Source organism: Rhinatrema bivittatum, chromosome 1 (genome assembly GCF_901001135.1).
Source record: "Rhinatrema bivittatum chromosome 1, aRhiBiv1.1, whole genome shotgun sequence".
Taxonomy (NCBI): Eukaryota; Metazoa; Chordata; class Amphibia; order Gymnophiona; family Rhinatrematidae; genus Rhinatrema; species Rhinatrema bivittatum.
In genome coordinates this window covers 358,718,059-358,790,147 of record NC_042615.1, presented here as the reverse complement: position 1 = coordinate 358,790,147, position 72,089 = coordinate 358,718,059, and the positions used below count along the sequence as shown (strand labels likewise).

Here is a 72,089-nt window from a genome sequence, read left to right as displayed (position 1 = left end):
TCGTGTACTTTTGTTGGCGCTCCAGGCGCAAACAAAAGTACGCGGGATTTTAGTAGATACGCGCGAGCCGCTAAAATCCTGGATCGGCGCGCGCAAGGCTGCCTATTCCGTGTAGCCGGCACGCGCCGAGCTGCGCAGCCTGCCGCCATTCCCTCCGAGGCCGCTCCGAAATCGGAATTTGCTAAAGCCCTCCCCTCACCTTCCCCTCCCTTCCTCTACCTAACCCACCCCCCCGGCCCTGTCTAAACCCCCCCCCTACCTTTGTTGGGGGATTTACGCCTCCCAGAGGGAGAAGTAAATCCCCGCACGCCTAGACGCAACCCGGGGGCGGTTCCGGAGGGCGCGGCCACGCCCCCGGACCGCCCCGGGCCGAAACCACGCCCCCGGGCCCGCCCCCGAAACGCCGCGTCCCGCCCCAAATCCGCCCCTGTAATTGTAATTTAGTTTGCCCATAACTTTCTGAGGACCAAGCCCATAGCCAAAATGCATTATAATTGTCCTAATACCAAATGTATTCCATGTGTCTTTTTGGCTTTTATGCAGGGTTTTCTGATTAAAACCACAGCAGTGCATGTAAATATAATATATATGTTATGATATTTTTACTTCAAAAGACTGTACTTTGAGGAGAAATTGGCTCTTCGATCCCATGCCATTACAGATGATTGCTCCTTAAATAACACAGAGGCATAATTGATTTTTAGATGAGAGATGGATGATCTGTACCATTACCAAAAAGCCTTCTATTGTTCCATATATTAAAGATGAATAGGTCATTTCTTCAAGTCAAATGCTGTTTTACTTAGAATGCTCCAAAAGATACAAGGCAATTTGAAAAAGGTACTGTCTCCAGACAAGGGCCGTGTTTCACCGGAGAGACTGCGTTGGGAGGGACTGCAGTAGGAATTCACCTTAACATCTGTATAAAAATACAAGCTAGTTTTAATAAGGGAACAAGAAGCCACTTCAGATGATAAAGTGAACTCCTACTGCAGTCCCTTCTGACTTAGCCTCCCTGGCGAATCATGGCCCAAGTTGGGGGACTGTACCTTTTGCAAATTGTCTTGTCTCTTTTGGAGCCATCTAAATAAAACAGCATTTGATTTGAAGCCTATTGCCTATTCATCTTTAATATATGCAACAATGGAAGGCTTTTTCGTTTCCATCTCTCCTTTTGCTATCATTTGAATGTGTAACTCCTCACTCCTCCGTATTCTCTGATCTGTGCAATTTACATAAGTGGAGATCATCTTTTTCTATTTTTATTTGATTTAGATGGCGATTCTTCTGGTCATTTTTGCATATTTGATTTATTGTTCCTAAACATCTGCTAGAGCTTAAAGAGAGTAACACTGGAAACAGGGGAGGGAGAGAGAGAGATTGATTGCTTGGGACAGTGGGGGAGATCGAGAGTGAATGCTGCAGATCAAGGAGAAGAGAGAGAATGTCACTGGGGATGGGGAAAACAGCTGAGGATGGTGGGATGGATAGGAAGAGAGTTGTGGGTATGACAGAGATTGATAGTGACTGCTGGAGATGGAGGGGGATAGAGAGAGCATGACTGTTGATATTGAGTGGGATTAAGAGTGACTGCTGGGGATTTAGGGGGTTTGAGATAGTGCTGGGGATGAGGGCAATAGACAGTGAGTGCGGGAGATGAGGCGGATAGAAAGTGTGTGACTGGTGGGGAGAAGGGGAGGGTAGTGTTCTGTTTGTGGACCCTTGGGCTGAGGAGAGATTGGTTCTACCTGCAGGAAGGAGCCCTGCAGGTTCTCACTATCAACAGGCAGACCCAGGCGAATCAGAGAACGATCAGGAGCTTCACCTTTACCAGCCCACGTTCCCCTTGGATTGAACCTTTGGGTACCAGGGCCGGCAGGACTTAGGTTAGGGTCTCTGCTGTTGACTGCAATTGCAGTCAAAGGCCAGGAGAAGGTCGTAGGCAGGCAGCAAACAGGCATATCCAGAGTCCAGGCAAGGGTCAAAGCAGGTATCCCTCTGAGGAAGAGGGACGAATAAGGCTGGGGTAGGCAGGCAAGGCAGGAGCTTGTTGGGCAGATGAAGACTTGGGAAAGGCTGGGATAAAGACTGGAGCAGACTGAAGATAAAAACTGGAACAGGCTTGGGGAGCAACACTCACTATCCTCAGTATTTGGACCTCTTGCTAAAATAGTGAGGAAGAGACAGAGCGGGCTGTTTATAGGGCTGAGTGTGTAAAGGACATCAGGAGGTGCCACGGGCCCTTTTAAATAAGATGACAGGTGCACGTGGGCCTAAGGAGGGGCACAGCTGGTTGGGGCTGGCGGCATCCTGCTGTGTATGTTTGGTGGCGCCTGGCCGCAATGAGAGGTAGAGAGGCCGGCTGTTTGCGGGAGCAGCCCGCGGACCACCAAATGCAACAGTATGCCCCTTCCCTGAGGCCTTGGGTTTTCTGGGGTACTGCTGGTGAAAGACTTTAAGAGGATGGGATCCAATATGTTGGACGAGGTTTCCCATTAATTTTCCTTTTTTTCCATAGTTCTTCCAAAATATCAAGTATTCTATTCTTCTGCCCTTCAGGCAGGAATCCAGAATTTCTCAGACTTCATTTATTGTCTCTCCATCACAACAACCTCCTGGGGTTCAGGCAGCACACTGGAAGGTCAAGAAAGTACAATTGCTTGAGTAATGAGACGTGAAAGTGTTGTGGATCTTTAACATAGGCAGTAGCTTTAGCTGGTACGTGATAGGCTTAATTGCTGTAGCACTGAAAAGGAAAATTAGTTTCTTACCTGATAATTTTCGTTCCTGTAGTACCACGGATCAGTCCAGACTCCTGGGTTTTGCGCCCCCCCCCCCCCCCCCCAGCAGATGGAGACAGAGAAGTTTACAAAACAAACTCCGTCTTATATAGGATGGTACCACCTACAGTCCGGTAGTATTACTCAGTGTCAAAGCAGAATGGCTCTCAAAACCACTATAACTATGTACAAGAACCTTCCAATCAGAAAAAGCAAACAACCGGGTCACTGAACCCTTGTAGGAACTGAACCTGTGGAGCCACTTAAATAAGGGCAATCCAAATTTCTGCAGTACTAACGCCGTGCTAAATAATGACCGAGCAGGCTCTCCCTAACGTCCATGCTTCTGACGGGCGGGACCCTGGACTGATCCATGGTACTACAGGAACGAAAATTATCATTTATTTATTTATTTAAACACATTTATATACCGTTTTCCAGTAAAATTTACCGATCAAAACGGTTTACAATGATACTAACCTTGAGATTAAAAGGTTAAAAATAATTTGTAACAAAATAAAACTTAGAAAATAAATAGGTATGAATAAAAATACAACATGATTACATTATCAATAAAAATAAAAATGACTAAGACAGAAAATGGCCAGTTTCCATTAAAAGCAGGAAAAAAGTAGACAGAACTATATAAACAAACATAATTAGTCTTTATACATTCAACTAAGATACTTCTAAATCTTTAAATGCTTCCTGAAAGAGAGAGGTTTTTAAAGCCTTCTTAAAGTCCTTACGACTGTTTATTAACCTAAGCGGGTCTGGCAATGCGTTCCACAGTATAGGGCCAGCAACCGAGAAAGCTCTATTCCTAGTCATGCTTAATGCCGCGTTTTTCACTGAGGGGATTTCTAACAGGTTCTTCCCAGTAGATCTCAGTTCTCGTTGAGGTCTGTAAATATGTAGTGTGAAACACATCCAAGTGGATTCGATGTTATTCAAGAGAGAGTGAATTAGCATGATGATTTTATAATGAATCCTATATATAACAGGAAGCCAATGTAGTTTACACAGGATTGGTGAAATGTGTTGTTTTAGTGGAGTACCGGTAAGGAGTCTGGCTGCCGAGTTCAATATCAATTGTAACTGTTTAATAGAAGAATCAGGTAGTCCCAAGTATAGGCCGTTACAATAGTCTAGACCAGATAAGATTAATGCTTGAAGCACGGAATGGTAATCATGAGGAAATAAAAGGGGACGTAATCGTTTCGAGGAAATAAAGGTAAGAAACTAATTTTCCTTTCCCTGTATGTACCCGGATCAGTCCAGACTCCTGGGATGTACCAGAGCTTTCTTACCTGGGATGGGATCTGGAGAGGCCCTCTCGCAGCACACCTTCTTCAAATCCTCCAGACCCCGGTGCTCGAACATCCAGTCTGTAATGCCTCGCAAAGGTATGCCAGGATTTCCAAGTAGCCGCCCTACAGATCTCTTGGGGTGATACCATCTGGCACTCTGCCCAGGACGCTGCTTGCGAACGAGTAGAGTGGGCACGAAGCCCCACTGGAAGAGGTCTACCACGTAATAAATAGGCTGAGCCGATGGCTTCCTTCAACCAACAAGCTATGGTAGCCTTGGACGCCATCCGACCTCTTTTAGGACCACTCCACAGCACAAAAAGATGGTCCGTCACCCAAAAGTCATTGGTGACCTCAAGATAATGTAGTAGAGCTCTGCGAATGTCCAGTATCTGCAAGTCCCGAGATAAGGGATCAAATCGAGCTCCACAGATTCATTGACACGAAACGCAGAAACCACTTTCGGCAGAAAAGAAGGCACAGTCCACAAACACCAAAATCCTCAAAAACGGTTCTCTACAGGAAAGAGTTTGGAGTTCCGACACTCTACGAGCTGACGTAATGGCTACCAGAAAGATTACTTTCAAAATAAGGTCCTTCAGAGTCGCCCTTTTCAAAGGCTCATAGGGCGCCGAGCATAGTGCCGTGAGAACTAAATTCAAATTCCAAGACTGACAAGGAAGCGTCACCGGAGGACGCAAGTGCTTAGCTCCCCGGAGGAAGCATACCACATCCGGATGCCCCACCAAAGCTATGCCTTGAATGGTACCATGTAAACAACCAAGCGCCGCAACCTGTACTCGCAGAGAGCTAGACGACAAGCCCTTGGCCAGACCATTTTGAAGAAAGCACAGGATATCCGCCACCGAGGCCCTAGTGGGAGATACTTCCCGGACCAGACACCAAGACTCAAAAACCTTTCAGACTCTGACATACGCTAGATTGGTGGATGTCTTCCGCGAGCTCAGCAGAGTAGCTACCACGGAAGGAGAATAACCTTTACGAATCAAGCGCTGCCTTTCAAAAGCCATGCCGCTAGACAAACGCAATCTACTGCTTTCAAACAAACGGGCCCCTGATGCAGTAGGTCTGGAAGAACTGGAAACCTTAGCGGCCCCTCCACCGCCAAGTTGAGGAGGTTCGCAAACCAAGGACACTGCGGCCATTCCGGAGCTACCAGGATTACCTCCAGGTGAATCTCTATTCGCCGAGGCTCTTTGCCAATCAATGGCCAAGGCAGGAATCCATACAGCAGAACGTCAATGGGCCAGGGCAGCACCAAGGCATCTATCCCTTCTGCTCCTGTCTCTCTGCAACGGCCATAGAATCGTGGAGCCTTGGCATTCTGAAACGTCGCCATGAAGTCCATACTGGGCGTGCCCCACGTTTCGCATAGGAGCTGAAAGGCAGCATCCACCAAATCCCCTTCCCCGGGATCTAGGCCGTGTCTGCTGAGAAAGTCTGCCTGCACGTTTTCCACACCGGCAATGTGAGACGCTGCTATGCTGACCAAATGCTGTTCTGCCCAGCTGATCAACTGACGAGCTTCCACCACTACTGGTTGACTCCTGGTACCCCCTTGGCGATTGATATAGGCTACAGTGGTCGCATTGTCCAAGAGAATTCTGACAGACCTCCCCTGGATGAAAGGACGGAACACTTGCAACACCAACCACACCGCTCGAGTCTCCAGACGATTGATCGACCACTGTGACTCTTCGGGAGACCATAATCCTTGTACTGATTTCCCCCTGCATACCGCCCCCCAACCGGAGAGACTGACATCCGTGGTGACCACTGTCCAGTCAGGCACCTCTAGGGGAACGCCACGGGAGAGATTGTCCACCACCAGCCACCAATAGAGACTGGACCGCGCTGCATCTGTAAGCAGAAGATGAAACAGTTCTGAGACAGAATTCATTCAGGAAAACAAGGCGGACTGTAAAAGCCGCATATGAGCAAAGGTCCAGGGTATCAGTTCCAATGTTGAAATCATCGAGCCGAGAACCTGCAAGTAATCTTCGACCCTGGGAGGCCATAATAAGCCTCTGACTTGACCTTGCAGCTTGGAAATGCGTTCTGTGGTAAGAAATACTCTCCCCTGCTGAGTGTCAAACAGAGCCCCCAAATACTCCAAGGACTGAGAGGGCCCTAGTCTGCTCTTGGAGAGATTGACCACCCAGCCCAGGGACTGAAGGAGCTGGAGCACCAGGTGAATCGTCCCCCCGAGCAAGCGATTCCGACTTTGCTCGAACCAACCAGTCGTCCAAGTAGGGATGCACCATCAGTCCTTCCCTCCAGAGATGGGCTGCCACCACCACCATCACCTTGGTGAATGTCCTGGGTGTGGTGGCAAATCTGAAGGGCAGAGCTTGAAACTGGAAGTGCTGACCCAGTATTGCAAAACAAAGACACCTCTGGTGATCCGGACAGATGCCGATATGAAGGTACGCCTCCGTGAGATCCAGGGACGCCAGGAATTCTCCCTTTCTCACCGAGGCAATGACTGACCAGAGCATTTCCATGTGAAACTGCAGCACTCGGAGTCACCTGTTTACACCTTTGAGGTCCAGATTGGGCTGGACCGACCTCTCTTTCTTTGGTACTACAAAGTAAATGGAGTACCGACCCTTCATTTTTGCTGCCGGAGGCACTGAGACAATAGCCTTTAACTGTAGAAGAAGCTGCAAGGTGTCCTGGACCGCTCGTCGCTTGGTTGCGTAACTGCAGGGAGAGACGAGAAACCTGTCCTGAGGGCGCCGTGCAAAATCTAAAGCGTAGCCTTGTCTTATCACAATCAGGACCCACTGATCCATTGTGACCTTGGCCCATTCCTTGAAAAATAGGGATAGTCTGCTCCCTACCGCTGGCACCAAGGAATGGATCGGCGCCCCTTCATTGTGAAGATATGGACCCAGGAGTAGACTGGGTGGAACCAGCTCTGCTGAATCTTCGGCCACGAAAGGACTGGGACCAGGACTGTTGCTTCGTTGGTGCTTGACGACAGGAAGAGCTGGGCGCTCTAGCTGGTCGATACCGCTGATTCCCTCTGAATCTGGCCCGGGACGAGAAGGAACCTCGTGACCTAGGTCTGTCCTCCAGCAGTCGATGAACCTTATTGTTGCCCAGAGATTGAATCATATCTTCCAAGACTTTTCCAAAAAGCAGTTTACCCTTGAAGGGCAAAGATCCCAGCTGTGCCTTGGAGGACAAATCCACTGACCAGTTTCACAACCACAAGAGTCTACAGGCTGAGACCGCCAAAACCATGGATCTCGCCAATGTCCACAACAGGTCGTGAAAGGCCATCAGCACAGTAGGCCACCAAGGCTTCCAGACGTCCTGCTTGGGCAGCCTCCTCATCTGAGAAACCAACATTGGCTTGTAATTGCTGTACCCAGCGGATACCTGTTCTCATTGCAAAGTTGCTGCAAATAGCTGCCCTAACTCCCAGGGCTGAGACCTCAAATATCCTCTTAAGCTGCACCTCTAGCTTCCTGTCCTGCAGGTCCTTGAGCACTGTCACCCCTGTAACTGGAATCGTGGTTTTCTTGGTAACTGCGGACACTGCTGCGTCTACTTTGGGCACTCGCAGCATATCTAAAACATTCTCCAGCAGAGCATATAGCTTATCCATGGCCTTACCTTCAAGCCAAGATCTGGGGTATCCCATTCCCGGAACAGCAAGTCGGTAGCCGAGAAATGAAAGGGAAAAGCGGTTGCAGGACCTTTCAGGCCCAACAAGACCGGATCCATAGTACCGAGCTTGGATTCCTTCGGCGGACTGTCAATGCCCAGCTCAGCTAGAAGGGATGAGAAGTCCAAGCTCCTCTTTCCGAAAGAGGCGGACCACCTTAGGGTCATCTCCCTCCACAGCCTGCGAGCCCCTTGCTGTCCCCTGCTGCTGTAGATCAGGGTCCGTATCCACCCCCTGCGGGAGCTGGGGCTGAGGGTCTGTATCCTGCCCAGAAGTTAGTTAGTTTGTTTGTTTGTTTGTTTGTTTATTTATTTATTTATTTATTTAAAAGTTTTTATAAACCGCAAATTGGGCAGATGGCTGACCGTCTAAGCAGTGTACAATAAAACATACATAGTTATAAACAATGCAGGCAAAGACTTAATATACATCACATTGTAGTATTAAAATACAATGGTACTTGTTTTAGACTGAGGAGTGCATCTTGTTCATGATTACTGATTTTAATAGAAAGTAGTTAACTGATTTTGTAAGTGGCGGTAAATAGGTAGGTTTTAGTGACTTTTGAAATTCTTTTATATTTGTTGTTAGTCTTAATTCTTCCGGAAGAGAATTCCACAAAACTGGACCAGAGACAGAGAAGGCACGGCAACGAGTTAGATCTAATCTTGCCATTTTCACTGATGGTACCTCCAGAATACATTTGTTCATTGAGCGTAGATGACGATTTGGTTTGTAAATTCTTAATGATGTACAAAGCCATACTGATTCAGAGTTGTATATACGATTATGTACGACTGTGAGGATTTTGTATATAATTGGTTGTGAGATCGGTAACCAGTGAAGGTGTTGTAAGATCGGGGTTATATGGTCCCTACGAGATAAGTTAAATAATACACATGCTGTAGAGTTTTGAATAAGTTGTAAGGAATGTATAGTAGATGAAGATAAACCTAAATATAGAGAATACAGTAGTCTAGGTTTGTCAAGATTAAAGCTTGAACCACAGAACGAGAATCTGAAGAAAGTAGCATGGGTTTTAGTTTTCTCAACATGTGAAGTTTGAAAAATGATTTCTTTACAAGGGCTGATATGTTATTAGTCATAGATAATTTGAAATCAATGATCATTCCCAAATTTTTTGCACAGGATCTTATAGGTAGTGTTTGTCCTTCGAACATAAAGTTCTTCGGTGGTTGATAAATCGAGTTGGATATTGATGGTAAGAAAATTAATTCCATTTTTGCAGTGTTTAATTTTAATCTGTTGTGGGATAACCATGTTTTTATAGTAGACGGATATAGTTGAAGTAGTGAAAAGGTTTTTGTCCAGGAGTCAGAGAATGGAATTATGAATTGTATATAGTCAGCGTAAATTTTGAAGTATCAGTATCCGGCTGAGGAAGCCCAGTACGGAGGGGATGCTTAGGTTTAGATGGTTACACGCCACCCAGGGGCCTAGCGCGCATCTTAGCATGAGACTTAGACCCTAGAGTGGTGAACTTTCCTCCAGCGTGCAGCTTCCCTGACTTCCTCACTTTAAAAGCCTTATGGAGCAATAAGACAAACTCAGATGAAAAAGAGGAGTCAGAAGCCCATTCAGGGTTATCCTCCGTGGCAGGGGAAGCAGGCTGCAAAGGTTCTCTTTCCCCGGGAAACCTTTGCTGAGGAGAAAGAGGAGGCGGTAAAATCCCCTCCCCCATGGCTGACTGAGTAGCAGACCTGAATGTCTGCAAAATGGCCTCCATTCCCACACTGAGTAGGAATGGATCAATTCCAGCCTGACCAGCATCAGCTGTACCCGAAGAAACGCGGACAGACTTATTCTTTGCCATTTTTTTTTCATATTTGTGGCACTGGAGGAACCCTCCTCCCCCCGGCAAACATGCTGAGCAAATCCCTCATGAGAGAGACGCGCGCGGTACGAGGCAGACCGCAACATCGGGAGAGGAGAGAGAATAACACTGAACCCAAAATTAGTGAAAAACAGACACCCCCCCCCCCCGCCCCGTACCAAAAATGTGGCAAACACAGGGAGGAGAGAGAGCCGTCATGGTGCTGAAATCGAAAGTAACTTTGGAAAAAAAAAATGTTTTTAATAACTTGCCTGGCAGTGGTCCAAGGTGCTGATCCTGCAGGGTTGAGTGAACCGGGCTCCCCGGTGTCGCACCCTAGCTGCCAAAGGATGAAAATAGGGTTCTCAACCCTGTCTTGCAGCTGCCTCAATACCAGCAGGGTATGGCCCTCTCAGGACCTCACAACCCTCTGGGAGGCTGACCAGACTGCTCCTGAAATTTGAATTCTAATCTCCCCTTTTTTTTTTTTTTTACATCAACTTTAACCAAGTGAGAAAACAAAATCACCTAACTCTGACTAACTTCCAAAAGAAACTAATCACACAGACCAGACTGTTTTGCATCTCCACCATCTGCTGGAGACAGAGAAATACTGCAGGTCTGTAGGTGGCACCATCCTATATAAGGCGGAGTTTGTTTTGTAAACTTCTCTGTCTCCATCTGCTAGAGGGGGGGGCAAAACCTAGGAGTCTGGACTGATCCAGGTACATACAGGGAACAGCCCAATAAAGCATGGTGCCAAACACATTGAGGGAATCATAGGTGTAAATGTTGGGTACTCATCAAACCACCTCACCCATCTTGATTTGGGGAGCTGGCCTCCTTCGGGCATCTGCCATTTTCTTGGCTCGTATGGCAGCTTCCTCAATCAACTGATTGGCCAATGCTGTTCCATCCAGAAGTGAAAGAATATATGTCATCGGAAAACAGTGGAGCCTGTAGCTGAAAGTGCATTCTATACTGATTGAGAAATTCCCGACACTGCCTAGGGATCCCTGGTGAGTGGTGAGATGGTCCATATCTGTGGCCAGGATCTCCAAGGCACTCTGTTGGTTCTGCAGTCTGTGGGCTATACCAGGCATGGCTTGGAGCGATGTCAAATCTGCCGAGACCATAGCCTCAGAAAAGAGTTGTGTCTATGGACCCTTGGACTGAGGCGAGATTGGCTCTACCTGCAAGCTCTCACCGTCAGCAGGTGGACTCGGGTGAAGAACAGACCAGTCAGAAGCTTCACCTTTACCAGCCCACATGCCCCTTGGGTTGAGCCTTTGGGTGCCAGGGCCAGCAGGACTTAGGCGGGGGTCTCTGCTGTTGACTGGAGACGCGGTCCAAGGCCAGGCGAAAGTTGTAGGCAGGTGGCGAGCAGGTGAGCCAGAGTCCAGGGAGGAGTCAAGGGCAAGCAGCGATCTGATGTATCCAGAGTCCAGGCAAGAGTCAAACCAGGTATCCATCAGAGGGAGAGAAAGAGGGACAGATAAGACTGGGACAGGCAGGCAAGGCAGGAGCAGATCGGGCAGATGGAAGACTGGAACAGGCTGAGATAACCGAAGCAGTCTGAAGATGAAGACTGGAACAGGCTTGGGGAGCAACACACACTACACTCGGTAGTTGGACTTGTTGCTGAGGCAGTGAGGGAGAGACAGAGAAGGTCCTTTATAGGGCTGAGCATGTGAGATCATCAGGCGCCGTGGGGCTTTTCCTGCTGTGGGTCCTTTAAATAAGATGTCAGATGCGTGCGCTAAAGGAGGGGCAGCGCTGACAGCGTCCTGCCGCATGGTGCTCAGTGGCACATTGGCGGTGCCCTGCAATGGAGGTAACGGCAGTGGTTCACAGGAGCAGCCTATGCACCACCAAATGCAATAGATGGAGATCAGAGAGACTGAATGTTGCTTCTGGGGATAATGGGGGAGGAATTGAAGGTTTACATGAGTGTTCAGATTATCTATTTTATGGAATCTGCCTGGTACTTGTGACCAGGATTGGCCAGTCAAAGACAGGATGTTGGGCTCGATGGACCATGGTCTATCCCAGCATGGCATTTCTTATGTTATGGTGAGGGAAAGAAAGAGATGGGAAGGGGTGAATGAGAGGGTGGTGAGTGACTGAGAGAGAAAGGAAGGAGATGCATAAGAGGGAAGATGGTGAGTGACTGAGAGGGGAGGGAAGGTAAAAATGACGAGGTGGGAAGCACCTTATAGACTAACCAATTTATAGAGGCATGAGCTTTCAAGGACAGGGTCCACGCATCTGACAAAGTGGACCCTGCTCCCATCCCCCCTTCCCATCCCTTTCTTTACCTCACCATAACATAAGAAATGCCATGCTTCCATGCATCTGACAAAGTGGACCCTGCCTTGAAAGTTCATGCATCAATAAATTGGTTAGTCTATAAGGTGCTTTTTGCTACACCAGACTAACATAGCTATCCCTCTGAAGATCTGAGAGGGAAGTTGTGGGAGTGAGGGGCTGAGTGACTGGGAGGGAATAGAACTGAGAGTGAGGGACAGGAAGGGGGGGATGGGGAAGGGGGGAATGAGAAAGTGAAAGAGTAAAAGTAAGAAGAGAGGATAGAAGGGGTTGTGTGTGCACGAATGAACGTGTGTTCTGTCCTCCCTGCTCCACCTCTTTTCCACTAATCCACGAAATCTCAGGGTGACTGAAAATGAAAAGTTCCCAGGTATGTAGAGGAGAAATTGTTTTATTCTTATTAGTTTGTTTTGAAATATTTTGACTTTTTGGAAATGTTTAAAGTTTTTTTTATCCTTATTATTATTTATTAGATGCTCTATTTGCCATCAGTATGGCTTACTATTATGATTGCCTTTATATTTCTTGATTTTGTTTTATGAGGAATGATGATGTTTCTGTTTTTAATTATTCCACTGCATATGAATCTGGCTGGGAGGTCTAGGAGGGGAGAGAGGCTGGGAAGCAAGACTGCTGGGGACTGGGAGGGGAGAGGAGGCTGGGGAACCAAGACTGGGAGAGGAGAAGAGAGCAAGACCTGCTGAGCACTGGAAGGGATAGGGGAGTGAGTCGGTTATTGCTTTTGTTTCTCTGAGGAGGGAAGTTCTCTGGGGTTCTGCTGCAGGCAGAGTCTAGCTTTTGGGGGTTTTCCAGTTTAGCTTTTGTTAGTGTGCTGAAATGAGGCTGCAGTCATGTATGCAGGTCTGGAAAAAAGGGCAAATTCGAAATGTTTTTTTCCTGATGGTCATGGGGGCAGTGGAGGTAACACAAATTAATTGGGCCCAGTCACTGGAGACCCTCAGTACATCTCTGGGTGTTACATTTAATACAGGCAAACGAATGGTAACTAGAAAAAGCCTCTTCATATACACCTTCACCACTTCTTAAGATGAACAGGGGCAGTGGCGACCCTGCGATTTAAATGCAAACCACAACTGGCTGAATGTTTTTGGATAATTACAACTGCAGGAAAAATTAGTAGCTTTTTTTTTTTTTAAAACCAGGTTCGATTAGTATCTTTAATGCTGGCTCTTGTGGATGAGCAGCAACATGGTATTGGTGGGATTCATTCACAATCTGTTGGGCTTTCTTGATGCAATAATTTGTGCATTTTGTATTTCTAATTATTTTGTTTTATTTTAGCTTTGAGTAATTTCAAATCCAGCCCCGCAAATACCTGAAATAAGAAAAAGGGAAAACGCGCACACAATAAAAAGGAAAAAGAAAATTCCCATAAAATGATGTGCACTATTTCTTTACATTCTCAAGGAGAGGGAAAGGAAATACCAAATTCCTTCCTTAAGAATAACCACCTCCATAAGGTATGATCGCTACTCGTTAATGCAAGCATGATCGTTATACGTAGCTATACTGAATAACAAAATAAAGCAAGGACCTCCCCCCCAAAAGGGGAATCCATGCACGAAAAATTTTTTAAAAAGAAAAAAAAACCCACAACCGAGGAAACACCGATTATTTACAAGGCAGTACTAGCTGTCTGACTAAATGTATCCTTAAGCACTTGTATTTGCGGTGGGGCAAAGAAAACGTAGCCTAGTCCCTTGCAAGGTAATTACCCCCCCTTGCCCGCTCCCGTTCCACCGGGAGGCAGCAACCCCAGGAGGGCGCCGCGGCGGGACGGGCGATCCAGTCCCGGCCCTCGTTGGCGGAAGAGAAAAGGCGCCCCCCCCCCCCCCCAAACTGTGCCGCGACACACCAACTGTATCGCGACATAACGGGCCCTCCCCCTCCGGCACTGGGCCGCGGTGGGAGCTGGGCCGGGAAGGAGAGAGAGAGAGAGAGAGACACACACACACCGGAAGCAGCGCAGCGGGAAGGCCCCGGCTTCGCGCCTTCTCTGTCCCGGGCGCCGGCGTGGCCCCTGCCTCCGCTTCCGAGCGCAGTTCTTCGCCGGCAGATAGCAGCCAGCACCGCCGCACCCCCCCCCCCCTCCCCGCCTGCTTGGGTAAGTGCAAGGGGCAGGGAGGTTTCACCCTCTCTTTCCTGTCTGGATGCCGGGTGAGGTGCCCGGTAACGGTGCCATCACACAGCATCGATGGGGCTGCTAGCCGAATGGGAAGGATCCGATGGAGAGGGGAAGAGGGATGCTTGGTCTAATCTTCTGCATTGGAGTGAGATTGCGATGAGCTGGAAGAAGGGGACTCTGCCCGCCGCATAGCGAGTGCCAGCTCGTCTCGGAACTGCCGCGGGGAATAGCCATTCACGCGCACATCTGCCTGCTCAGACACCCGGGGGGGGAAAGGTGGCCGGCTGCCTTTGGAAACTTTCATCGGCCCTTTCCACCCATCTTTCCAGGAAGAAGTACCTCAATGGGCTTCCACACAGGCCAGCCCTTGTTAACTGATCGGCGGTGCCTCTACCCTGGCACCTGAGGAATATGCAGCAAAAATGGTATCTGGTAATCGGAGACGGGAACAAAGGTCGCATGGCAAAGCCATCATCTCAAACTGTATGAGGAATAGGAGGCCCTAGCCTAGTAGTTAGAGCAATGGTCTGAAATCCCACTTCCTCTCACTGACACTTCTTGTGACCTTGGGCAAATCACTGTATGACTTGTTGCTTCAGGCATCCAATTAGATTGTAAGCTCTTTGGAGTAGGTATTTATTGTACATGAATACTGATAATGCTGTAAGCCGCGCTGAGTATTATTTAGAAAGGCAGGCTAAATTCAAATTAAGAGATGCAGCAAGTGAAGCTGTAAAATGTAACATTTTAAAATAGATTCCTGTGGGATCTGGGAGCGTGAAAATAATTCTCCCAAAGCTTCTGTTGTGTTGGGCTTAAAAAATTGATTTACATTCAGGGGTCTTTAACAGCTATTGACTGTGATGACTGCTTGACTATCACTTTCTCTGTCTGCCACTGTGCCTTACAATAAGGCCCATACAGTAAACTGCACGGGAGAGCTGGCGCTCCCAGGCCGCTCTCCCAACGCGCGCCCAGGCACCTCTCCTGGATGCGCGATTCTGTATTTAAATTAGGGCCCGCGCTAATAAGGAGGCACTAGGGACCCTAGCGCATCCCTAGCACCTCCTTATTGGCAGAAGTGGTGGCTGTCAGCGGTCTGACAGCCGACGCTTATTTTACCAGTGTCGGTTGTCGAACCCGCTGACAGCCATGGGTTCGGAACACGGACGCTGGCAAAATTGAGCGTCCATTTTCCAACCTGCGGGCTGTGGGCAGATTTTTATTTTTAGAAGATTTTTTTTTTTTTTTTAAATTTTTGGGGCCTCCGACTTAATATTGCTATGATATTAAGTCAGAGGGTGTACAGAAAAGCAGTTTTTTCTCCTTTGGCAGGAGTTAATTTTGAGAGTAAAATGTGTGGCTTGGATATTTTACTTTCTGTATTGCGGGTGACTAACTAATAGGCTCATCAACATGCATTTGCATGTGATGAGCGCTATTAGTTTCGGGGGGGGGGGAGGGGGGTTGGCCACGTGTTTTCCACGCGCTATTACTACCCCTTACTGTATAAGGGGTATTAATAGCGCATCAAAAACGCGCAGCCAAATGGGGGCTAACGGTGTGCTCGGCTGAGCACACCATTCTGTATTGGCCTGAATGTGCATTGCTTAGAGCCTGATTTACATAGAGGACCATATTTATCCGGATATTCAGCGGACCTTATTCAGATAAGTGTTCTGCTGAATATATGGGTAAAGTTATCTGGATAACTTTAGGATAGCTATTTGTATGGACTGACTTGCTTTAGGTTATATGTCCTATTATACCGCCTTTCACAATAAATCAAGATGGTTTACAATAAATAAACTAGATGGTATAATCCTAATAAAGCTCATTATAAAATATAGCAAAGCATGTGTATGCTAAAATAAAATAGCAGATCCTATCAACGTAGCCCTAATAACGCATAATTAAAATGCACACATCCAAAGAACATTCTGTACAATTGAGACCAAGCTAGCTAATTGTTCTTAAATGATTGCTTGGCGCTATCCAGCTCAATATGTTAGCCCTCCCTCTTTTTGTCCGGGTAGCTGTGTACATACAGATATTTTGGGTGCGCAAAGTTGCCTGGACAAATAAGGGGCTCTATTTAAAGGGCCAGCTTTATGAGGATAATGGCCAATTTTGTCCACACGTATTTTAAATATGGACCTCCTAAGACTAGGACAGAATAAATTAGGCCCTTAATGTGTCCATTGTGCTTCTGCTGTTGGAGACATATACAGTATTTCATGTGATCAGTATTTTTGGTTTGTTTTTTTTTGTCTCAGGCTATCCTTAGCTGTTGACTGCTCACCTTATATCATGCATCAGAAGCTGCTGAAGAGTGCTCATTACATAGAATTGGGCAGCTATCAGTACTGGCCCGTGCTGGTGCCCCGGGGAATCCGCTTGTACACCTATGAACAAATTCCTGTTTTCCTGAAGGACAATCCTTATATTACAGACGGCTATAGAGCTTACCTTCCTTCCAGGCTATGTTTGAAAAGGTAACGTAAACCAGGGCAAATCAGCTTCCACCTAGTAAAGTCATCTTGCCTGAAAGAATCTAGTACACAAATCTGGCTTTGCTGTCTTTTTCACCCCACAATGCTTTTATAAAATCATTTGGCTTGAAAATCGGTATTACCAATCATGGATTTTCCTCCTTATATATAGCCTTGTTGAAATACAATTTTATTAAAGACCCTAGTCTCTGCTGCTGTTTGAAGTAGCCCATCATCAGCCTCCTGTCCCTGCTTTAACCCCATTTCTTTCCACTGTTAAGTGAATTTCAGAGAGAGAACGCACCACCATTTTATGGGACATGGTTGATTTTTGCTTTTCTTTTTTTTTTGTCACTGGAAGGCTATATTAATGTTTTCATGTAAGTAAAATGGAATTCTAGTAAACTTCAGTTCATACTTTGCCTCTGATTAAAAAATTAGACCTTACGTGGGCACTGAGTGGAAAGCAGAATTCTGGAGCAGGGCCCATTGGAGTCAGAGCACTTATTCTGAGCTTCCTGGCTTCCTACGTAGAAAGTATGTGCCCTGAACAAAAGCCATTCCACCAATTCCAGCTATCAAATGGCATGCTAGTTCCCGGATTCTATTCCAGGTTCTGCGCTAGTATTCCAGCAGTTTGTTTATCCCCTCTGTGCCAGTGCAACAAGCATAGTCTGTGGATGTTTTGCTATAACATGCTAATCAAGTCGTACAGGATATTGGTCAGAATAAATCTGCCCCTGTCTGGAGTTGAAAATAAAAACAAAGCATTGAGCTAGTCAGTAGTATAGATTAGCTGTGCTTTGTTTTTTGGTCAGAAGTAGAATATAAGAACAGAAATTAAGCTTCAAACATTTGATATGTATGCTTTCTCTTCATGTTTCATATCCTATAGCCTTTTTATCTTGTCCAATGAGACAGTAAACATCTGGAGTCACCTGCTGGGCTTCCTCCTGTTCTTCAGCTTGGGCATTTATGACATGACAACTGTGCTACCCTCAGTAAGTGCCTCCAGAGAAGACTTTGTCATCTGCTGTATCTGTCTGTTCTGCTTTCAGGTAAGTCCCTCCTTGAACTGGCACAAGAAATGAAAAACCCAAAAGGATAGAAGCAAATATGATAGAGCAACTATTTCTGGGAAATTTTCTTCTAATGGAGTAGGACAGGGGTGGCCAACTCTGGCCCTTGAGAGCCACAAACACCAGGTTTTCAGGATATTCACAATGAATTTGCATGTGATAGATTTGCATGCACTCCCTCCATTGATTGCAAATCTGTCTCATGCATACATATTCATTGCAGATATTCTTAAAACCTGGCCTGTTTATGGCTCTCAAGAACCAGAAGGCCCGGGAAAGGTGTGGTGCATTTGCCAATGTATTTTGGTGCTGTGGTCAAAAAATATTTTCTCTGGTGGAGCAAAGCAACCAGAAAATGTACTTTGATTGGACAAAGGGAGATTATTTCGGTTGCTTAAACACTTGGAATGGGAATGTTCCTTGACCTTCATAGAAATGTGGACTTTTAAATTGTTTGGCCTAAATGCTGAGGGCTCCTCTCTTTTATCTTGCCTTTGTTGAGGGACTGTGGGTCCCTCTGAGAGCCAGTGCAGAGCTCTGGCCCTTCGCCATGATAAGAAATCTAGAGAGAATTACTATGGCTGCATGGTACACGGGGAATTGCTTTGTGCTATTAAGACCATATGCTGAGAGCACCTGGAAGGTCCTGTCTCTGCCATAAATGCAGAAGCAAGAGCAAAGACTATGTTGCCATGTCCACCATATAAAAGTGAGAGAACCCACCCAGCAACCGGGAACGACTTGTATGCTGGCCAAAACTAGCTTTCATCCTTTCTGGATAAGACCAGAAAGGGCGAGACTCTCTGCACAAGCAACTGCTCTCACTAACAAAATCTGAACTGCCCAGGAGCACGTGTGCTGGAGGAGGATTTCCCTACAGCACGTGCTAATTTTTATCTGCTCTGGTAAAACAGTGGCAATATTCAGGACAGTGGAAAGTCCCGTCTGGCTCCGTTTTGTATTTCTATACTTCATTGCCGGAGAGTGCAGCAACTGTTTGTGATTAGGATATTTACTTTCCACTGCTGCTTATGGAGGTGTGACTATGATTGCACAAGGATTTTATTGTGTCAGTGACCTTATTAAAATTACAGCGTGTGGGATACTGAGTGAAATGTGTGAGACTGTGCAAAAGAAAAACAGTCACTGGGAGCTTCAGGTGAGGGCTGGCTCTCAGAAGCACTTAATATGCCAAACTATTGATTTGAAGAGGGCAGCGCTTCGTGGTTACATTTTCCTGGAATGAAGGCTTTGGTTTATTGAAATTGTGTGCCAGCTGGAATGTCACCAAGTAGTCTGTGTTTTGCTTCCAAAAGCTCTGCCTGCCAGGTGTATGTCAGGATATATACTACTTGTGCATTTATTGTAAAAAAAAAAAAAAAAAAACTTAAACATTTTTTTTTCTAATCTGCTACCAGTTAGTTTCAAGAAGTCTCCCCTAGTCCTAGGGCTGTTTGAAAGGGAAAAACTGTTCTTGCTCATGATTTTATAAGCCTTTGTGATAACCCCTCTCAGGTGTCTATTTTCTCCAAACTGAGGCGCTATAATCTGTGAAGCAAAAAAGGGAACTGTATCCCTTGGAAGGCAGACTGGATGGGGACAGGGATGGGGATAGTGTAGCTTTCTGATGGCTGATGACAGAGTAGCACCCTAATTTACTCAGTCCCAGCTAGTCCCTAGGTAGGAGGAGACTGCAAACATCTTTCAACACTTGTTTAGTTCCTGAGGCAAAATAATCAGCAAGTGACAGGGACAATTGTACATTTTCTTCCCAGCTTCTATTCACATTATTGAAAAAAAAAAAAGTTGCATATTTGCTTTTGAATGCCAGGAAGGTACAGGGCTACACCAGCAATTCAACTTTTCCTTTAAAAAAAATGTACATATTGGTTTCTTACCTTTGTTCCTTTTTTATTACAGGCTTTATAAATCATATAACCTCCAAAAAAACATAATGGTTAATTCCTTATCTTCCAGATTGAGTAAAAATGACCAACACAGTTTGTTTTTTTCCACAACTGATTACTTATAATGATGGCATGAGTTTTGTGTGGTAAGGCACAGGAAACAATATTATTTAAAAGGACTTAATCCCTTCCCAAATGTAGGGGCATCTATGTTGATGTAGATATAAAATTCAGCTGAGGAAGAAAAAAGAAGATATCTCTATTAAACTGTAGAATTTGTTACTAGAGGATATGGTCTAGGCTTGTATATAGGTAGATGTAAAGAAAAGGTTTAGACAAGTTCATGTAGGACAAGTCCATTTGCAGTTATTAGCCAGGTAGGCTTGGAGTTTTTCATCTCTTCTGGTAGTGAGCAATAGAAATGGATCTCCCCTTAGGGTGATTTGCATACTTCCAAGTGATCTGGATTTGCCACTGTCAAGAAACAGGATGCTGGACTTGATGGGCCAATGGTTTGACCCAGCATGGTGCGTCTTGTTTTCTTATGTAAGGGCTCGATCAGAGAGCCATTGTAGAATGAATGACTTGTATTAATACTCATTTTACTTATCCTTCTAGGTCTGCATGCTTTGTTCAGTAGGATATCATGTTTTCTGCTGTCACCGCTCAGAAAAAACAAGCCGTCGCTGGATGGCGTTGGATTATGCTGGTATTTCAGTCGGTATCCTGGGCTGCTACGTATCGGGAGTGTTTTACGCCTTTTACTGCAATAACGTACGTAGCATACTTTATCATCAAATAGGTTATGGGGTGAGCTGACTGTTCCTGTTTGTACTCTAGAACAATCCAGACAAGTGGGATTTATGCATCCCTACCAGCAGATGGAGGCAGAGAACAAAACTTTGAAGCGCACTGCTGCATATCCAAGAGTGCCACCTGCAGTCCCTCAGTATTTCTCTGTCTCTAGCAGATGGTAGAGATGCAAACATGCAGTCTGGAGTTTCTAGGAAAAATAAAAGAAAAGATTTCAGCTCCCCGAGGTGTTAGGTTCCTTCGTGGGCCATCCCTCAGGTAGAGCAGGACTAGCAGGGGGGGTTGGTGATCCCTGTTCTAGCTCGGCCCTTGTCATCGGGGGGGGGTGAAAGCGGGGATACTCGTTCCCTCACCCCCTCTGGGTCCCTGTCACCCTCATTTTGATTTTATTCTCTCTCCTGGCCTATGTGCCATGGTGTGTGTGCTCCTTTAAGTAAAAAAAAAAAAAAGAGGAAAAAAGCGGCAGCAAGAGCAGGGCTGAGGTAGCGATCGAGCAGCTGACTTCTTTCACTGCCGGGAGGCAGGTAAGGGTGAGCGGGATCGGATTTCTGTCATGTGATGGGGTCGAGTGCCTCTTCAGTGTCGGACAGCGCAGCTGGTAATTCGCTTCAGCAGGGGCTATTTTTAGGCCCAATCACGCCGGCATGCCACCTGCCACGCAGCGTGGGAAAAGTTGTCATGGCTGCAGATCGAAATGAGCGCGGCTCAGTGCAACCACGTTTCGCCTGGAATGCATCTCCACGGGACCCCCAGGGGGTGGCCAGAGCACGAGGTTGGCTGGGCTGGGCTGGTTCTAGAGACGCTGGGAGGGGGGGGCAGTCAGAGTAGCTGACAGCCATTTTGGCTGCACATGGTGGGAGTCAGGCTGCTTTTCTAGAGCCTCAGACTCCCCTTCCACACTGTTTCCCGCTGAGCAGTGTCCTGCTGGTGGCAGGGATAGGGAAGAGGCTCAGGGAGACACGGATCCGGACCCCTCTTCTTCGGATCTGGAGGCATTTTCAATGGATTTTGTCCTCCTCCGTAAGGCCTGTTTGGCCAAGAAGGAAGCAGGGACCAAAAGGCCCTTACCTAGGAAGACCCAGGTGGCTAAGAAGCCTAGGGATTGGAAGCAGGCCAATTCGGGAGGAATCATGCGGCTCTTGGGGCTCAGGCAATCCGCTATGGGAGGGAAACACGTCAGATGAGTTGGATGATCCCGATCACATGCAGGGAGAGTCCGATGGATCCAACAAGGATTCTACTCACTGACATCTGTCAGCCAATTTGTAATCCATTCCACCAGCTTGGCACCCACTCCCAGGCTTCTCATTTTATTCATGAGCCACTTATGTGGGCCCATAACAAAAGCAGAAATCCAAGTAAACCACATCAGACTCTCTTTCTTGATATAATTCTCTAGACACCCAAATCAAAAAAATCCAATCTGATTTGTTTGACACAGGACCTTCCTCTGGTGAAACTGTTGTCTCAATCCTAGTGGATTGCAGATAACTCACTATCCTTTCCTTTCAGCAGTGTCTCCATTAATTTTCCCACCAGTGAGGTAAGGCTAACTGTCCCTGTGTCCTTGTCCACTTTAAGTTTTCCTAATTCTACTCAAACACTCTCCTCTGTAAATGGGGATATATAATCTACCCCATTCTCTCATCTGTACTCTTGCTAGCCAGAAACAGCCCTTCTCCAGTAATTAGTGAAAACCGAACTGATGTGTTTCATATTTCTGCTATTTCTTCATCTTTCTCCATACCTCTGGTCTTCCTCCATTCTCTGATATATCTGAAAAATGTTTTGTCACCACGTTTCACCTCTTCCACTTGCGCTTTCACAATCCTGATTTCTTTGCTTGCTACTCCTGACATTCTTTCCCCTTTTTGAGCTCCTTTGTACTTTTTTGAATGCTGATCTTTTTGCTTTTATTTTCACGGCCACCATCTTGGAGAATTAGATCTCTGTCCTTTTTTTTTCTTTTCCTTTTATTATGCAAATGTTGGTTGCCTTTGGTTGAGCTCCTTTTAATGTGGCCCACTGTTGTTCCACTTCACCCATCTCCTCCCAGCCTTCTAGCTGCTTCTCGTGGAATGTCTCCCTTTTCCCCAGAGTCTGTGTTTTTTTAAATGCAGGGACCTTGATCTTTCTGTGACTTCCCTTCCTCTTGGCCGTTATATCCGACCACACCATTTGATGATCACTGGCGCTCAGGTGAGCACCTCCCTGGACACTTGAGATACCAGATCCAGAAGCGCGCCTCCCCTTGTGGGTTCCATCACCATTTGAATGAAGGGCATCCACTTTCTCTCTTCTTGCAAATTCTGCAGCAGAATACTCCAGTCCACATCCAGTAGATTAAAATGTCCAGCGAGCAACTCTGCCCACTTTCTTTCCACTTTCTCCCTTAACCAGTGAAATAGTTCGTACAACTCCACCAGTATGCCACCCTGGCATTCTTTGTTCCTCCTCCTGCATGTGTAACTCACCGCGTCTTTAGTGATTTCTGCAAGAGCATTAATATAACCTTGTACTCTGTGTTGATTTTCTGCCAGGTCACTGGCTTGGAACCTTTTTGAATGTGGTCCATTACTTCCATTTTCCTCCTGTGTCTGGCGTGGAAGGTAGGGGCCATTGCTGGCTCTGACCTATAACTTTTTTTTTTTTTGGGGGGGTGGGGTGGGGGGAGGAATTACCACCAATTTCCTCAAATATTTGGGTCTTCATCTTCACAGTGACTTTCATCCTTGATGAGTAGAACAATCCAAAACTTGCTTTCAGATTTCTTTATTACTTTCACATTGCTCTTGCTTTACCGTGCTGTGACTTTATCTGGGCCTCAGAAGAATCACATTTTTCTTTTCTTCCCACCATACATGTGCCTACATCTTGACATATTGTCAGGGTATCTCAAGGGATACTGTCGTCCCCTGTGTTATAGGAAGGCACACTGTTGCGTTGTGTCAGTGTCCTTCAGAAACTGGATTTACAGGACTTTGTCAGAAATGTCTCTGTAAATGTCACTGTACTTTCACTTTCCATTTCCTATGAAATCCCCCAAAATTCTCAAATTGCTTCTCTGATTCTATTACTTGCATCTTCAAATTCCATTTTCAGTTCAGCAATGATTTTTTACTTTGCCCTGTAGCAATGTTAACAACATCTTCCAACAAGGAAGCCCTTACCTCCAATCCAGCCACTTTTTTTTTTTTTTTAAATAAAAAAAGCCATCTTCATTTTAATTTTCTTTACTTGCACCTTGATTCTCTGTCATTAGTGCCTATAAGGATTTTGTAGCCTCTTAGTAAGGGAGGTTTCTGGTTCCTTGCCAGTAGCCATTTTCTGTGGTGATGGAGATCCTTTATTGCAGTGGTCCCCAACCAGCCAGTCGGGTTTTCAGGATATCCACAATGAATATGCATGAGAGAAAATTTGCATGTTATGGAGAACAGTGCATGCACATTTTATCTCATGCATATTCATTGTGGATATCCTGAAAACCCGACTGGCTGTGGTGGGCTCCCAGGACAAGGGTCGAGGACCACTGCCTTATTGGACCTTTTCACTCTGTGTGATACTGAGAGAGACATTACTGTGCTGCTTGATTTATCACGGGCCACAATTGTTCTCGCTTCGGGTATCTGGAAAATCAGCAATTTCACTTGCAAGGTTTTTGGCGTGTTGCTTTAGAAAGCAAATCTTGTGCGCGCACATCTGGCAGCAATAGTGTGGTGGCTGGAGGAACACAGGTGAGAGAACACCAGGTCACATGGTGCTGTTGCTAGAAATCTTGCGAGATTGTTAGCCTGCCACGTGCTGTGGGACTGAATACCCGAGAGTCCAGAATGGTGTGGAAATCTAGCACAACAGGATCTGACAGCTAAGCCAAAATTCCTATTTTGATTTCTAGTTTTGAAATAACCTTTGGTAATCCTGGGATTTTTTTAAGCCCCACAGGGTGCTCACTGGGTCACCTGTTGTCAGGTTCAGGACTTCCCTGCAGTGTACGAGTCAGCTCCGGTTCAAAACCATGTGCAGGAGCTTGTTCAAAGCTGTTTAAGCAGAACCAAAATAACAACTGGCTTAAGTTTCTGTAATGTAAGACTATACAGCAAGGAGAGAACACAAACACAATCCAAGATCCAGTCTGGATCAGTTAATACATTTATATCAATCTTCTATGTACTTTGGCACAGACAAACTTCACAATAGTTTAAAAGACTCCCAGGAACAGATACCATGGGTATGAGCACTCAGAAGGCTCTCTGGGTCCAGTGACGCACCTCATGTCAGCCTCTAGCCCTCAAGTTGCCACAGCACCGTAGTTTTCCCAGCAATCCCTTTTGAAACCCTGAGGCCTAATCTGGATCCTCCAGGGATGGGGCCATGTAACAAGCTAACAGCTGTCTGTGCCTGCCTCTCCTTAAGCCACTCTGACTGGGCAGACCCTACTTTGGGGCCAACCAGAGCACGTTTTGCTCTGACATAACTTCAGATTAATCAGAAGTGGACCTCAGCTAGGACGTTGATATCCAGTGCTTGGGAAACTGGTTGCATGGCTTTACATTTGATTTTTTCCGAACTGGTTATCTTTCATGTTACTGGTCATCTTGAAGATTCAAAAGAGGAGCTCAATAGAACTTTGCAGCAGCAGAGTCCTCCAGTGCTGTCAGAGCAGCAGCGACCCTTCTCAAGCTCAGTGGTCACCTGGTTAGCCACTGCTGGAAAATGGTAACTGCATCGGTTTTTAATGGTGCATTTTTTTGGTGGGGATTTTTTTTCTTGTTTAGGGAGTCTTTCTAAATTTTATTTTTAAAATTTTTTACCATGCTACTGCATTTTGTCAATAGCACAGACTAAACATTTTAATGCATGTTATTGGCTGTGCACAGCAAAAGCAGGTCGCCCACCCCCTCCCCTCCCCACCCCCAGCCAATTAAAATCCATTTCTTAAACTTTAAAGGCTCGATATTCAGTTTAAACGTATCCAGCTAAGTGGCGGCGTTTGAGTATTTGGCCAGGTTTAGCAGCCCCATCTAAGTGGTGGGTGGGGGTGTTTTGTGGTATAGCTATTTATAAGAACATAAGATTTGCCATACAGGGCCATCAAGCCCAGTATCCTGTTTCCAACAGTGGCCAATCCAGGTCACAAGTACCTGGCAGGATCCCAAAAGGTCGATAGATTCCAAGCTGCGTATCCCAGGGATAAGCAGTAGATTTCCCTATGTCCACTTGAATAATGATTTATGGACTTTTCTTCCAGGAACTTGTCTAAATGTTTGTTAAACCCTCCTACCCTAACAGCTTTCATCACATCCTCCTACAATGAAGTCCAGAGTTTGTGTTGAGCAAAAACATTACTTTCTCCTACTTGTATCACGTAGTAACTCCATTGAATGTCCCCTAGTTTTTTGTACTTCTTGAAAGCGTAAACAGATTTGCATTTACCCATTCCATCCCACTCATTATTTTATAGACCTCTGTCATATCTCTTCTCCAATCTGAAGAGCACTAAACTCTTTAGCCTTTCCTCATAGATAAATCATTGTGGTCGCCCTTCTCTGTACCTTTTCTAATTCTGCTATATCTTCTTTGAGATGCGGGGACCAGAACTGAACACGATACTCAAGATGAGGTGGCACTTTGGAGTGCTACAGGGGCATTTAAGATATTCTCTATTTTATTCTCCATTTCTTTCCTAATAATTCCTAACATATTAATTGCCACACACTGAACAGAGGATTTCAACACATTATCCACGATGACGCCTAGAGTTCCAGTGAGGAACCTTGCATTGTGTGGTTAGAATTTGAGTTGCTGTTCTCTACATGCATCACTTTGCACTTGTCCACATTAAATATCATCTGCCATTTTGATGCCCAGTCTTAAAGTAGCCGGATTAGATAGACCACCTATTGATCAGGTCTAAAATTAGCCGGATAAACTCATCTGGCTAACTCAAACTTATCTAAGTATATTCAGCGGTGTGACCACACCACCCCGTCATGTTGAAAAGACTTCACCCAATTAAAATGGTCATTGTTTAATTCCTACTCCGCCTTCACCACCATCTAAACACACTTCTGAAAACTTTAAAAAAAAAAAAAAAAAAAAAAAAGCCCCTGCCCTGCATCTTACCCCATTCCTGTGGGCTTCAAAGGGGGAAGAAGTGATCCCCAGTTGCTCCGGCACCACTGGTGCTGCCCTCCAAAATGGCACCAGTTTTACCCGAGGTGCCAAGTAATGTACCCTTGGGCTTCCCTTGCATCCTCCATCCCTGTGGGGTCCAAAGGGGGCGGGAGCATTCCTCATTCATTCCTACTCCCACCAGTGCTGTACTTCAAGGTGGTGCCGGCCTCGGGTAAAACTGGTGCCATCTTGGAGGACAGCACCAGTGGTGCCGGAGCAACTGGGGATCACCTCTTCCCCCTTTGAAGCCCACAGGAATGGGGTAAGATGCAGGGCAGGGGCTTTTATAATGTTTTCAGAAGTGTGTTTAGATGGTGGTGATGGCGGAGTAGGAATTAAACAATGACCATCTTAATTGGGTGAAGTCTTTTCAACATGACGGGGATAACAATGTGGGGACTCTCAGGGGGTCAGCCCTGTTATCAACATTGTTCAATTTGTACTTATTTCCAGTTGGGGTATTTTTAAGGGAATTAGGGCTGCCTTATATCTCCACAGACTATATACAACTATTTATCCCTAGTATTCAAGATGGTTTACCAGAGGTATTTCTAAAACAATATCTAGATGAAATCAGAACTTGGTTAGGAGGAAAAGGTTTATACTTGAATATAGCTAATACCAAGCCGTTGTGGATCGGAAGGACACGCTCCCGGCGGTATCAGAAATAATTTACGATGGTCTCGCTTTCCCTATACCAATGGCAGTATTGACTCTTGGAATACTACTAGACTCTAAATTGTCAATGATACCGTATTTCAGAAATGTAGCAAGAGTGACTTTCTACAAGCTAAACTTGATGAAACCCTTAAAAGTGTTCTTACTTCAAGATCTATTTAGAACAGTTGCTCAGGCTCTTGTTTTGAGCCATTTAGATTACTGTAACAGCTTACTCTGCGTACCTGATAAAATATTTTGGGTATTGCAGCTGCTTCAGCATGCAACATCCAGGATGATTACTGGGTGTAAAAGATTCAATCATATTACTGCAATATTGAAGGATCTCCATTGGCTGCCTTTTAAGAGCCGTGCACAATTTAAAATGGTGGTTATTGTGTATGTTATTACAGTCAGAGCACAAGGGTATGCTACTGGCAAAGTTGCGCCAATATGAAGAGATCTGAGATTATCAGGTACAGAGAAGCTGGAGCTTCTTCCTAGCCAAGCCTACTGTTTGCAACAGACACACAAAAGGGCCTTTTCATTCTCCACTCCTCACATGTGAAACTTACTCCCAAACTGAGAACTGAGACAAATGTAAAAAGCTTCGGGAAATACTTAAAAACACTTTTGTTTTAAGGAGCTTTTAATTGATCTTAATATTACTAGTGATTTTAATTTTACATGACTGTTAATTGATGCATGCATTCTACGTGTATAAGCCTGTAACCAGCCCCGAACAGGTGTTTTGGAGGTGGCCAGATATAAGTTTTACAAATACATTTCCCCATTTCATTTTAAACTAGATCACATCCCTTCTGGCCACTAAAATTTCTACAATGTTGAGTTGCCACTTACAGGTTGCTTTTATTTGGAAGAGTTGGCTTGCATTGTGTTGTTAAGGAGTGCACTGTGATAGATTGCCATGGTAGTGTTACAAGAAAAACATTTTCAGCAAAACCATTTCCATGAATTATGTCACTGCTGAGCCTAACATCGGAGACTGAGTAGGAATGTTTGCATTAAAGGCTGTAGGCAGAGAGCAGAAAACCATTACCGCCACATAGCCAGGAGGAAACTAAAGCCCTACTCTATTACATTTGATATGGTAAAAAAAATAAAATAAAAAGAACTTCATTATATAAAAGAGTCTGGGCATAAACCTCTGTGTTTTATCCTATTGCATATTAATTTTTTGGTGAGGGTAAACGGTAAAAACTATTCCAATAGTTTGATTTAGCAGAAAGCAGAGCCACTTTTAGAGATTTAAAGAAGGCTCATGGATTGGTGTTTTTGAAGGAATGAGGAGACCATTGTGGCGGTGATTTGCCAGCCATACTCTGCCTAAAGATTTTAGGTCAGTGGCCTGAGAGTCTCATCCTTGGGAATCCCCTGACCTTTGTGGTTTTCAGGATATCTGTGATGAACGTGTATGAGAGAGGTTTGCATACAATAGAGGGCCAATGCATGCAGAGATATCTCATGCATATTCATTATGGATATCCTGAAAACCCAACTCGTCCAAGAATCCCCAAGGAAATCACATTGAGGATCACTGTGGTAAGCTATGCGTGCTCAGAGGAGCAAGAAAGGCAATGATGTGATCATTTATGAACCAGCAGTCTGAATGACAGATTTTGTTTTTCCCTTCATCCTTAGTGCGACACTTATTTTATATTAACTACAGGTGTGTAGAATTAACCTATACTATTCAGTGGAAATCTATTGTAATTAAAAATAAATACATAAAACATGACCCTTGTGTGAAGAAATTATTTTCCTTTTGTCTCTCTTTCAGTACTGGCGACAGGTTTACTTAATCACTGTACTGGCCATGATCCTTGCAGTATTCTTTGCTCAGATTCATCCCAGCTACCTCACCCAGCAATGGCAAGGGCTGCGCTCGTTTATCTTTTGCTTAGTGTCCGGGTATGGAGTTATCCCCACTGTCCACTGGGTCTGGCTTAATGGAGGAGTTGGAGCATCTGTTGTCCAGGTAAGATGGCAGCTGGAGAGTTGGTGGGGGACTAGAGGCAGGGAGCACTGTATGTAGGTTTGTCTCTGTCCTAGATGGCGCTGTGCTGGAATTAACAATGCAGGGTTCGCAAACTGAATAGGGTAAAGGAAACTTTCGTGCTCACCAGGTTACTCCTGGGGGAATTCTGCGCACAAAAACGCAAAATTCGGCAAACTTTATATTGGTCAAAATAACACAATTTACATGACAATCTTTAAGTAGTTACATTTTAAATTAATACAGAAAAAAGTTATTGCTTAAAGATGGATAATTTTAAATACTTTGAGCAGAGTTTCCCTAGAAATTCACTGTAAGAGTGTCCCTTCCACTCGCTCTCCCTACTCCCCTGGCCACTTTGCGCCCTCAGGCCCCCAATTCCTCTACCTGCCAGTATCTCTTCCCTCCACCTCTAGGCTCTACCCCTTCCACTTTATTGCCAGATCCAGAGTTTGACCCTGTTCTCAGTACTGCCCCTCCCTCAGGCTCCCTCTGTCCCTCCCTCTCTCACACACATGCTCCCTCTCTAATACACACACCCTCATACAGGCTCCTTCACTCTCTCGCGCACACACACATCCCCTTGCATACACACCCACACAAGCTCCCTTTCTCTCTCACACATACATCCTCACACAGGCTACCTATGTCTCTCTCTCACGCACCCCTTCACACAGGCTCTGTCTCACACATACACAATCCCTTCACACAGGCTAGCACCCTCACACACACACAATCCCTTTTTCATACACACGAGCTCCCAATCTCTCACACACATACACACTCCTTCACAATCTCCTCATATAGGCTCCCTCTCTCTGAAACCCACAATCAAGCATCCCCCCACCCCCCTCTCTTACCTCCCATGCTCTCTCACATCCTCCCGCTCTCCCCCACACCCCTCCCCTCATATAGGCTCCCTCTCTCTGAAACCTACACTCAAGCATCCCCCCACCCCCCTCTCTTACCTCCCATGCTCTCTCACAACCTCCCGCTCTCCCCCACACCCCCTCCCCTCATATAGGCTCCCTCTCTGAAACGCACACTCAAGCATCCCCCCCACCCCCCCTTACCTCCCATGCTCTCTCACACCTTCCTGCTCTCTCACCCTCCCCTCTCTCACACACACATTCTCTCTCACTGGCATCCTCCCCAACCCCCTTACCTCCCATGCTCTCTCTCACACCCTCCTGCTCTCTCTTACTCTCCCCTCTCTCCCCCACACTTCCTCTCTCACCAGCATGCCGCGGGACGCATCCATTCGCGGTATGCCTGGGTCTCTTTTGCTATTTTCTGTGCAGAATTGCCAAATTCTGCACAGGGGGGGGAATTCTGTGCAAATTCTGCGTTCCACAGTAGTGCAGAATTCCCCAGGACTACCAGTGCACATGCTTTAATTGCTGCCACACCATTCCCAAGCACCAAGGGAAACCTTGCTACATTTGCATGGTCTTTACAAATTTGAAACGCATTTTTCATTTCGTTTTTAGGATAGTTTTCGTCTTTTTTTTTTAATTCTGGTTTAAACTAATTCAGAAGCAACTAGTTATGATTTTTATTTTTTGCTGTAACTTTCTTTTTCCGTCAGTAAGCAGGGCTGAATTAGACATGATATGTGGGTGACGTCATCAGTGGCACTGAAATAGCTGTCTTTCCAAGCTAGTACAGTTTTTGAGCTCTCTGGAGCATGTGCAGGAGTTCCCGTGTAGGTATTGCCTCAGAGTTTCTTCAGTCTGTTTTTTGTCTGTGCTTATTTGCTGCTCTCTCAAAGATTTTCTCCTTAGTCATTTTTGTTTTCTCACTAATGCCAGCAACCCACAACAGCATTTTTCAGTGCTAATTCTTAATTTAAAAAAAGGAAAGCAAACAACGGGAGGGGTTTTAAGTGAGGAACTTCTCAAACCTTCCTAATGGCCTCGAAGAAAGCTATTAGCGGATTCAGATCATGCTCTTGTGGCCAAATATTGTCTAACACTGATGGCCATGAACTATGCTACCTCTGCTTAGCTCCCAACCATGACCAGCCAAAGTGTCCAGCATGTACTGTAGGAATATCACATGTGGATATCTACAGTTGATTAAAAGAACTTAATCTGATAACCTTATGATATGAATTCTTTAGTTTTAAGGGAGCAGTTGCTTACACTTTATTGAGGTAATCAGTTTTATTGAGCAGAATACGTATACAAGGTTTAATTTGGTGCAGATATTTCTTTTCTTTGTTTTTTTGCTTTTAGTTTTACAATTTCATAGTGCAAAGCACTGTAATGAAACATAGACAGAGCTTATTTGCATTATCTCCAAGCCCAATTTTACACTTGTTAATTACGCAATAGCCAAACTAACTCAGCTGAAAGGTAATTAAGTCAGTATTATCTCACCCTTTGCTGTTCTGGGTTATTCCTGTAGAAGTCCAGGTTTCTATCTCAACAAGCCCACAGGGAAATCCAATAAACTCCCATATAGGCAGATGACTATTAGAACCCAAAGGTCTCACAGATGTCTCCGTGAGACACATGATGGCAAAAACAGGGTAAAGAAGGTCTTAGCCTTAGTTGGCCAGACTTCTTCATGGTTACAGAGAAGGTGTTGCTGAGTATGAGACTCAGTCTTACTTACAGGTTCACAGGTGTATAGTGAGCTACAGCAGTCAAAGTTCTGTAAGCAGAAGTTCTGGAGTAATCCCTGGAGAAAATCCAGTCTGTATAATTTAGAGTCCTTTTCTCTGTTTGAAATCTCATTGCATATGCAGTTCCATAGGGTCCAAGTTGATCTTGATTGGATATTTCCACCTTCTATAGACACAGGATTGGTGGATTACAAATATTGTCGTCTGAGTCCAGATGTATATGAATATTCCCATCGCGGGTTAATGAAGTTCATAGAGTTTATTAATAGACATGTCGAATAATACCCGTAGTTGGTTTCATGGCTGGATACAAAGTTTTAACCAAGGACATGTGCACATTTCTTGTCCAAGGTTCTTATCTCATGTTGGGGCTGATGTAATAAGCTGCGGTAGACCTGCTGCAGGTTTTTGAACATGGTATTATATGCAATTTCACACACTAATCTTCTGCGTATATGTAATGACACGGTTAGCACAGAAAAAAACGCATGCACAAACATACTAAAAATGCTGTGACTGGTTTAGTGCGAGTCCATTCTAATGTCATGCAAAGGAGGCAATTAACTATTCATGCACAATGGAGAGAGGTTGCGCTGGTATTAGTGCAGGTTTTTTTTAAGCGGGTTTTTTTGCGCCAGGGTCAGGGCAGGAGTTAGGTTTAAGCGCTTGTTTGGAGGTCAAAAAGTTGAGCGGCAGAAGCCAGAAAAGAGGTTGGAGAGGGAACAGTCAGAAATGCTGAATGCTGACACTGGCTTCACGTTTACCTCACATGTTGTAAGGTAATCTATTACATGTATAAATGGACATGATTTATGACATTTATCAAGTAATCTTTTATTTTTAAACTATGTAACCGAAACCTTATGGCACCTTGATAGAAAGTATTACACAACATTGATATTGCTTAACGTGCCTAGCTGTGAACCGTTGTGATGGTATGTAACTTAACGACGGTATAGAAAAGATTTTAAATAAATAAATAAAATGTCACTACATTGTGAAATGTGCAGTTGCTGCTGCAACCTTGAACAGGTAACTCCTGACATCATGGCCGGCTGTATCTGGATGACAGTCTTGCAGCTGAGTGCATAATGGGTGGCTCTGAGACAAATACAAGCCTTGCTGTGTAAGGTCCATCTTTCAAAGCTTCCTTGTGCCCTTTTATAGCCCCTTCCAAATCTCTGCTGCACTTCCATTGCTTACCGGCATCCACCAATATAGTTCCTACGCGTTGGGTGACAGATCATGAAGAAGTTAGACATTGCTCTACCCACTTTCAGCCCCAATCTCAGACCACTGACTCAATGTCTTATGAAAGGGGAAGGCTTTCAACCGAGAATCAATCATGGGTCACCACATTAATGTGGGTTTATGTGCGGTTTATTGCATTGTATTTATAATTTATGATTTTATGCTTTTATTGCATAGTATTTATAATTTACAATTTTGTTTTTATTTTTATTTGATTTCTTTTATGTTTTCTTAATTTTATTTATGTAATTATATTTTAAAGTTTTATCCTTTGACGTTACTATTTATTTTATTATTTTACTTAAATTTTTAGTATCATTTTTTAATTATAATCTTGTTATTCTATATTTTATTGTGCAATTTGTAAATCGTTGTGATGGTGTCTCCAAACGACGGTATAGAAAAACTGTTAAATAAATAAATAGCGCCTTTAGTGCGTTTTGTAGTACGCATATCTGCACGGATATTTGTTTTGCGTGGATTTTCTGAAAGCAACCAAAACAGATCCTCCCAAGCAACTTCATCTCACCGGGAATACCGAGACTGGATGAACTGAAGTGCATTGAGCCCAAAATGGCCAAGATCCATGTTAGAGTGCCTTCGAAGGCAAAGCACTGAAACTCCTCTGTGCAATCAACTCCAGTGTTATCTAAAAAGGCTAATGCATCAGTACAGCATCAAGAAGAAACTCAAAGATGCATTGGAAGCATTAAAGAAATAGACACAAAAACTGTCAAAATCCCCAAAGCAAGTCACTGCATCCAACAAGCCACCAAAGCAAGCTGCATCGACACGCTCAACGCACACGACATTGGTGTGCTCGACATAAGCTGCATCTGTGCAATCAAAATAAACACATCGATGCACATGCTATTGGAAAGTGACATGATCCAAAGTTACCTATGCATAAGGAAACAAAACAACATATCTCAACAAAATTATCAATGGAATCGGTAGTAGCATCCTTGCAAGTTATCGCTGAATCAACACTCTTAGAACCAGATATGTTACATATTAGTTCAGATGACAGTTCAAACCTGTCACCCATGTCACCTCGCTCTACAGCCTCCAAGAGGTCAAAGGAGGGAGAGAGAAACCCTTTCCAGTTCTACCAGTCCACCCAAAGAATGTTATGTGCATGAAATCTTAAAAGCCACATTACCTACGCAACTGTATGTGGCCTATGGTGCTCCACTAGCAGAAACCAGGCTACAACTCCAATCACCTATTACCAGAACCTTACCATCTCCCAGCTGTTAACTCAAGGATTCCACCTACAATCTCTGGATTCCATTTTCTCAATTCTTCAATTACCATCCAGTCCTCCTCCAGTAATAGAACATGAATCTGTTCTAGTATCAGAAGAGGATGCCCCACTTTTGATACCAACCCTGAGATCTCAACAGGCAAAGGAACAGATTATGAACATAGTAAGAGATTTATCTCTCCTTGTTCGTACTTTTCTGCCTGCCTGTCTACTCAATCATTCTTTTTTCACCTCCAAAAGTAATATAGGGAGTGCTGCCATTTCCAACATCATCATCATTGGGGCGTAGAGGATCTACTTCCAGTGAACGAATCCCACATGCTTCAGTTCCCTCAAGGAATGTTGGGTTCCATATTAGGTGCTACAACCCAAGAAAGAGATCTAGGTGTCATAGACATTGAAATCATCGGTACAGTGTGCTGCGGAGGTCAAAAAAGCAAACAGAATGTTGGGAATTACTAGAAAGGGAATGGTGAATAAAACGGAAAATGTCATAATGCCTCTGTATCGCTCCATGGTGAGACCGCACCTTGAATATTGTGTACAATTCTGGTCGCCGCATCTCAAAAAAGATATAATTGCGATGGAGAAGGTACAGAGAAGGGATACAAAAATGATAAGGGGAATGGAACAACTCCCCTATGAGGAAAGACTAAAGAGGTTAGGACTTTTCAGCTTGGAGAAGAGACGACTGAGGGGGGGATATGATAGAGGTGTTTAAAATCATGAGAGGTCTAGAACGGGTAGATGTGAATCGGTTATTTACTCTTTCGGATAGTAGAAAGACTAGGGGGCACTCCATGAAGTTAGCATGGGGCACATTTAAAACTAATCGGAGAAAGTTCTTTTTTACTCAACGCACAATTAAACTCTGGAATTTGTTGCCAGAGGATGTGGTTAGTGCAGTTAGTATAGCTGTGTTTAAAAAAGGATTGGATAGGTTCTTGGAGGAGAAGTCCATTACCTGCTATTAAGTTCACTTAGAGAATAGCCACTGCCATTAGCAATGGTTACATGGAATAGACTTAGTTTTTGGGTACTTGCCAGGTTCTTATGGCCTGGATTGGCCACTGTTGGAAACCGGATGCTGGGCTTGATGGACCCTTGGTCTGACCCAGTATGGCATTTTCTTATGTTCTTATGGATTGTGAGTTCTACCCGCTTGCCACAATCCTCTTGGTCCAGTGTTCATTCTCCAGGGGAGTCCCAAGGCAGCTCCTCAGGTATCCTTTCTGACCCACATGGGCTACAGGACCATACATCTCCACCGTATGATTTAACATACTCCAAATTTGTGGAAAAGATGGGGACAGCACTCAAAATAGATGTGTATAAGGACCTAGACCTTATACACTGGGATTATTAGAAATCTTAGACATTCCAGCAGAACCCTCTGCTCTGCTGAGAGATGCAGTCTTGGATGTCATCCTCATGAAAACGTGGAAAACTCCTTAATCAAGTATTACATCTGCCTAAAAACTAGATCTTAAGTTCAGAATGAAAAAATCACTGGGTTATGGCATAGTATAACTATCACATAACTCTGTGGTAGTGGAATCACAATGAAAAAGGTGAAGAAGGAACTGCCTTCATTCCAATACTCTTCTGAGGAAGGATCACTATATACTCATTGACTTTAAGAAAGTATTTGAAGGCACAATGCTCACAGCAAGAATCACGTATTACTAATTTGACATGGTTTAATACATTTATGACTGTGCAAAACTTAAAACCTTTCATCTGGTCAGAGACAGGTGAACAAATTTCACCTGCTCTACTTTGCAACTTAGAGGAAGCAATCTGCCACCACCTGTGTTCAGTGTATGAATCTTTTGATACTACAGCACGAATATCTGCTGCATCCATTGGAGTACATTGCATGGCTTGGCTTAGAGCCAGCGAAATAAGGGAAGTCATAATGAAAAGCTATCTGACATACTGTGTCTAGGCGACAACCTTTTTGGAGAAAAGCTCCAAGAAACTGTGTCCCAGCTCAAAGAACAGAAAGTAGCCATTCAATCGCGGTCTCCTTCAGGGAATCCACACCCATCTAACAGGATACTCTGCTTCACCTACAAGCACCCATACTACCCAAAAAGGCTGTACAGATTGTGTCATTAACATAGACTACGGCCTTTGGAGACGAATCATCAGCAATATCAACTGGCCTGCACCTAGTGACTCTCAGATTGCTGCCTGCCCTGATCTCAGTTCATCCCCGGACTCTTTGACTTTGCCCTGTGGGACCATCGTCTAAGTACTGCCAGCACCTGGAACCCAAGGGCTTAACATTTGGGGAACGCAACTGATACAGGCGAAGCTTCAGCTCCGTCCCAGCCCAGGGTGCTTCTGCCAACTGTCGGTGTGGGCCTAATAAGTTCACTTACTAGGATTTGCTAGATGCCTTCTGAAAATCCAAATACACTACATCTACAGGTTCACCTGATTAACCCCTTCAAAAAAAGTGAAGTAGATTTGTGAGGCAAGACTTGCTCATGCTGACTTTGTTCCAATAAACCATGGCTTTCTATATGTTCTGTGATTTTGATCTTTAAAACACTTTCGCTATTTTTCCTGGCACTGAAGTCAGGCTAACTGGTCTGTAGTTTCCCGGATTGCCCCTGGAGCCCTTTTTAAGTATTGAGGTTACATTAGCTACCTTCCAGTCTTCAGGTACAATGGATGATTTTAAAGATAGATTACAAATTTTTACTAATAGATCTGAAATTTCATTTTTTAGCTCCTTCAGATCCCTGGGGTGTATACCATCTAGTCCAGGTGATTTATTACTCCAGTTTGTCAGGTAGGCCTATCACATCTTCTTGGTTCACCGTGATTTGGTTCAGTCCATCTGAATCATTACCCATGAAAACCTTCTCTGGAATGGGTATCTCCCCAACATCCTCTTCAGTAAACACCGAAGCAAAGAAATCATTTAATCTTTCTGTGATGGCCTTATCTTCTCTAAGTGCCCCTTTAACTCCTTGATCATCTAACGGTCCAGCTAACTCCCTCACAGGCTTTCTGCTTCGGAGACCATTCCCCATTCTATGGAAGGTAGGAGCTGTAACCTACAAATTATAGTTGCCACCCAACTGAGAATACATGTCTTCCATGTCGTGTTATTGAAAACTCTAATTCTCTCCTGGCTATCAGGATGACCTCCTAGTCCCGCAGAAGTGATATCCGGGATAGACACTGAATTTAAAGTGCAGGTGATTCTAGACTGCAGGAAATGCTGGAACTAAATAGAAAACCTTATCTCCTGGAAGAATTTTGGACAAGAGAAGAATTCACAGGAGCCTGCATCCAATCTTCAGGCCTCTCAGATGGTGAGAGATTTCCATTGATATTTCCCTCAGAAGTCTAAGCCTAGAAGCCTGAGGAGAGGAGGCTTAGGAAGGTGGGTACTGTAACTTTAGCCAGCTGCTAGCCTATGGCTGATATGGCCATAGGCGCCATCCACTGTAGGATGCCACCATTCTCTCATATAATGTGGTTAAAAAGTGCCTCTCCTCCTTCTGGTTCAGACCCTGGGGCTCAAGGGCTGTACTGCCGGGGGGGGGGAGGATAAGATAAGTTGCTGCACCTGCTCTTGGTGTCCACCCTCCTCTCAGGGCCTTCTTTGTAGGAGGAGTAGACAAGTCAGGACAAAAATACCAACCCTGCTGCTCAGCGGAGTTGGCCTGCACAGGACCTCCTCCCTCTGCAGTCAGGAGCAGTGGGGTCCGTGGGGCTGCGAGAATAATAATTGAAAACAGGAAGCACAGCACAGCTTGCCAGTTGGAAGAAGATGCATTGGCCCACTCTGCCGAATTTCAATTGGAGTAGCATAGCCAGTGGGACTGCAGAAGAAGCATCAGCTTTCCCCACCCAACACTCAAGAGCAGAAGTAGCAGCACAGCCCATGGGGGTCGGAAGCAGCAGGGCCATCGGCTAGAAGATGCAGCAGTATCCTTCCCTCAAGAGCAACAGCAGGAGCAGTGCATCCTGAGGCTAAAAGGAGGAAGAATCTGAAAGGATGTGGGGCTGAAGATGGAGGCTGCTGCTCCTGCTCCTTGTGCTTCCAGAGTGGAAAACAAGTAAGAAAGAAACAGCTTGTGTGTGTTTGTATATGATTGATCATGGCAGAGACAAACTGTGTGTGTTTCTATGTGTATGTTTGAGCATGACAGAGAGAGACAGCCTGTGTGTGTGTATTTGTGTTTGTGAACGTGGCAGAAAGACTGTGTGTATGATTGAGCATGGCGGAGAGTATCTGTATATTTGAGCAGGGCAGAGACAGACAGCCTATAATGTGTGTGGGATTGAGCATGGCAGAGAGAAACAGCATTTAATTGAACATAGCAAAAAGCATGTGTGCGTTGAGGATGGCAGAGAGCAAGTGCATGTGTATGTGCACATGAGGTTGAGCATGGGAGAGTGTGTGTACAACAACCCCTACTGTCCACCTGCTAATCCACAACAATCTCACGGCATCTGGAAATCAAAAGCTCCCATGTATGGAAAGCATGGGATTTTTTTTATCCTTATTAATTTTTGGGTAGTGTTTGATATGTCTGCTATTTTGAAATGTTATATTGGTATTTGGAAAAGTTTTGAGTGTTTAATTATTTGCTGTTCTAATTGTCAACTGTTTTAAAATATTTATTCTTTTATTAGTATGGTTTTACTATTTTGATTGATATATGTCGTGATTTTGTTTGTTTTTTGAGGATTAGTGATGTTTTTATTTTTCTATTGTTGCACTGTATGCACTGTATGCTGAGGCCAGTATTCAATAGGCCGTTTAGAGGACAAGTTATCTGGCTAACTTGGCTAACTATGTTTGAATATAGCTGTTTAGGTTATTAAATTATCCGTTCTTGTGTGGCCATAACTTACTACTTACCTGGATAGCTTCAAAAGATATCCTGGTAAATAGTGCTTTTGCCTCTAGAAAAACCCAAGAATTATAGGGGCCTATGGCCCATTCTTTTTGTCTTCCCCCACCTAATATAAAAATTGCCCTATTGGGCCTTGCAGCTCCCACCCCACTTCCCTAAATGTAATGGAGCCATCACGTTTCCCAACCTCCCAGACAAATCCCTTCTTCGGAGAGCAGCCAGTGAGGCTAGGCCTTTCCCAACCCCTCAGCAACAGAGTTTCCAACTCCTCTCCAGAACGCCCCCGTAATGCCCCCTTTTTATCTGGCTAAATTAAAGACGGATAAGTAGTTATCCAACTATAATTTAGCCGGATAAGTGGCTGAGTATGCCAATTTGCCAGTTAGTTGGATAACGTTTGAGTTATCTGTATAAATGGCTTTTCAGTATGGACCTCAGAGTCTGACTTGTTGCGATTTCCAGTTCAGTTTTTGTTTGCATGTTTCTATTTTTACTTTATGGTCTCTTTATTCTGTATTTGAGAGTCTGTATGTGATCTGCACCTATGACGGAGGTGAGGTATTCTGCTAGTGTGTAGTTTCTGTGTAAGGAATTGTAGCAGCTTGGCTTGTTCGGTTTTCCTTATAGAAGGTTCATTGGTGTTCTAGGACCTGGTATAATAATTGCAGTGTTGTCATTTCATAGGTAGGGTTGTTGCTGTGTGAATGCTGGCAGTTAGTGCTGTTTGGTAAGAGAGGTTTACTATATGGTAATTGTAATTCAGTTTAGCTTTGGCTTTCTCAGGGCCAAGCTCCCACACCCAACACGCATTACCATAGGCATAAACCATATAGGTTTTAATCATATTTTTGGCAGGGTTGGCACCACAGCAGTGTATGAAAATATAATATACATCATGTTGCAAGTGATATTTTTATCTCAGAAGACTGAACTTTGAATGTTCTTTTTCATGTATTCTAAATGCATAATTTTTAATTGTTTGTGGGGAGCACACGGCTGTGAGAGGAAGAGTGGAGCCAACAAGCAACATGCTATGATTTTATTTTGAAATTCCTGCGTATGCTTTATGGTGTTGACTTTGCACCTATTACAAAGCAAAAGACACATTTTTGAGTGTGCATGTGTCCAGGGATTCAATTGGCCCCCACATATTCAAAGAGAATCTTGGCAGGCAGTTTCCCAGACTCATTCATTAGGTATATCTGATATGTCTGATGATTCTGAATCCTCTGATCTATCCATAAAATACATCTAAAAATATTGTCCATGCTCATTATTCCAGCATTAGAAACCTAACTAATTTAAATATGGTGAACAATATTTTGTGCATGGATATATAAATATTTTTGTTTGTGAGCCTTTTGATGGTTATAAATATTAATATGAATGTAATTTTATACCCTGCCTAGAACTGTAGACCGAGCAGACTACATTTTTATAAATAAATAAGGCTCATGGTGCCAGGATCCCCGTACTGGTTCTGATTGACCTGGAAGCCCAAAGCAACAAGAGGAAACTGCTGGGTTAAAAAAAAAGAAAATTAAGCCCCCCTACATTTAACAGTCTCCCATTCATGGTGGTATATGTTGCGTTCAAGGTGAGGGTGCACTTTATCACTTGGCCATAATTGCCACGACCAGCCGTACTCGCCAATATGCTGTTACAGCATGAATACTGTCGCCATCTGGTTTCTCCTACTCGGCAGGTCCGGTACTAGGCATGCACATCGTGCACCACTCTAAGAAGGCTCCGCAGTGGGAAACCTCCATTTGGAGACTTCCTGATCATGTCACGCGGCGGCGTATTTAAAACCTTGCCGCATTCCTCTTACTGCCTCAGCAACAGGTCCTCCTGCCTAGCAGTGCGTGTTGCTTCTCCTCTGCCCTTCCTGCTTCTTGATACCTTGCCTCATTGTCTTGCCTTTATTTGCCTTGCTGTCTTACCTTGCTCCTGTTGTCTTGCCTTGTCTGCCCTGCCTTGTCTTAATTCTCCATGTCTTGTCTCCTTCTCCTGTTTTTTCTGTCTTTATCTGATTTCTGATATTTTCCATTGCTTTGGACTTTGACATCTCTCTTGCCTGCTGCCTGCTATTTACCATTGCTTCAGTCACTGACCTCTCTCTTGCCTGCCTCTGACTCTTGTTCTGGACTTGGACTATACTCTGCTTGCTGCCTGCCCTGACCCTTGGCCTGTACCTGATAACTCTCCAATTGCTATCTGCCCTATCCTTAGCTCTGGTCTCTCTTTGTCTTTGCCCTGTGGGACCATCACCTAAGTCCTGCCAGTCCCTGGAACCCAGGGACTGAACCTGCTGGGAATAGGGTTCCACTTCTCTCACAAGAGAGAAGTGGAACCCTATTCTCTCACACAAGGATTTTTACTCCCAATACTTCTTAATACTTCTTAATTCCAATACTTCTTAATTCCAAAGAAGACTGGAGGACCTCAGCTCATACTAAACCTTTGAAATCTCAATCAGTATCCTTGCCGAGAGAAGTTCAAAATAACTTCTCTGAGCACAATCCTTCCTTTCATGACTGGATGTGTTCTTTAGATCTCAAATATGCTTATGCACTAACTGCCAGCATTCAAAAACACCCATCTTGTTGGCATTTCCTATGTTTCAAAGTGGGACACATCACTACTAATACAAAGTTCTTCCGTTTGGTCATTTTGCTTCACAAAATACCTTGCTGTGGTAGTATACGCTCTTTAGCCAGCAAGAAATTAGAATATTCCCATATCTGGGTGACTGGCTTCTGGTAGCCCCATCAAAAGATTCACTTTAGTTGCATGTCCAGCCGGCAGTATACCTTCTTCAGTCTCTTGGATTCGTAATCAGCTTCGAAAAGTCGACTCTGGAACCAGCTCCTTGAATTCAATTTTTTGGAGCCATTCTAGATACCATGAGAATGCAAACATTTCTCCCCTTAGACGGAATGGTAACTATGTGCAAACTTGCCAATGCACTGCTGAAATCAACATCCACAACAATTTGCTGTATGCTAGTAATTTTAGAATATTTGGCAGTGGCGATTCACTTAGTCCCATTAACATGATTGCACATGATTATCAACTACAATGGGGACTATAGACTCAATGGAACACAGCTCCTGCAATAACTACTTTATATGAGAATCACCTTCACTCAGGAGTTGAAGGAAGTTGTATGTTGGTAGTTACAACCAGCTGTTCTTCAGGAGGGTACCCTGCTTTAGCCAATACCATATCAAATCATTTTAAGCACAAATGCCTCCACCATGGGCTGGTGAGCCCACGTCGGTCATTACAAAACTCAGGGTGTATGGTCTGCTTAGGAAAAACAATTACTAATCAGTCTATTAGAACTCAGAGCAATAAGCAATGCCCCTCTGGCATTCAAATACATCCTTAAAGGAAAAGACCTAATGGTCCAAACAAGCAATCAAGTAGCGATGTTTTATATCAACAAACAAGGAGGGACCGGATCATGGATCCTTTGTCAGGAATCCCTGCACTTATGTCAGTGGGTAGTAGAGAACAAAGCCACACTACAGGCCACTTCTTTACCAAGCATTGTGAGCACAATGGTGGACAGACTCAGCAGGATATTCTGCCCAAACAAATGGTCCTTGTCTCACATCATAGCCAATTAACTCTTCAAACTGTGGGGTCAACCCTAGATCAACTGTTTTGCAACGGATCAAAACCAAAAGCTGTCAATTTTGCTCCATTCGCTCCAGTTCAATACAAGAAAATTCAGATGCCTTCCTAATCCCTTGGAATACAGGCCTTATGTACACTTTTCCACCAATACCACTCATAGCAAGGACTGTTAAAAAAACTCAAGTGCAACCAGGCCATGATGATTTTAATCACACCATCGTGACCAAGACATCTATGGTATGCCTATCTAGTTCAATTCTCCGTAAGACCTCAGATTCATCTGGGATACCATCTCTCACTATCATCTTCATTCTGAACTGCCTTCCCTCAGTCTGACAGCATAGATGTTGAGCTCTTGGTCCTAGCACAATGGTCTTTTCCAGATCCAATACAAAATGTCCTCCTTTCTGCCTGAAAGCCATCAACAAAGCGCAGCAATTCTTTTAAGAGTAAACGCTACTTGGAGTGATGCAGGTCTCACAATCTAAACCCATTTACCTGTGAATCAAGACATCTCCTATCTTATCTTCACCATCTTTCCTGGTCTGGTCTTAGTGTCGTATCGGTCTATGTGCATCTCAGCACAATTGCGGCTTATTACTCCACTGACAACAGAGCACCTATTTCTATGCACCCATTGGACTCCAGAAGGGTCTGTTGCACTTGCATCCACCAGTATGAAAACCACCAGTGCCATGGAACATAAACGCAGTTCTTACTCATGTAATGCAAGCTCCATTAGAGTCCTTTGAAATAGTGCATTTAAAATCTTAACTTGGAAAGTTCTATTTCTAGTAGCAGTTACTTCTGCTCAGTCAGTGAGTTGCAAGTACCGGTGCATTACACACCATATATGCAGTTCTTCCAAGATAAGTTGGTTCTCAGTACTCATCCTAAATTCTTACCAAAAGTAGTTTCTGCTTTCCACCTAAACCAGACAATAGTTCTTCCAACTTTCTTTCCAAAACCTCATGCACATGAGGGTGAAAAGACATTACATTTGTTAGACTGCAAAAAAGCTCTGGCTTACTACAAAGTATCACAATTGTACATCTTGTATAATCCTAACAACCTTGGTGTAGCAGTAGCAAAGAGAACGCATTCCAATTGGATCACGAGTTGCATTCAGTGTTGCTATATGGCAGCAGGGTGGCTCGATATCACTAATCCAGTCAGAGCTCACCAGGTAAGAGCAACGACTTCCTCCATTGCACACCTCTAATAGGTCCTAATTAAAGACATATGTAAAGCAGCCACCTGATCATCAGTGCATACCTTCACTTCCCATTACTGTCAGAAGCCTTGGCTGAAAAGGACAGTGCAGTAGGACAGGCAGTCTTGTACCACCTGATACATAAATAGTCTGCTCTCCATGGTGAGGTCTGGGTTGCTTATCAATAAGCACTCCTGCAACTCTCTGCTCGGGACTCCCCACAGATCATGACTAATTCAGCCCTGCTTATCAATGGAAAACATGTTTGCTTACCGTAAATGGTGTTTTCTGTAGATAGCAGGATGAATTAGCCATGAGATGGCCGCCCTTCCTTATTTAGCTTTAGACCAGACTGAGGAGACTCTGAAGAAGTGCCTGCACAGGGATTCCTGCACATGCTCAGTAAAGCTCAAAAGCTCTACTAGCTTGGAGAGACAGTTTTGTTCAGTGCCACCTGATGACATCATCCACAGAACATGGCTAATTTATCCTGCTATCTATGGAAAAAACAGCTTACGGTAAGCAAACTTGCTTTTTCTTCACTTCCAGCCCTCACCGAGTAAACTGATGGTTTGAGTTAGAGATCCTAAGCACATGGTCATAGAGCAGCCAGGACAGAAAAGTGATTGAATGACAGTCTTTTTAAAATTCAAAGCGATTGCTGTATATTGATGATAGAAGAGAGTAACAAAACTATGATGTAGCATGGCAGATAGTTTTATTAACTGATTAGACACTAATTCTGACTTCTTGGCTTTCAGGAATTTGCACCACGCATAATTGTGATGTACTTGATGGCAGCTCTTGCTTTCTTCTTCTACAGCTCCAAAATCCCAGAAAGATATTTTCCAGGTATGCTTGCATAGTTCTCATGCTACAATAATATGTTATTTGAGATTATCATTTTTTGTGTGTGTAAAATTCCTTCAGGGTAGATATTCAAAAGCCATTTAGATGGATAACTGAAAAGTTATCCTTGTGTTTGGCTAATAAGCTGGATAAGTTGTTATCCAGGTATAATTTAGCCAGTATAAAAAGGGTGTTTGGTAGGTGTTCCGGGGAGTGATTCCATTATCTGGCTAACTTAGCCGAATATTGGGTATATCTGGCCCCATTTGGCCGGATAACTAGCTACTTATCCTGAATATCTTCAGAGAGATCTGGGTAATACACCTTTAAAAAAACAAAACAAAAAAACCAGACACCAATTCGTGGACCTCCCAGTCCGATGCCCACCAGCACCCATCAAATGTCTCAATCCCCCCGCCCCTCCCCCCCCCCCCCCCCACCCAAAAATGTACCCCAATCTTTAAAAAGCAATTTTATAGTTCAAAAGGATGAGCACCACTGGCCCGGGCCTCCAGTCCCTGCTAAAAATTCTTAATTATCTCTTCTGCTCCCCCCTAAACATCCACTCACCCCTCCTTCCCAGCCGGGCGCTCTCCTACCCACTCAGTTACTTTGAAAATCGCCCCTCTTGTATGAGTCCAGCATTATTTAGGTAATAACGTTAGAAGCGTACTTTGTAGCGTAGAATTACGCTTCCAGCGTTATCACCTAAGTAATATTGGAAGCGATCACCTGCCTCATGTCAAAGAAGTGCCCTTAATATTCTCTTTCAGGATCCAGTGCAACATAATCCTTTCATCTTTGAAGTCCTGTGTTGGAATGTCCCTGTATATGTCATTGACTTTGCATGCTAGTCCTGCTCACTCCTTTCCTTTGTCTCTTATCTTCAGATTACCCCATGTCCCCCTATCTTGCCCCTGTTAATAATAAATGATAATGCTAGGAGGGACCTCTAGAAATGTAGTTAATCATTTTTGATATCATATCATATATGCTGAATATTGTCAAAGATAGAGCGCCCGATATGACAACATGCCCTATTATCTATCCCAAAACCACTTCTTTTTTGTTTGGTTTTCATATATGCAAATAAAATAAATTCTATATATCAAAAGTGGCTTCTCATTAGCATTCAGGAGTATTCCAAAAGTGTTTCTGTTCTCATAAGGTCTGTATCTCCTGATGCCAACTTTTATGCTAGATGTATGCTGAAGGTATTAACCATTATTTCCTCTTTGCTGCTTCCACAGGACAACTAAACTACCTCGGATCCAGTCACCAACTGTGGCATGTCCTCGTAGTGCTGACGTTGTATTGGTGGCATCAGTCTATGGTGCACATCATGCAGTACAGACACAGCCAGCCCTGTCCTGACTACGTAGAGGGTTTATGAACGTAGGCATGCCTTTCTGGTGAGTGTGAAGGAGGAGGAGAGGGCAAATATCTCTTTTTGGTCAACTGTAGTGCCGTTTTCTGTTCTGCTTGAGTTCAAGGCTCTGTCACATAAGCAGCTGGCACCATGTTTTTGATGGCCTTTGGTATTTTCTGAGTAATGCCTTCAGCAAGAGCAATGGTCAGTATAAAACGAACTGGAAAGAGGATACAAAGCTCCATATTTTTTGAGCTTTATTTTAGGAAAAATAAATTTTCCCACCAACAGTTTTGAGTCCATGGTGGCTCTCATTTCTTTAACCACTCAAAATATTTTTAAATTCTTGACTTTTGGTAATGCTATACTGGTGAGGCCATAACCCCCCCTCCCCCACTCAGATTACCCAGGAAAAGCCGGACGCTGGATATCGGTTACCCTTGAATGATTCCTTGCATGGCTGCACGTGTGTGGTAAATGCATATGAAGTATGAGATCTGAAAAAAATCTGCCACATTCACCGTGGAAGAGCAGAAACCTGGGGGGAAAACATCAGACAAACATTCGTCGTGAAGGTTATTCCAATGGAAAGCATCAGTATGAAGAATCATTAACTCTATTTCTTAAAGCATTATTATTGTAGATCTGGTTTTATTTCCAGTTGAGATACAATAAGAGAGATTCTGTTATATTGTCTAGTAGGGTATTAAGAGGACCTTGCTAACAGAAATATAGTAGAGGCTGATGAAACTTCATTCCCAGATTCTTGCTACTTACACCAAATTCCTTTTCCATCCTGGATTTTTTCTTTTTCTTTTTAGCCTGTAGTTGACATCTTGCACACCAAAAAAGGCTGCGCATCTCCTGTCTTGTTACTACATTCTAAACAAAAAGATTTGCTTTCCTTCATTTTTTTATTTTCTTTCCAGCACTCCCTCAGTATGGTTGAAGTTTCATCTTTGTGGATGTCAAGGACTTAGTTGGCATCGTGTGGACTGTGGAAGCTGCACTCACAAGATATTTGAGTTGAACCAGCTGAGCTGTCTTCCTACTCGCCAGTAATGTTAACATGTTCAGGCATTCTTGGCGAAGTTGAATTTCAGGTTTCCAGCTTTTCATCTCGACCATGCTTGGTCTTCTACGTGGAACCACTGAGTAACTTTTGCACTTACTCTGTTTGAACGGGGGGGGAGGGGGGGAGGGGAATCAGGTTATCCAAAAAGTGATGCATGTTTACCATAACATTCCTTTTCTGCCTGAGCAGTTTGCTCCTCTATGAATTAGAAATGGAAAAGCATTGCACGTCTTAAGGGATATTTCATGTGTGCTTGCAGTTGACTTGGACGCAGCTGTCAGATTTCCAGTAAAGGGATGTAGAACAGGCCTAAAATGATTTAGCACTCTAGTCGTGCTATTTGCTAGAAATAGCTGACTCATTGCCACAGAACACAGCCGGGGGGGCATAGAAATAGTATGACTGGTACTCCTTAGTTTGCCTGTTCGGTTCAGTTCACGCTCAGAGCTGCACAATTAAAGCATACCTTCCAGAGACTGTTTTCCTAATTTGAGATTGTAGCTGTGCAAGTTCAGAACCTACACTCCAGCAGATTTCTTGGGCTGTTTTTGATAATTTGACTTTCTAAAATATTTGAAAATTATCTTTCCCCTGGGTTGGATTATTAGCTGGCGCATTCATTATTTCAATCCGTTTTTAAAAGCCAGTCAATGTGAAAATGCCTCTTGTTTTGCTTTTTGAAATTGTTTGTGCATTCATGTAATTAGTAGACTATGAACTGAGTTCTTCTGGCATACTCTGAGATTTTGCTTCAGGGCCCTGGTACCATAATTCCTTTGGTTCCCGTAGTCTGTTCTGGGACTTGGGCTCAGTTCAGTTTTGGAATTGGGAAATCCTAGCGTTCAGCACTGGAAAGGTTAATATAAGTAAAGACACTTTATTGTGCTATTTCCACCAGTATACATCATTAACCCTTCCTCCTCTCAAATTTACCTGTTTCTAACACAGGCAAGTTACAGTACTTGCCGTAGCTTTAAGAGTGTTAAAGCTCAGGTGGAGATGAATTTAGAACAGTGCTGGTGTTTTGCAGGTTTGGTCAAGGTTTCCATATAAGAGAGCTCTGGTGTACCAACCAATGGGTAATACCCAAAAGCTGAGATCTTATCCAGGATCTATTGGGTTGAATGCTGGATAGAACGGTTGGTATTTTCTTTAGAGAAAACATAAGGTAAAGTTTGAAGACCACAATGAGCAAAATTACTTGGGAGAAATATGGTCATAAAAGTTGGCTGCTGTCTGTCGTACCAGTGTTTCATGTTGGTGTTAGGAATTAAAATCCCATTCTGGCTGTTAAAACAAAAAAAAAAAAGTCTAGAGAAGGGGGGATGCTGCTAGTTTACCTAAATATTAGTATCGCTTTTGTCAGGGTTGTTTCGTGGGGGAGGGGGGAGGGGCAGTGAAGGATCCTAGATATTGTTGTTTTTTTAAATTATCCCCTCCCAGGGAAACCTTTATTTCATCTCTGCCCTGACAAAGTTCAGATTCCTTGCTTTTAAGGGTAGTAGACATTTATGTGTTGTGGGTTTTAATGTGCATTTTTGATTACCTCATGTAGCATTGTACAATGTGTTTGAAAACTGAAAGATTAGGCCAAGGTGCTGCCCATGCACAGGTACCAACAGCCCATGCTTGATCATTGATGAGCACTTCTAAGCAGACAGAGGTGGGCAATGCCTATCTTGACCTCCAACACTAGACAGTGAAAATTACGCTGATTTGATGTTAGTTTGTGGCGAAAATGGAAAGGATTGCAGTACAGACTTGAATGTGATGGTCCTTTATACTGTAGTTTGTTTTTAATAAAGAGTGGGGGGGGGGGGGGGGATGTTTATTTTTTGGGCTGTATAAATAGTACAAAGTGACAGTATTTACCAGTCATATGCACATTTGGAGCATTAGGGCTCTACGTTGTCATGAACTGGTTAGGATATTGACCGAGTGTTAATTTTTCTTGCATTGAAAAGGGAGCAAGGCAGTACCATGTCGGCTTATATCAGTGGCCTTGCCTTGGAAGTTTCTCTCCCAGCTGCTGCTGCTGCTCCCCACTTGCTGAGGTCACTTGCTTACATAGCAGAAGCGACGTACACGTGTGTGCGCTGCCTCCCCCGAAGGCCTTGTTTTAATACACAAGCCCAAATAAAACTCTGTGTAGGTGTGCTCAGACAAAAAGGCCATAAGCAGGCACATCAGTTATTCCCCTCTGGAGCATGGATTCCGTTACCACAGGAAAAATGGACTCCCTTATACCCTCCAGTGTAGGCTTAAACTGACTTTTCCTCCTTTGGCACCCAGATAAGCCTTTATTTTTAGCCGCATGATACTGCTTGGAAGAGTGGCTCAAGGCATTTGTTTCCATATCGTAAAGATGGGGCAAAGTCTTGGAAGCAAATTAGGATGGTTATTAGTCACTTTCATTGCATTTGGATAGTTTAATACAGATTGTAGGCTATTGCACACATCTGTACAGTTCCAAGGGACCGATGTATTAGGAGGTGTCCATGGGAATGCCCTAGTAACGTGAGAGATTTTTTTTGTGATATCGGCCCATTTGCATATTAAATCTCATTTGTGGTCTTTTTGCTGCTGTTTGCATAAAATCTGAAACTTCATTGCAAAAATAACTATCCCCCCCCCCCCCAAGGTGTAGTCAGTTTATGTTGTACTTCATAAAAGCTAAATAATGTGCCAAAGTTCACAAATGGAAGGTATTTACAGCAGGGGTAGGCAAACCTCTGGCCCAAGGGCCACATTGGAGGCCCAGTCAGGGAGATAGTAAGGAGTGGTGGCGTTTCCCCCCACTCCAAGAGTCTGAAGAACAGGAGGGGGTATTTCACAATACCCCCGGAAGTGTAGTCCAATGGACCAGCAGCCATATCATTTCTAGGCCAACAATGCCCCTTTCAGTTGGAAGTAACATGCTATTGCCACCACCCAGCTCACCTCCAGGGCCAAGATGGAAATCTCTTGTGGATTTTTATTTGCCCATCTCTGATTTGCAGTGAAAAGTGCATGTGCACATAGTTTTTGGTGCAATGTGCACCTTGCAATTGTTTTCTGCTTGCTGGTTCCTGCAGGCCTCTCTCAAGCAGGTTGCGTGCTGAGGTGCAGCGATTGGAATATACTGCTTTTCTCATGGCTCCTCGTTACCTAAAAAAAAAAAAAAAATGCCAGTGAGTTCTAGCGACTTGAACTGTATGGAATTGGCAGCTGTAGAGAATTTGAGAGGGGAGTTAAACTGTAGCCTGCGCTCTCAGCACTGGTATTTTTGTTTTCCCCTGCAACAAAAAAATAACCAAAGAAACTGTTGTATCTGTTCTTATATCTTTGGCGTCGTTTGAAGAAGAGACTTGGGTGATATCAAAAGCTCGTGTCCAACGTCTTTTGAGAAATTTTTGGTTCGAAAAAAAAAAAAGTTATCACAACTTGCAAAACAAGCAAACAGGTTGTTGAGAGAGAGGAGGCTTAATTCTCTGTGGAAGAGAAAAAAAATGGAAAGAATACATTTTGTCTTAAATCGTTTTCTTTTGTAGCTATTTATTAGAGCTAAAGGTGTCCTCACAATAATGTGACGTTTCATATACGTTATAGGAGTAATTTTGAAACAGCCCACCTAAATTTTAAATCCCTGCCTAGGTTACACCAGTTTTCAAAGAAAAACGTATGGATGTGCTTTCCCTTTGAGGATTATTCCACCAGAACAACCAGTGTGCAATTACAGCTGCTAATTTTGTGAACAGAAGTTTCTTGGGGGAAAATGTAACGTGCGTATGTCAGCACAAACCCCTCCTCAGCCCCTCTCCTAGCAATGCCTCTACTCGCTGTGGGTAAACTTGGGCAGTTACTCGCATATCAGGCAGTTTGGGTTTTTTTTATGACTGGCCATTTGTTTTACCCATGGACATGGCTTTGAAAATGTCCTTAGCAACAAAAAAAAGACAGCCCACTAAATATTTTCTTTCTCTTCTTTTGAAAAATAGAATATATTCAAAGCCATTTAAAAATCAGAAGGAAAAAGACCTCAGAGCTGAGATTAACAGGTATGATAACCTAAAAGGCTCTGTTTTCTAATCAAAGGTCAAAAAACCCTCCCGTTTTCTTTTTAATACTTCAATGCAAATTAAAGTACTTGAGCTCTTTTTTGGTGCCCTTCAGTGCCAACTCTTCTTCAAAGATGAAATGCATCAAATAATTTGCTTTTAAAGAACAGTTTGAACTTATGTTGATTTATTCCTTCAAAAACCACTGGATAACTTGTCCTATATTTGTTTTATTCAAGATTATATCTCAAGCAGCCTATTTAAAGGAATGTCAAGACAAACATACGTCATTCAACATTTGAATTGTTTGACACACATTGGAAAGGCAGCCCAGGCTGGTGCTGGGCTGCCAGAGATAATGTGGGCCCCTGGCCAGCCCGGAGGCACAGCCTCAATCGTCCTGTTGATCCTCTCCCCCCACTAGAGCTCACGGGTAATCCTTGTGGTCAGTGGGTCTGGGAATGGATTGGGGGGGAGGAGGTGGAGAAAGGTAGATGGGAGGAGAGATCCCAGCTGTAAGGATGGGTGGTTGAACTTATGTGCGCTGCTACGAGTAGCTGTCAACCACTAAATATGATTGGCCCCCAAGGCATGTGGGCTTTTTGAAATCTGCTTTTCCCCTCGGCTAGGTTTTTAAAAAAAAATGTTTTAAACCAGAAGAGGGCCCGGTTTGTATCTTCCTGTCGGCCTTCCTTTTCTCGTGCCAAGATGTCCATTCAAGGTGGAAACAGAGCAAGAAGCACTGGGTAGAGACAAGGCTGTGGCGGGAACTCTTGAGGTACTGAGCTCGGAGGTCCTGGAGCAAGACCAGACAAGGACTCTGGGAGTGGGTGCCAAGACTGTGGTCCGTCTTGGCACCTTCTTTGACTGAAGTTGTTGTAGTGGGTCAGGACGAGAGGTCGCCTCTTTTGGGATATCATCAAGATGAGGGAAAGAAACTGCAGATAATTCAGGTGTCTGGCCTGAGGTTTTTCCTGCAAGCGTTGATGTTGGTGAGAGTCAGGCCAGAGCACTGTTGGTGACACACAGCCAGGATTCAAAGTGGCGCAGGGCCCTTACAGATTTTACTGAGGTTGAGAAGGAGATGATGTCACCCTTCCTATTTCTAGGGTATCACCAGGTATGCAAGAGGAGGAGTTACTATGGCTCGCATTTGCCTCAGTGATCTGGCAAAATGGCCTCAGTTTAGGTCAGGCTTGTGGATTTCCTGGGCCATGGGTGGCTGGGCCAGGATTTACCAGGCTGGGAGTACCTCTTCTATTGTTCCTTCCCTGGCTCTTGGGAGTAGCTTGCCTCCCAATCACTATGGGTCCCTGCCGGGTTGACGATATGGGGTAATTGCTGTAGATGAGGGTTAGGGATATGAGACCCACTATGGTCAATGGTCACAAGGGTAGGCACAGGTGTTGGATCCCTTTGTGGCTCCTTCCCATCTCTTGATGGGGTAGATGGATGTTACACTTCCATCTCTTGGTGGAGAAGCAAATCTTATTTCTTCTTTGCAGATCCCACGGACTCGTGATAGAGTGGCAGCATCTGAGATGATTGATGGGCTAGGGACATTTAGGCAAACGAATGGAGGAACTGTCTGGAAACTGTAGGAATGATGCCCAGAGTGACAACAGACAGGTGTCCTGACAGGGTTGCTGCCTCATGGAGAAGTGCGACTAGTGATTTTTCCGGGACTTCTGAGATTGGATGTGTAAAACTTGTGGATTCTGTGGAGCAAAGTAGCAGGTAAAGGCAGGAGAATAAAATGGGGGAGAAGTCTATGGAGGTGGTCAAAGGTAAATGCAAGCACAGGAGCTTTTCCCAATCCTCTGACTCCTCCTCCTCGAGCTCTCTTAGGTCTTCATCTAATTCAGATAGTCCTTGCTCAAAGGATTGCCCATTGGATATAGAAAGGGTCTTCCTAGCATTAATGGCTCTTTCAGAATTATGGGAAGGTGTTGTTGCAAGATCTATGTATAGGAAGATTAAAGAGACATTACATAGATATATTTTGTTTGCTGGAAGGGCATAGGAGTTAGGGGTAAGTTGGGCAAAAAAAAAGGCTAAGAAGGAGGAAACATGTTGGGGGCCCCAGAAAATGATATAGAACAAATTGAACTGGGTACAATGTTTCCTGCACTGGGTAAGTGAGGCGGGACATTACAACCCTACTCAGTATGGTCCCCTTTTGATGCACAGTGCTACAAGAATTGCTGCATACAAGGATTACGTAGGGTGGCATAGCTGATTATGTATTTCAAGATGAGATGTGGGAAAATGTATGTCATGGGGATGCAGGCTATAGGGTTGTGGTTGACCCAAATGACCAATAAATCTGCGGGATCCGGGCAGATATTGGCAGGCAGGTGATAGTGGGCCACCCCTTTCGTGACGCAGCTATGTCTAGTGTCTCAGGCAGATCTCCAGCAGGCATACTGGACGTATACTGGCATTTCAATAGGAATAGGTCTGCCTGCAATTTCCCTGACTGTAAATTCAGACATTTCTATTCAAGGTGTGATGCCAATCACCCAGTGAACAAGTCCCCCAAAAAGCCAGGTCCAGGTGGGTCAGCTCCTTCCAAGTAGTGTCATGGTTAGGGCCCACGCCAATCTGGGTGTCTAAGATGCACCCTGGGTTAGATAAATATCCCAATAGAGAGGCCACTAGGATTTTGTTAGTGGGTTTTATGAAGGTTTCTGCAGCTCTTATTTCAGCCCAGGGGAAGGAGAGTGCGTTCCTAATTCATGCTTGGTGTCTCGTGTCAAAGTAATTGCAACGGTGAAAATATCTGAGGAACTGTTGCTAGGCAGGATTGCTGGTCCTTTCTTGCACCTCCTTTTCCAAAAACTTTTCTCTCCATTAGCAGTGAGTCCAAAAAAAACAAGGGAAAATTCCATTTGATCTACAATTTGTCTTATCCTGATGAAGATTCAGTGAATGACTTTTTTCCCCTGGAATTTGTTCGGTTCATTATGCTTCCTTTGATTCTGCAGTTCAAATAGTAAGGCATTGTGGAGAGGGGACACTTATGGCCAAAGCAGATATAGAGGTAGCTTTTCATTTTCTCCCTATTCACCTTGTTTTCCTCTGCTTGGTTTTAAATGGGATGGCAGTTTTTATGTAGACCATTGTTTGCCTATGGTATGTCAGCAAGCAGGAAAGCATGATAGTATGTTATTCCAGACAGCTTTCATTTTAGCCTTCTTTGGAGCTTTGCGAATTAGTGAGCTGGTTACGCCTTTGGGCCAAGCTTTCTAAGACCAGTCAGCAGTGTTGAGGGGGGTGGGGCCTGGTTCATTCTTAGCGCAGTGGGAGACTTGGTGACTTGCTTGGTTAAAAACATTCGTCAGTATTTGGCGTCTCACCCGACTGGGGGAGTTCAGTTCCAAATGTATGTTGATGGATGCCTCTTTTCAAAATATCAGTTTTCGATGATTCTCAAAAAAGCTTTGATGTCAGTAGGTTTGGATGCGGGACAGTACGAGGCAGTTACTAACATGGCAGATGCTGGTTCCTGCCATCTGTCATGGAGGCAGGAGTGGAGGAGTCGCCTAGCGGAGGAATAGCCTAATGGTTAGAGCAGTGGGCTACGAACCAGGAGACCAGGGTTCGAGCCCTGCCGTCACTCCTTGTGACCTTGGGCAAGTCACTTTACCCTCCATTGCCTCAGGTACAAACTTAGATTGTAAGCCCTCTGGGGATAGGGAAATACCTACAGTACCTGAATGTGATCCACTTTGAAACACTGAAAAAAGTGCGAAAAGCGGAATGTAAATCTAAATAAATAAATAAATACAGAGCATTGGGCGTTGTCAGTCTGGGAAGTTTCCATTCTTATGTTGGGAGGGAGGGGGAAGACGCTGGATTCTTGATGGGATGTTAACTGTTTGTTTGCCTTGCAGATGCATCTTGCTCTGGGGGATTGGTTTGGATTGATGGCTACTGTTATGTACACTGGGCTTTTGAGCGAGCTCCCATCTGCCTGTTCAACTCAAATCTTAGGCTTGAGAGGCAAGGACTATGTGGCAATCACTGGGATCAATTGGTACCCCCCTTATTGCTGGAAGAATCAGGGTGATTGTATCTGCAGTTTTGATAATACTTCTGGGTGGCAACAACTTGGGAAGATGGGCCTGCAGACACTTGGTTCATGTAGCTCGAAAGGACTTTGCATTGCTTTTGGTTTTGCTTCCTGGATCTATCTTGCGTTGGTCAGATATCATCTCTAAGCCTAAATTGTAAAGTCACTTGATGTTTGGCAGATATTTGAAGAAGGTGAACCAACAAATTGGCTCTTGGCTGAGTTCACAAGGGGGTGTTCACATATTCCATACTTGGTTGTGGGAACCTTGCCTAGATTTCTGTCGCCAGGACTTGCTGCATTTATCGGATGTGGGTTTAGATTTAAATAATTTCTTGCAAGAGGGCATTGAGGATATCTTTCGGGATAGGGCAAGATCCAAATGTTTTGGTGGCACCTCATGCAGATTTTTGACTGTACGAGGCTGTGGCAGAGTACCCGAGCTGAGATAAGACAAGACAGTTGGCTTCTAAGTGTTGGTAGATGTTATGCACCGGGGGCCTGGCTTCAGCCCTTCAGATGGTTGGTTCCTTGCTGACTGTGGTGGGGGCCCAAAGTCAATGGCCTACAGGTCGGGAGACCTAAGGGTAGTTTAGCTTGTTGGGTCATGGAAGTTAAGCTGTGCTGGGGGGGGGGGGGGGGGGAGGGGAAGATGATTGATTGATTATTGAATTACATGAGAGTTTATGCAATGTTTGCTCAGGTACTGAGTTGTAATAAAGTTGTGGCCTTTGACCTCCAAGTTAATGTTGAATGTGATATTTTGTTTTACATCAGGATGTAGAAGAATGAGTGTGAGTGGTGGAGGCTGGTTCAGAGTGTCTTCATATTATCCTGAACAAGACAAATCTAAGATAAGCTATTTAGGTTTGGCATTCCTTTAAATAGCCTGCTTGATATACAATCTTGGACAAAACAAATATAGGACACATTACCCAGTATTTTTTGAAGAAATGAATCTACTTAAGTTCAAACTGTTCCTTAAAGCATAAATCATTTGATATGTTTAATTTTTGAATAAGTGAAGATCACCAAAAAACGAGCACATGCACCTTCATTTCCATTAAAATATTAAAAAGAAAACTGAAGGTTTTTTTGACCTCTGATTAGAAAAGAAAGCCTCTTAGGTTGTCCTACCTGTAAGCTCAGCTCTGAGATCTTTATCCTGATTTCTAAATATTTAATTGGCTTTGAATATATTCAGTTTTCAAAAGCAGAGAGAAAACATGGAGTGGATTGTCTTTTGTTATATTATTATTAAGCTCCACATTCCCTAAATAAGTAGTTATTGTCTTAATTTTGAAAATTACCCCTATATTTGTTTCATCTATTTGAGACAAGGAAAGGGCTATGTTTTTATTTTTTTGGGAGGGTGGGAGTGGGGAGAGAACTAAAGAAAACTGCATTATGTATGACAGTAATATTGTATTTTTTTTATTTGATTATCCTTTGCGTCTTAACTCATTGTGCTGATGCTTGTGAGATAGACCTCTGCCCAGTATTACTTCTGTGCTGCTATTATATTTATGATGACGATTTAATTTATTACTAAGCAAAGTTCTGTCTATCATGCCCCAAAATACAAGTTTTGGGAAAACAACTTTGATTCTTTAACCTGCAGAAGGTAACGGCTACAAAGAAATGACAACGTGCACTACCAAATGCTGGCTAGAGACCTGAAAATGTGAACATGTGATTTCAGCCTGCTGTAACAAAGCTCTCCTAGCTGGTTCCATATGGGTAACAATCTAATGGTGTTTTAGTATGGTTTCTGTTTTTGTTTCGTGTGTTTTTTAAATCAGTAATTGTACCATTTTATGTGAGTCTAAATGCAGGCATTTCCAGCTTCTGGATAAATAAATATCATTACAAACTAATTTTATGTTAAACCACAGTAACTACATTTTAACAAACTGCATGGAGAAAATACATATTATGTAAATGTGTGGATTCGGAATAAAATGGGTTTACTGTAGGTGTGCAAAATTGTGTCAAGTTATTCTTTTTGGCACGGGTGGGGGTAGTGGGGTGGTAAGCATGATGATACATAGCGCCGCTTTTTGAGTGCAGGTGGTTGGAGATTGTAACTCGTCGGCGATTCTCTGCTTTTAGTTGCTGATAAACAGTTCACAAAGGGAACTGAGACATGCCAAGTTTTTTTTTTTTTTGCAAATGACACAAAATGGATGGCTTAGGAATGCATTTATTGGCAAGATGCAGAGGTATCTACAAGTGTGAATTGTAAGGTCAGGTACTTGAGGGCTGTGGGCGGGGGGAAACAGTGAAGTGATTTATAAGCGAGGTAAGGAGGTTGCGTTTTGTTTGGTAAGTCCTAATAAAAACAGGCTAAAGATGGGAGAGAGAGTGAGTCTGAGGGCAAAGAGGGGGGTGGGGGCTCAAGAGGACTGCACATAGATTTGGCGAAGAAGGACAAAGCTAAAGGGAGGTTTTTACGGTCCTCATACCTCTGCCCTTTTTCCTCTTGTCCTCTGTTTTACTGGCTGTTGGCCTGCCTCCCAAATACAAAATCCTGATGCACAATCTGATTTCTCAGCCAATAACCTACAATAAAAATGGGTGCAGAGTGTGTGCAGAAGGGGGTTATCCTAGGCATCAGAAAACTGGGAATGAGCTTGATGTTCACTCTGAATTGGGACAGATGTAGAGAACTGTACTACATTCAGTATCTGTGTTCCATGTTAAGGGAAAGCTCTGCACAACAAAATTGCATGGAGAGCAATGGCTACTCGTATCTGATATCCTTGTTCTCGCTAGGTTTCATTTCCTTCCCAGAAATGTAATAAAACAGCCTGCCACAATGTATGCATTCTGAAATTAGGCATTATGGTTTCAGGGTGGAGCGATGCAGAATAATCATCCATTTATTTTGTTGTAAATCACTTTGGCTGTAGTTTATGGTAAGGCAATTAATAAATAAAAAATGTTGATGATGATGAAAAAATGTCCTACCTGTGAAGAGGAGCATTATCCTGTACATGACACTGATGGCTGATAGAAGTTTGTGGTAACCTTGAAATTGCCATTTTATTTAGCTTTATTTAGGGATTATAATGTTCATAAGTGAGTACTTATTATTTACTCTTTCACTGGAAATTATAGGCGGGCCTTGAACTTTTTCATAACTATCTGTCTGGGACCCACTATATATTTTTCCTCATGAAGTGCTGAACAGCAAGACTAATTAACACTTTCAGGAATGGCTAATAATACCTCTATTTATGCAACTGCTGGCTTTCCCAGTTTTATTTCATTTTCTGGCTTCCATGAGGTCACTTTTTCCTTTTGCTTTATGACATTGGCTGGCTATCTTCAGGTCATCTGAAATGATTATCCTAAACCTTTCATGTTTGGTATCCAGTTCTTGTCCTAATTGATATCTGTGGGATTTTTGTATCGTACCGATACCATGATAAACCATTTCTACCATTTAAAATCAGGAGGCAGTAGTAGTAAGATGAGACCAATCACCTTTAATTAAGGGAATCCTTTATTAGTTGAACAAAAATGAAAAGTACTGAGATAAAAATAATGCCCCGACTCTGGCCGAGGTTTGCTTTAATATGGGGCTGCATCAGGGGCTGAAACACTTTAATAAAATATTAATCCACAATACAAGCACAGTCATTGTAATACCAAGAACAAAGTAACAGGTATACTACTGATATAATCCTATAACATGTAAAGAGATTCATAACTCGGATATACCAAATACAGGAAATACACAGGGAGACGAAGAGAAAGATAATTGAGTATCCGGCATCTTAGGAAAAGGGAAAAAAAAAAGATATTCATTGTTACTTTATATTTTGAATGACTATAAAGCTGCAAAGCAACGAACTCTGATGAGTGCTTCACATGAAATGTAATTAGTTTCACACCAAATAAGAGTTCTGTAAACCTAAACCGCAAATAGATTATTTTGTCAACTAATAATTTCATCATTTCATTTTTATTGCATCTAACACCCCAATATATTTTATTGAAACATAACTTCAATTATGTCAAATATTTCTCTCATCAGCATTTTACAATACATATACAAATGCAAATATCACCCAAACTAGTAAACTCCTTTGTGGATCGACACATTGGTGTGCAAACTCATAAAAAATTAATCTATCACAATAGAACACTTTTTGGTGTGAAACTATGGTTGGTTTTCAAATATAGCGGCAGTTCTCGAATCTTTCCTACACTTCCAGAACCGCTGTTCACTGAAGACAGGTACGTCATGTCTAATTGTCAATACTAACAAGCCAGATCCAGCAATGTGAAATAGTCCATAAGTCATTTTTTTAATTGGAATTATACATTTTTTACTATACATAGTAAGATCTATTTCATCTAGATATTTTCCTCCGTTTTCAGAAAAGGTACCAAGGCTCTGGTACAATAATTACATTTCATGTGCAATACTCATCGAGTTCGTTGCTTTGCAGCTTTACACTAGTTATTCAAAATATAAGGTAACAATGAATATCTTTTCTTTTTTTTTTTGTCCTTTTCCTAAGATGCCAGATACTCAATTATCTTTCTCTTTGTCTCCCGGCGTATTTCCTGTATTTGTATATCCGAGTTATGAATCTCGTTACATGTTATAGGATTATATCAGTATACCTGTTTCTTTGTTCTTAGTATTACAATGACTGTGCTTGTATTGTGGATTAATACTTTATTACAATATTGTGTTTCAGCCCCTGATGCAGCCCCATATTAGGGCGAAACTCAGCCAGAGCAGGCATTTTTATCTCAGTATTTTTCATTTTTGTTCAACTAATAAACGATTCCCTTAATTAATGATGTACTGGTTTCATCTAACTACTACTGCCTCCTGGCTATACGAGATTGTCTTCCGATTTGTTTTCTTGGACTACCATTTGAAATCAACACTACAGGTTCCATAATGTATCAGGATGTGAATTGTTAGAAATCCAGTACTAACCCTTGAACAGGATCAGTTGTCATCTTTTCTTTGTGCTAAAACCAGTTCAATTCATAGACAATATATTTGTATGTGATTGTATAATAAGATAGCCCTAAGGGGAATGCTGATAGCAAAAGCTGCATGTAGGGTGGGGTGGGGTAGGGGGAAGCAGAACCTGATTAATTGTTTGCTTAGAAAAGTGTGTGTTTAAAGTTTGCAAAAGAAATAGTGGGTTCAATTGTGTGGTTTTAAGTTTGCAAAAGTCAGTTCTTTGCTGGTGAAGGTGTAAAAGCAATTTTCTGGATAAGTAATCAGTAGTGTTTGATTTGACAAAGTGTCAACCACAAATATTATTAGAGAAAGAAAAGTGAGAGGGTTGATTTGTCAAACAACTTGCACTGTCAGTCATCAAGAGGTTTGTTTGAGGTAATTGTCTTAGAAGAACAGATATAGAATGGGAGGACATGGCTATCACAGAAAAACTAAATTCTTTGTTTTCAGTCTTTACTGAGAGAGGATATTGGGGAGATAGCCACACCAGAAATGTTCTTTGGTGGTGATTCAGAGGAACTGAAGCAAATAACCACGAAAATGGAAGATGTAATAGAGCAATTATTTTTTTATTTAATAGATTAATATTCCACCTATCTTAATAAAAGCATACTAGGAGGATTGCAAAATAAAACAAATGGAAAGCAAATATACAGAACATTTATAAAATAGTCCAACAATACTTAAAACTAGTCACAAACATTTTGCAAAATAATATAACACTTAAAACTAACCAAATGTTTACTGAAACAGGAATGCCTTCAAGCTCTTTTAAAAACTGTTCTACTCGTCAATAAAACATTTGGTGCAGTGTTCCATAAAGAAAGCCCGACCACAGAAAATGTGTATGTGTGTTTCCTAAAGATGCATCTTCTTCAAGGAAGGAACAACATCACTGGAACGCAAAGAATGGCAAGGAACATAAGGAAATAACTCGGATAGGTATTGTGTGGCATGACCATATATCATTTAAAAAAAAAGAAAAAGAACTTTAAAATGAACCCTTTGAACTATTGGTAGCCAATGCAACCAATGCAAAAGAGCATTTAATAAGCAGATGTGACGCCGTATTCTGGAGCATGTGCAGGAAGTTAAGAAACTGTGGAAAGCCAATATAAAGCACATTACAGTAATCTAGAGATGTCAGAATAATAAGCCTGCACTACCAATTGAACCACATATCGGCAGTAGATGATTTCCAAACATCTCATCATACACAGCTTAAAAAGGCTGTTCTCATCAATGCCTTCAGCTGAGGTTTCAGTAAAGATGGGCATCAAGAACAATTCCTAAATCTCGCAGTATTGCTGAATAGGAAAAAGAAATTCTATCTGAAAACTGGGTTCTGCTAAAAAGGAGACTGACCAATGCCTTACGCTTCAGACTTAGAACAATTCAACGTCAATCTATTTTGCTTTAACCAAATACTAATAGAATCTAAACAGTCAATAACAAATTGATAAATTGAAGAGTAAAAATTCCCCAGGACCAGATGGTGTTCACTCCAAAGTTCTAAAGGACTCAAATATGAATTTTAGATTTGTTGCAAATAATCTATAACCTATTATTAAAAGCAGCTACAGCACGAAGACTGGAAAGTGGCCAGTGTAATGCCAATTTAAAGAGCTTCGGAGATAATCTAGTGTGGAAGTTTCTTAGGTCATGGCTCCACTTGGCCTGTTCTGTTGTAAAATCTGCTAGGAAATAGTAAAAGCTTAAATAAGTAACTAAGAGGTTACATTGAAGAAATTGCTTAGAGAATTATAAGCTGAGACGCTCTATAGTGTGTACATCCACATCAAAAGATATGAAGGCTTGAGCTTGCCTTAAAGCTTCAGCTTTGCAGGACATGCTCTGTGGTTTTACTAGCTTAATGTAGAGATGGGACTATTAGATAAGCTTAAAGTTACGTTCCGCTTAGTATATAATAGGAATGTGGTTAGCTAAAGATCATAAGAATAGGTAACATTTAAAAGCAGAGGAATAGCCTAGTGGTTAGAGCAAGGGAGGAGGAATAGCCTAGTGGTTAGAGCACTGGACTATGAACCAGGAGACCAAGGTTCAAGTCCCACTGTCACTCCTTGTGACCTTGGGCAAGTCACTTTACCCTACATTGCCTCAGGTACGAACTTAGATTGTAAGCTCTCTGGGGATAGATAAATACTTACAGTACCTGAATGTAAACCGGTGTGATATCTCAATTGAGATGAATGTCGGTATATAAAAAAAAATATATATATATATTTCTCCTATTTGGCAAGTGTAATGATATTTTTAAATATAGCCTAGTTCAAAGTGCCAGATGCTCAGACATGTAAAAAGCATCTACAATGTGACAGGCATGTTAGGAGACTGAATGACCTTTTACTAGCACTTCAATGACCCCTGCTCTTTTAGGGTCATGAGTAGGCTTATGAGTCTGCACTTTAGTGGATGCTTAGATATCTGAGCCTTCCGTCCAGTTTGTGGTTTTCACACCTGAGATGGATGTGACTTCTAAAGCCTTGCTATTCATTACAATGGTCTTTGAAATATAAAAATCTATGAAGATTCATCATTATGTAGACATGACCTAAGGTCTTTCTCCCCAAATGTGTTTGTAATATGAGGCCTAACAATAAAAGATAAGCTTTGCTATTTTTACTGACTGTTCGGGAAATTTGCCTTGGGTCTAAGAATTCTTTCTGAGCTTGACATCAGCGCTGGGCAAAATGGTAGAAGCTATTCTTGAAAACAGTATTACTGGTCAGGAGCATTAAAAGCCTAATTGGAAGCGACAACATGGATTTTGCAAAGGGAAGTCTTGCCTTATCTATCTAGATTTTTTTTTTTAAGTTTTAATGTGGATAAGGGTGAACCAGTCAGTATGGTGTATCTTGATTTTCAGAAGGCATTTGACAAAATCTCTCTTGAGAAAACTCCATGGGAAAGGCTGCAGTAGTAACCGGTTAACAGAAAAGAGAGTAGGACTAAATGGTCAGGTTTCTCACTGGAGTTCCACATAGATCTGTACTGGGACTAGTGCTGTTCAACATATTAAAAAATGATCTGGAAAAGGGAGCGAGTGGAGATCAGATTTGCTGGTGATACAAAATTATTGAAAGTTCTTAAAACACAAGTGCATTGTGAGGAACTGCAGAAAGACCTTGCAAGACTGAGGGACTGGCCATCTTAATGACAGATGAAATTTATTTTTCCTCATGTGCATCATACTTAAATCTCATTTACAGGTGCACAGTTCTGGGTTCTATATTTTAGTTACTGCCCAAGAAAAAGGATCTTGGCATCATTGTGGGCAATGTGTTGAAATCCTCAGCTCAGTGTGCAGCAGCGGTCAAAAAAGCAAATAGAATGTTAGGACTGCTTTAAAAAGGAATGGAGAATAAAACATGCCTCTGTATTGATGCATTATATGACCACACCTTGAGTATTGTGTGAAGTTCTGGTCATTTCATTTAAAAACACACAAACTAGAAAAGGTTCAGAGATGGGCAACAAAAATGATACAGGAGATGGAATGGTTCCCTTATGGAGAAAGGTTAAACAGGTTAGGGTTTTTCATCTTGGAGAAGAGCTGTCTGAGGGGATATGATAAAGGTTTATAAAATTTATGAGTGGGATGACCACTAACATAGTAAATGACAGCAGTAAAAGTCTGAAATTGCCCATCCAGTCTGCCCAGTAAGACTTTTAGGGTTGTAACTGCTGCTCTATTACGTTATCCCCATGCCTTTCTTAGTAGCACAATACAATCATTTCACTGCTGTTTTGAGTTGAACCACTGCTCTGTGCAGGTATTACAGTGTTTCGTTTCCATTTTCTTGCCCATCGGGGATTCTCTGTATTTATTCCATGTTTTTTGTAAATTTGGCTACCATCTTTGTCTCCATCACCACCTCTGGGAGTGCATTCCATGCATCCATCACTCTTTCTTTGAAAAACTGTTTCCTGTTGATGATCCTGAACATATGTCCTTTAGCTTCAAGCTGTGACCCCTGGATCTATAGCTTCCTTTCCTTTGGAAATGGCCTCCAGAACTGAGCACAGTATTCTAAGTGAGTCCTCACTAACAATCTCTACAGGGACATTATCGCTTTTTTTTTTTTTTTTTATAAACTAATTGTGCCTCTCTATGCATTCTTTTGACTCTATAGTCACCACTTTGTCACACTGTTTTGTGACCTTGAGGCATCAGACATGATCACCCCAAGGTGTCTCTCCTAATCAGTGCACATCATCATCTTCCTTCCACCCTACACCGTGTACAGCTCCTTTGGATTTTTTGCGCCCCCCCCCAAATGCATGATTCTGTACTTCTGTGCATTGAATAGTAACTGCCAAGCCTTTGACCACTTCACTCTGCATTCTGTCTACTTCCTTAGCCATGTCCACTCTTCCATATTTAGGGACCTTCATTTTAGTTATTTTTCCTGGGAAATTATAAGTGTTTATTATAATTAACAAAAATGGGAGAAAATTCAGTGAGAAAAAAATTGATTTTTTTTTTTTACTGATTTTTCTCTTGTTTTTGTTATAATAAACACTGCTAAAGTCCCAGGAAAAAAAGAAAATAAAAACTGAAAACAGGACCCTATGCATATCTTAGTGTCATCCACAAAAAGAAAACTTCCTTCTAACCCTTCCCCGATATCCCTTGCAAAGATATAGAACAGAGCCTTCTTTGTAACTGCTGCTCTGTGCAGGTTACCCCAGTGCTGTTAGGATTGTAAGCATGGGGCCCGCACAGTTCTAAAAGCTGATGTTTGCATTGCGTAGGGCCCTGTGGTTCAAGCAGTGGATGTTTGTTTTTGGGGATTTTTAAATCGTTTTTATTCCATAACAGCACATATGAGAAACTAGTATAACAATTATCAGACTCCAACCCAAGTAGAAATAAAGAATTTGTAAAGAAACATAAACATAATTTCCTCACAGCCAGGACTCTGTTAGATTTTTAATGTATTCACATAAAACTGTATCACCCATCTTGCACACACTCATCATTCTAGCCACCCAAACTAAAGTCACTCATATACATGACCACTACACACTAATAGGTCCCCTCCCGATCCAGTGGGAAGAGATTTACATATAGAACACCACGCCCTAACTAGGTAGAAAAACATACATCGCCAAGTTACAGAGTACCTCAAATCTAAAAGTTCCTCTGCATAACAGTTTTCAAATAGATGAAAAATTTTTCCCACACAACTATTGTACAAATATTTTATACTTGGCAAATATCTTATCCAGTCTGTTCAGCTGCATAACTTCTACCATTTTTTGTTTCCACACATTGACTAAGGGGGGGGATGTGATCATCCCTGATCCATGTCAGAAATATACATTTACATGCTATTTGCAAGGTTAAGAGTACAAATTTGTTCACACATGGATTAGAATCCATCATCTTAGATATATCTCCCAATAGTAATAATTCCCCAAATTTTGGCACCATTATCCTTGTACACATTTGAATATTTTGAAGAATTTCTCAACAAAACTTTGAGACTATAATACACAATAAACATCTATGTACCAGATCCCCTCTCAGTTATACATTTTGCACAGTTTGGTAAGGTATCTAATCCCATATGAAACTTTTGGGCATTGTATAACAATGATGCACATTTTAAATTTAATTTCTTTCATATAGACATCAAAATTGTATGTAAAGAAGTAAAATGTCCTTGTATTTCCTCCATTAGTGGAATATTGAGAGAGGTTGACCAGAAGGAGCAAACATCTTCCACAGTTCTTGTAGATTATTTTTCTTTACACAATGTATACCATTTTGAGATAGAATTTTGACCATCTCCCACTGTGTACATGCTCTCGAGCAGCTCCCATTCCTCCTTAACAGATTCCGTTCACCATTTTAGTGTAGACCAATAATGTCTTATTTATAGGTAGGCATGAAAGTGAGAGTTGGGTAATTCATATTCCATGCGTAATTGTGAAAAGGCCTTCGTCTGCCCAGTGTTTCCATTCACTAATTGAGCCAGACTGGTGAGCCCCTTCTGTTTCCAAAATTAAAATGTTTATTTATTTTATTTATTTATTTAAAATCTCTTCTATACCATCGTTAAGTTGGAGAACCATCACAACGGTTTACATATAGGCACGATAAAAATGAGTGGTATAGATTACAAATTAATCATGTGCCATCATAGTACGGTAACAGTAAAGTACAATAAGCTATTTGTTTAAGTTAAGCTAATCAGTTTGGTATGACATTTTATCAGCAGTACAAAATTAACATTAAAGTGTGTTTGTTCGATGCGTCCATGTTAATCAATTGGTTTTCTCCTTCTCTTTGACTTTATCGAAAGCTTGTTTATAGAGCCAGATTTTCAGATTTCTCTGGAACCTTAATTCGAGAGGCATGGTGTTCCGTAGTACAGGGCCAGCCAGTGACAGTATGTGCCATACTAGGCAAAATGCATAATTTCCCACAATAGGAAGTAACATGGAGGAAAACCATCCAAAATCCTGCTCCGTCTGAAACAGTCTCCATGCCAATCTGCCTGGCTCTAGGAGGACATTGCCTTTTAATATTCACTGCACCACACTTTTAAGCATATGTATAATAGACAAAGGGGGACCATGGACATACCATGTCAGATACAAACCCTGGTGAGCAATAGACACAAGACATTCGACAACCATTCCCAGATAAAATGCATTTGACAAGCTATGTTATATAGTCGAAGATCTATATAAACCGGAGTGAAGGCAGCTAGCTAAACCTCGGTATAAAAAAAGCTTTAAATAAATAAATAAATCTTGCAGGTCCAGGCCTCTCAGTTCTTTACTTTGCAATAATTTGTCATAACTTATCCATGCTCTTCTATCTCACCAAATAAAATTCAAAAACAGAGAGCATAGGGATTGTTGATTCCTATTGGTAATCCAGCACAGAAGAGTTTGAATTTTATATTAAAAGTTTGGTACTATTACAATTTTGAGAAGGCCACATCTTCCCATTAAGAATAGTGGGAGCTTCTGCCAAATGGCTAGCTGAGTTTTAATCTGGGAAATGACTGCCGTAGTATTTAAGGCATATAGAGAGTTGATCTGGCAAGGGTCAACAAACCCCTAAGTATTTTATCTGACCATCCACCCACTTAAAAGGGAAAGGACCCCACCATGAGTGCTGAAAGTTCTCATCAATTGTGAGCTTCAGATTTCTCAAAATGTATTTTTAACCCTACAAAGGATTGATATTGGGAAAAAAAAAATCCTAACAATAATATGGGTATTTCTTGGGCTACATCTCTCAAAAATAAAATGTCGACTGCAAACAAGGCAAACTTCATAGGGGACAAACTCATGGAAAGCCCTGAAAGCTTCTTATTCCCTCATATTTTAATAGCCAGGGGTTCCACTGCCAACAAGAAAAGAAGTGGAGAGAGTGAGCATCCCTGCTGTACCCCTCCCAATAAATCAAAACTCTCAGATATTTGCCAATTTATTAAGATTCACGCCTACTATACAATACAACAATGGAAAAACAGAAGTATCATTCCTAATAAAACATTAAGCAATAAAGTCAAGAGATATAAAACATAATTCAAATGTAAAACCATACTAATAAACAGAATAAATATGCCAAACAGGCAACAGCCAGCAAACATCCAGTAATTAAAATAACTCACAATTTTGTTCCAATATTCTCAAACACCAAATATTTCAAACAGAAGACACATGAAATAACACCCCAAAATTTCCAGTTACCCACAGATTGTTGTGGATTGGGGGAGGGGGACCTCACAATCTTTATCCTATCTCTCCCCCAAACAAACACACATGCTGTCACACACACAGGCTCTCACTCACTCAGATATGTTGTCACACACATAGGGTCTCACTTTCACACACACAGTCTCTCGTTCACGTACACCCAGGCAAGCTCATTCTGTCATACATACGCAGTCTCTCACGTTCACCTACACACAGGCAAGCTTTCTCATTCTGTCATATACATGCAGTCTCTCACATATACATAGGCTCTGCTCTTTCATACGCACACAGGCTCTCTCACATGCAGGCTCTCTGTCTTGCATACACATGCAGGTTCTGAAACACACATGCAGGCGCTCTCGCGTACATGCAGGTTCTGAAACACTTGCAGGCGCTCTCGCATACATGCAGGTTCTGAAACACACATGCAGGCGCTCTCGCGTACATGCAGGCGCACTCATACAGACACCCAGGCTTGCTTTCAGGCCTCCCCCTTTCTTCTGGCCTTGTCTTTGGCTGCTCTGGAATGGCAGTGTTGTTCCTCAATGCCAGGAGGGAGGTGGAAGATAGCCACTGCTACCAGCTGCTCCTGCAAGATGGGGGTGGGGGAGAGAGGGCCTCAGGCACACAGGCCTCTCTAGGCTGTGGCAGGTGTGGTCACATAGGCATGGAGTCTGACACGGCCGCGGGGGCCTCTCTTTGTGCTGCAGCCCCACCAACCTTTTCTTTGGGCCAGGAAGCTTAAAAAAATACATGTGAACAGAGCAACGAGCCTATCGGGGGATGCCCAATCCCCCGATAGGCCAATCCACCCCTGGTGGAGTGCAGGGGAAGAACAGGGATGGGATTGGGGTAGATCAGGGCCTTGGTACTTGGGAGCTGAGGAAAGATCTGGACCACTAACAGAGTTGTGAGGCAGATCGGGACTTGTGAATAAGGAAGAGTAGAGCACTGGAGGACACTGAGGATTCAGCAATTGAGTGGGTATGAGTGGGAGATGTTTGGTTGGGGAGGATAGAAATGTGAGATGGGGCTAAGAAAAGGAGGCTGAAGGGTGGGGAGGGGTTGAGAGGTGTGAATGACCTGTAGGACTGGAAAGAAGGTGAAGGCAGTGGAAAGGATTTGTGGTGCTGTGAATAGGTGTGAGAGGGAAAGGGGTTTGTGAAAAATGTGAGACAAGGTGGGGATGGGGAGGCAGTAAAGAGGCTAGGTAGGGGGTAAGACACAGAAGGCCACGGAGGGAATAAGTGATGGGGAATAAGCTAGGACTGGTATGAGGATAAGAGGCAGAGAAAGACAGATGTTGGATGGAGGTTGAGGAGTGAGTACAAAGGGTGTAAATGAACTAGGGTGTGGATGAAAGACAGGGGAATGGGAGATGGAAAGCTAGTAGTTAAGTGAGAGGCGAAAAGAGGGAGACTGAGGACTGGCGAGTTAGAGAGGGAGAAAAGAGGTGAAATTTAGCTATGAGTATAGATAAAAAAGCAGAGAAAGAAAAATGGAAAAAAGGGAAAGATCAATGTCTGAGACAGGAGGAGGGAGAAGAAATGGAAACGAGATTAATACTGGCATATTTGGCTATAGAGTTGCTACCTGTGCCAAGCAACCAAGATAGGCTCATAGAGTTCTTTTCTATTAAATGGCTGTCTCTTTGCGTTAAGGGATGCGCATGCAACCACAGTTCCACCAGTTAACTAGAACTTTGGGGCACTTTTGGGATTGGTAGGGCAAGTAGATTCCCCCCACCCCATGCTTCCTTGGGTTCTTCCTGACCGGGGAAGAGGAAGGAGGCAGTTGGTCTCTCAAGGTCCTTAAGCTTTTTGGAGGTTTCCTGACACCTTCCAGTAACAATAATAAAGCTGGTGGTACTAAAAAATGTAATCCTTTACTGGGGTAACTAATGCATATGAATACAATCAATAGAGTGCACATGGAGAATACTGCAAGCCATACAGCAAAAGCAAAAAAACAGTACACAGTCCCAAACGTTAGCCACTATACCTTTCCACACATTAGATTTCTTCCTCTAGTACCCACTAGCTCGGAGGTAGAGTTTGGAAATTAGAACCTTCCCAAGATTTCCTCTTATCAGTACTTACCTTCTGGTATCCAGATCACTGTTATCCTGCAACCAAACTATAAACTCTCTTGCTACTTCCTGAGCAGCAGTTATGAAGGAATATTTCCCTCCCTGCCAGTCTAGTCTGACTCCAGTCAGAAATCCAAGCCGCAACCCCTAAGGCAAATCTTCAGTGAAATGCAACACCCCTTTCACTATTCTTCACCTCTTTTGGTTCTCTCACTCTCAGGATCCTCCTTGGAATCCCTAATCTCCCGACCTACTGGAAGACCTGAGGGCTCCAACCTTGCTCTCAGCCACCCTCCCAAAGTGGAAGACTGGACTTAAAGAGGGCTCAAGAATGTTGTTGAACCACACTCCTTAGATTAGAAGATGCCTCCCATTGGGCAGTATCAGGAGCACTACGCACTCCTAAGTCCATCTGACCTCACACATCTAGCATCTGTGAAGACTCTGATGCAGATGGTAAGGGACACTTTTGTGACGCCCTTGCTGGTTGGTTGTTTTAATTAATTTACTGTTTTATACAGCAAGGTGCCTTAATGCAAAACTAAAAGTCATATGAGACAGACTACATGATAATGAAACTTGGTAGAAAAAGCATAGGAAATCAGATAAGCCTGTTTTAAGGAGATAAATTTTCAGTGAAAGATTGGCAAAGAGGCAGATTTTTGGATGTTGGGAGGATGAACACCTGGATCTAATGAATTATGGCTTAACAAGAATAGAACTTGTGCTGGGTCAAAGGTTAACTGTATGGGCTCAGTTTTCCAATGGACATCTCCAATTCTGGGATTATGGCAAAACACTTTTTTAAAAGTAGCACCCTGTTTATAGTTTGCGTAGTTAGATACTGATCTTGAGAATTTCCTTATACTGCAATGCAGCCTATCTCCTGTAGATGTCACTCTATCACTGCCACAGATCCCAGAAGCCTTTCATTCCTCCCTACCATTCCTAGGCAGAGATCTGTCTTTCATTTGTGGGAAAGTTCTGCTGAAAAGCTATATTTTGTTACAAGGGAAATGCAAGCAGCACTAGTTTCTAAGGCATAGAAACATGTTGGGAAAATCAAAAGCTGAGCTTAATTTTTTTTTATTACCATAGGTAATATTCCACACTAATGGAATCAGCTTTTGAATACTTTATATGTTTGAATATGATTCCTTCACTATGAACAGATGAGGTCTGTGCCTTGCCACTGCTTTGCTGAGAAAGTAGAAATGGTGAAGGTATGGGAGGTCTGCCGATTTAATACTAGTAGCAGACTTCTGTGTATCTAAAAATCAATATCTTTTTTTTCCCCCCACATTAAAAGCCACTTTGGAAGCATGAGGCTCTCAGGCTGCCTAAGTGTTGCTTTACTTTGACTATCAATTCATATGTGCTCACTTTAAGGGCCAGATGTACTAAAGAATGTTTCTCATGTTTTGTCTGTTAGGCCCTGTTTCACTGTTTCCCATAGAAGAAAAAGAATGGAAGAAAAACCTTCATTAATTCGGCCCTGTGGACAAAATGCTTAGCACATCTGGCCCTTCATCCGTTCATAATTTGTTTACCGTGTTGATGTTTCTGATGATTTTGTGATAAATCAAGAAATAAAGGAAAGGAAAAGAGGATAACCTTGAGGTTTTGTATTGCTAAAGTAGTTACGGAGATGATGATGATCTATATCACAGTTGTGCTTTTTCTTGATGTCGTCATATTTAAAGACCTGAAATCTGCACTGGAACTGCAAAT

At 43.0% G+C, this 72,089-nt stretch overlaps 1 protein-coding gene across 5 annotated transcripts; it reads left to right on the top strand.

The window, feature by feature from the left end:
- Positions 1 to 13,291: 13,291 nt before the first annotated feature.
- On the top strand, positions 13,292 to 57,505 carry PAQR3 (progestin and adipoQ receptor family member 3). Of its 5 annotated transcripts, none has more exons than XM_029600291.1 (8): positions 13,292 to 13,430; positions 16,372 to 16,590; positions 17,483 to 17,645; positions 20,192 to 20,347; positions 29,019 to 29,216; positions 44,887 to 44,977; positions 46,225 to 46,386; positions 47,273 to 47,525. In XM_029600291.1, exons 2-7 carry the CDS (start codon positions 16,406 to 16,408, stop codon positions 46,365 to 46,367), a joined length of 936 nt encoding a protein of 311 aa, XP_029456151.1. In that variant the 5' UTR covers positions 13,292 to 13,430; positions 16,372 to 16,405; the 3' UTR covers positions 46,368 to 46,386; positions 47,273 to 47,525. The 5 variants fall into 5 exon arrangements, with proteins under 5 accessions (XP_029456151.1, XP_029456135.1, XP_029456127.1 ...); XM_029600275.1 differs by lacking the exon at positions 13,292 to 13,430 and adding an exon at positions 13,831 to 14,074; XM_029600267.1 differs by lacking the exons at positions 13,292 to 13,430; positions 47,273 to 47,525 and adding exons at positions 14,098 to 14,709; positions 57,152 to 57,505.
- Positions 57,506 to 72,089: the final 14,584 nt, after the last annotated feature.

Coding starts and splice junctions, on each gene's coding strand:
- PAQR3 (XM_029600267.1), top strand. CDS start 14,678: ATGACTTGTTGCTTCAGGCATCCAATTAGATT. Junction 16,591..17,482: donor TCCAGGCTATGTTTGAAAAG/GTAACGTAAACC, acceptor CATATCCTATAG/CCTTTTTATCTTGTCCAATG. Junction 20,348..29,018: donor ACGCCTTTTACTGCAATAAC/GTACGTAGCATA, acceptor TCTCTCTTTCAG/TACTGGCGACAGGTTTACTT.